Source organism: Rhagoletis zephyria, unplaced genomic scaffold (genome assembly GCF_001687245.7).
Source record: "Rhagoletis zephyria isolate East Lansing unplaced genomic scaffold, Rhagoletis_zephyria_1.1 Rzeph_scaffold_01588, whole genome shotgun sequence".
NCBI lineage: Eukaryota > Metazoa > Arthropoda > Insecta > Diptera > Tephritidae > Rhagoletis > Rhagoletis zephyria.
In genome coordinates this window covers 16,927-89,015 of record NW_016158672.1, presented here as the reverse complement: position 1 = coordinate 89,015, position 72,089 = coordinate 16,927, and the positions used below count along the sequence as shown (strand labels likewise).

General features: G+C 35.8%; 2 protein-coding genes across 2 annotated transcripts; one reads left to right on the top strand and one right to left on the bottom strand.

Annotated features, from left to right (window-relative positions):
* The first annotated feature begins 8,897 nt into the window (after nucleotides 1-8,897).
* LOC108364543 (putative inorganic phosphate cotransporter) lies at nucleotides 8,898-12,128 on the top strand. Its single transcript, XM_017618263.1, has 4 exons — nucleotides 8,898-9,317; nucleotides 9,397-9,533; nucleotides 10,116-11,216; nucleotides 11,290-12,128. The coding sequence occupies exons 1-4, from the start codon at nucleotides 9,257-9,259 to the stop codon at nucleotides 11,506-11,508; spliced, it is 1,518 nt and encodes a 505-aa protein (XP_017473752.1). The 5' UTR covers nucleotides 8,898-9,256; the 3' UTR covers nucleotides 11,509-12,128.
* Nucleotides 12,129-15,581: 3,453 nt separating this feature from the next.
* Nucleotides 15,582-68,214, bottom strand: LOC108364542 (mucin-5AC). Its single transcript, XM_017618262.1, has 6 exons — nucleotides 68,118-68,214; nucleotides 40,157-40,203; nucleotides 17,346-20,992; nucleotides 17,116-17,277; nucleotides 16,777-17,048; nucleotides 15,582-16,703 (listed from the first exon to the last, which is right to left on the bottom strand). Exons 3-6 carry the CDS (start codon nucleotides 20,982-20,984, stop codon nucleotides 15,758-15,760), a joined length of 5,019 nt encoding a protein of 1,672 aa, XP_017473751.1. The 5' UTR covers nucleotides 20,985-20,992; nucleotides 40,157-40,203; nucleotides 68,118-68,214; the 3' UTR covers nucleotides 15,582-15,757.
* Between the last annotated feature and the right edge of the window lie 3,875 nt (nucleotides 68,215-72,089).

Below are 72,089 nucleotides of genomic sequence, written 5' to 3'. Positions count from 1 at the left end.
AAGAATATTAGCCGAATCGGAATTGAGAACTAGAAAAAAATCAATAAAATTAAAATTATTGGGAAAAAGATAAAAGCTTGCCTTTTTGCATACTTATTTAATTCTTCTTATTCTTATTGTTGGGGTTATTTTTATTGAAAGCGTAGGCGGTAGCCAGCATCGCATCAAGCCAAAGCATCAGTCATTTTTATTTGTAAATTACAATTGATGGAAATCACCAAAATGCGAAATCACTGTTAAATGCCGAATTGATACTTAAAAGCATTCCATCAGTTATAGTTTAGAAATAAAAGAGACACACTCGTAGTGCACATTGCGTAACATTGATACATATAACAATTAACAGCGATTGAATGGATCTTCTCGATTAAAGTGACTTCATCCCTAAAAGTATACAACGGGCACTATAAGATAGCAAAGGATCAGAGCGGGTTGAATCGCCCCGTGCCTCGAATTTTTAAGGGACATGAAATATCCCTGTAGCAAATAAAACTGGTTCAGAACTAGCGCCGAACTAGCTTGAAAAGGGACGGTACTGGTTCTTCATCTATCCCAAATCAATGCTTTCAACTTTCTCTTTTAAGATGACGATGTCTTAAGAAGTGGTAACTTCTGAACTGGTTCCATTTTGGACAGATATGGGACAATAAGTTTTTTATGAGAAAAAGTGTGATTATTAGATTTTTTGATATTTTTGCGATTTTACAAGCTTTTTTAATTTCATTTTTATTTATTTTTATTTTTTTTTATGATACCTTTCATGAGCATGAAATGTATTATATCTTTGGTCCGATGTTTGTAAGTAGCAGAATAAGAAGAAATAGTCCCATTAAAATGTATACTTAAATGATCAGAATTTCGAGCTGAGTCGATTTAGCCATGTCCGTCTGTCCGTCTGTTTATATGCAATCTAGTCTCTCAGTTTTCGAGATATCCGGATCAAATTTGGTAGGTGGGTGTATTTTTATAATGTATTAATCATTTATCGGAACCCGAAGAATCGGACCACTGTAACATATAGCTCCGATACAACTGATTGTTCAGATATGACATTTTTCGTTATAGCTTCTCCATCTATGCAGCTAGGAACATGAAATTTTGCAATACTTGCACCCATTATCAACAGAAAACTAAGAGTGAAAATTACAAATATCGGGTCACTATAACCTATAGCTCCCATACAACTGATTGTTCAGGTATGCGATTTTTTGTTATAACTCCTCCATTTATGCAGTTAGGAACATGAAATTTGGCACTGTTGCCGCTCATTACCAAAAGAATACTTTCAGTGAAAATGACGAAGATCGGGTCGCTATAACCTATAGCCTCCATACAACTGATTCTTCAGATATGAGATTGTTTGCGATAACTTCTCCATTTATGCAGTTAGGAACATGAAATTTGGCACTGTTGCCTCTCATTACCAAAAGAATACTTTCAGTGAAAATGACGAAGATCGGGTCGCTATAACCTATAGCCTCCATACAACTGATTGTTCAGATATGAGATTGTTTGCGATAACTTCTCCATTTATGCAGTTAGGAACATGAAATTTGGCACTGTTGCCTCTCATTACCAAAAGAATACTTTCAGTGAAAATGACGAAGATCGGGTCGCTATAACCTATAGCCTCCATACAACTGATTGTTCAGATATGAGATTGTTTGCGATAACTTCTCCATTTATGCAGCTAGAAACGTGAAAATTCGCGCCGTTTTCACTCATTGTTAACAGAACACTTATAGTGAAAGTAACAAAGATCGGGTCACTATAACATATATCTCCCATACAACTGATCTCTCAGTTATGAGAATTTTCGTTATAACTCCTCCATTTAGGCAGCTAGGAACATGAAATTTTGCACTGTTGTCACTCATTATCAAACAAATACTTTCAGTGAAAATTACGAAGATCGAGTCGCTACAACCTATAGCCTCCATACAACTGATTGTTCAGATTCGAAATTCTTTGTTATAATTTCTCCATATATGCAGCTAGAAATATGACATTTTGCAATATTTTCACTAATTACCAACAGAAGGTTTACAGTAAAATAAACAAAAATCCGGTCACTGTAACATATTTATATCCTCCATACAACTAATTGTTCATATATGGAGTTTTATTGTAAAACTCCTCTGTTTGAACAGCTAAAACCGATAAATTTCGTGAGCTATTTTTTAAATAATAATACAAAGTCTACTGAGAAAATCGTCAAAATACATGCTGTATAAGCTTTATCTCCTATACTACTGATTGTTCAGATACCAGTTTATGCGATATATCTCTTTTATGTAGGAAGCTAAACCCATTAAATTGTATTACCGGTTTACATACCGATCACACAGCAATGAAAATCACTTAAATTGGTGTTATATTCTGTATATCTTCCATACCTCTGATTGTTTAGTTATGATTTTTCATAAATATATGTATCTCCTCTATCTAGGTATTCTGTAAATATATACATTTTTTCAAATGCAGTAATCTGTTAAAGTAAAATTTTCAGATTTTCATGAAAGGTATGAAGCCTTCGGCATAGACAGCGCTGCTCTTACTTCTTTTTAGTTTATTTAATGTTTATTATTTTGCTGTGAAAATATTGCTGATTACTCAACAAAGATTATTCAATTACTAAATTTCTGCAAAATTTTATCACAATTTTTAACTTTTTAATCAGCATCTTTACAAAATAATATGGGAGCAGTTTTGTAGTCCATTAAAATTTAGTATAATATGGTGAAAATTTCAAGTAGCTAGGACAAAAATGATTTTTGTAATTTTTTTATAACGATGTTTCAAATTTTTTCCATACATAGTATGTTCTAAAATTTTTTGGAAAAAAATGCGGAACACCGTCAACAAAAAATTGCCAAAAATCAACGGTAAGTGGAAGCTACCTTAAATTTGCACTTAACTGTACTAAAATTTTAAATTAAAAAAATGCAGAATTTTCATAATTTTTGCATAAAATATGAAATTTGGATTTAAATGGTGTTTGTAAGTAATCAGCTATACTTTCATAAAAAAGAATAAGTTAAATGCCGCGTCCCCGTTCATATTTGGGTCACTTAGTATATATTCACATAAAATAAAAATCATTAAAATCGGCCCAGTATTTTAAGACCTTTTGGATTAGAGAAAATTCTTTCAATTTTATATACTTAAAACAGTCCGAAAATTTTCTCCGAGATAAAGCTAGCAGTTTTTAATAGATTTTGGGTCGCCAAATTTGTAAAAATGGAAACTTATAGGTATGTACATACATATATTTGAATTTTAATAAAATACGGCAAATAACGAAAACGGCTAAATTTTTTTTGCAAAACGGCTAACAAATCGGCTGCCGGCTAAATCGAATTTTCTCCGGCTGTTTGTTATCGCAACCAGCTAAATCTAGCCGGAAAATGGCTCAACTGGTCACACTGGCTGGGAGCAGGAATCGCTCTTTAGACCTTTAGTTTGGGCTAAACTTGCTTTATTTTTTACGACTATTCAAAAAAGCAGGAGCATCTCCTAACAGTAAAATTAATATCTAATGAACGTTTTGAAAAAAGATAATAATCAAAATCGGGTTGGATTCGAAGAGTAGGCAGCTTTTTTGATACAAAAGTACTTTTCCCACTATGTGCCAGTGGATAGATAATGTGCTCAAATAAGACACATTAAAATGTAAAATCAAATTTCGTTATGTTTCAGATGTTAAGCGGTCGGACAGAAAGGTACTTAGTTCACAAGATCATAAGTGACTGCAGTGTAGATTTAAACTATCACATAGTTCATGAAATTTCGTTTCTGGTTTTTGCTTTCGTTTGATAGAAATTGTAGAAAAAATTAAGCAAAACGAAGAGAATTTCAACATTTGAACAGTCAGGAAAAATTAATAAATTTTGCTTACATCTAAGCGAAACGGCAACGCTGGACACAGCTGCTAATTAGAAAATAAGAATAAGATTCTTAACGTCGCTTGAACGAAAATTTTTGAATTCAAAGAAAAAAGAATAAATTTGAACGTGGAGCAAAAAACATTGATTGTACATAATGTAATACAATTTTTCATGCATATATTCATGCATGCATTTTTTTTTTTTGTGGGGAATTTCAGTTTACGTGGGGAATCGGGGGATGAACTGTTTTTTGTGAGGAATTAGATGTTGACTAATTTTTTCATAATTTCATAAGTTAAAAAAATTGCATAAGAAATGCGACTGCAACTAAAAGTACTGATTATGCGACCCTGGAAATTTTGCAAATTACCGTTGATTTTTTAGAAATTTCTTTGTCGCATTTCCTTTCATACAACGAAGAAACACAATTTATTTTTATGTAGAAGAAAACCGCCTTCGGGAAAAATATTCTAAAACAAAAATGTTTAGCCACTTGAAACTTGCACCTTAGAAAATCAAATTAAAAAGCTCGAAATTTTTACGGAAATTTTTTGATCTCTTATTTTTTTTTAATATTGCACAAAGTTTGAAACTTGAATTCATACGAGTTTTGTTAAAGAATGAACTATATTAAAAAAATAACTCAAATTAAATAACAAAAAAAGAATAATTGTTAAAAAAACTGGTCAAAATTTGGGTCGACTAAATTTTTTTCGACCACTGTATGTTTGTAAATATTATACATATATAATATTTTTTTTTTTGTAAATAAGGAGATATCTATGGGTGGGGAAATTGACGAAATTTCGGGCAAAATCGGGGAATTTCATTGCCGAAGTCGGGCAATTCTCAAAAATGAGTTGGCTGCCCTGGTATGTATAAACGCTTAAAAGAAATATGTGTTGAGTAAAATTGGGGTTTTGTTAATCCGGTTCTTGCGTAGGTATAAACAAGGTACATAATGAAGTATGTACTTATAACAGAATCTTTCACTCAAGGTCCAATAAAAATGTATAAAATATAAAATATTTTCTGGGACTCACCCGTTCTTTTGACCAAGTTGAAAGGCAATTGAGAAGCGTAGAAATGCGAGACCTCATCAGTAACATGTTTATGAACACAAGCACACATACATATGAACGATGGCCCTCGGCAAACAACGGCACCACTACAAACACTTAACAAAACACATTTTGCACTTAAATACTTAATTTAAATCACAATTTAATAAAACTTTTCACTAGAACCGCAGCGCAGAAAAACGAGCAGTAAACACTTGACAAAGTTAGAATACGATTGAGGAAACGGAATTGGAGTTGGCACAAACACAGGCAGGAAGGAAATCAAATTTAAATTTATAATACAAGTTATGACACAAACCGCATAAAAATAAATTCAAATTAATTTTCTATTTGTAAATCCCAGATAAGCATGTACTAACAAAAATATTTCACATGACTCACCCTTTCATTTGATCAAACATTTTTCATACACCCATGTCAAAATTATAAGCGCACCTTAAATTGACAAATTATAAAAACTAATTTTTTTTAGCCGACTTCAAACATAGGGGAAGGTTATCAACTCCTCGGAATATTTTTATTTTTTGTATGTATTTACACGCGAATTTTTGCAAGTACGTTTACGCCGAAAGTTTCGTAAATCTCTATTTCTGGCTTCCAAGGCCACGCATAACTTTGGACCAGTTTAATGGATTTCTATAAGTTTTTTTTAAGGAAAAGTAGTACCTCCGAGGTGGTCCCATACTAATCCTGAAGAAATTAACGGTACTGTTTAATGTGTTTATGACAATTGAAGATGGTTTTGTTTTTTGCTTAAACATTACTTGTTCTTATTTACTTTTAGAAATTTTTTGTTTATAAAAACACAGTTTAGTCTTTAACGAAGGTGGTATAAATTAAAGTTTTAACTTTGTGAAAAATTTGCAAAAAAAATTCAACAATTTTTCATAAAAAAATAAATTTTTAGCTATATATTTTGAGTATGCAGGTTTATACAGTATGCGAGCTCTAGCTTGGACTTAGTGTTGATTTTCTGGGTTTTTAATTTTTTTTGCTGAAGGTGTTTCTAATTTGCCTACATACCTATAAAAAAAAACTCCTCGAACAAAAATCCATGCTCAGTACACAAGGTATTGAGTCATGGAGCGGATATTATTAAAAGTGTACCGCTGCCGATAGGCACGACATCGGAAGAGGCCTTGGAAGCCAGAAATAGAGATTTACGAAACTTTCGGCGTAAACGTACTTGCAAAAATTCGCGTTTAAATACTGTGGGGGCTTTCATGATCTCTTCAGATTCAGCCATAACAAGTTTGTGCAAAACTTCGTCAAATAACTCTGGCAAAGCACTTTTTATGACAGGAAAGCCCAGATTCTCTTTTTGGATTATCCCGAAGAATCAGAAAAATCCGATTCGGATTCGGAGAACTGACCCCAAGTATATGGTTTTTCAATATTCAATATTTATAAATAGCCAAAATAAAGTAAAAAAAAATTAGTTACAAACAAAAATAAATTTAAATTATGAAAAAAAATGTTTATTTTGTTCCTTTTTGAGTTAATGTTACATTAAAATTGCCAACTTTGTGAAATTTTCTTTATATTTTGAGCAATTAATTTCGTTACTCTAGATCAGCCAAATCACCCACTGTGCGACGGCTTAACACACAAGAAGACGGAACTCTTGACGATAGGAACACAGAGAGGAAAAGCAGAAATTTTCATTTGCATCAAATTTATTACCCAAACGACGTTAGCACCTCATAGTATAAATATTAAGATTTGTGTATTGCAATCGATAGTTCGTCGATTGTTCTTTAATGTTCCTCCATTTTAAAAGTTTGTTCAATAGCCAAAGATGATAATTTTTCAATTTTCAATTTACGTAATTCCTGTATTTAGCACCCGCAACAGATGGGTTAATTATTAGTTGTATTTAATGAGCTGCTCTAGGTTGCGCCAGGTTAAGATATCTCACAAAATTGTGTTTCATGAGGATTTCTCTTGCTCTAACTTACTCTACTTTTTGTTTCATGGGCATGCGCTAAGTGGAACTGGAGCAACTTAGAGCACGATTTTCCGCACCAACTTTTTTAATGGAATAACTTAGAGCCAGCAACCACACACACACACACTTTGCAATTGACGAATTGAACTGTCGAGCAATCAACTGTTTTGAGAATTTATGCCTGAAAAGTGTTTCATGAGATTTATGATCTGAGTTGCTTTAACTTGCTCCATTGTTTTTTTGGCAGGTGCTCTATTCTGATCTAACTTGAGCTGCTCTGCACTTTTTTCGGTTTCATTAAACACACTTATTATTGTAATCGATAGTTCGTTCGATTATTCTTCATTGTTCGTCCATTTTTAGCGTTTGTTCTTCAGCCAAACATTTATAATTAATTTTTTACATTTTACAGTTTCTGCATTTAGCACCCCAGGTGTAAGGATTTCATTATTTTAATTGTATACCGTTTATTCGTCGTTTTTTCATCCGATTTAATTAAAAATTTGTTTTTTTATTAGGTTTAGGTGCCTACAAAAATGATCGATCAAATAAAAGGATGAGTCATGTGAAATATTTTTGTTAGTACATGCTTATCTGGGATTTGAAAATAGAAAATTAATTTGAATTCATTTTTTATGCGGTTTGTGTCATAACTAAATTGAATATATATTATAAATTAAAATTTGATTTCCTTCCTCCCTGTGTTTGTGCCAACTCCAATTCCGTTTCCTCAGTCGTATTTTAACTTCGGCAAGTGTTTACTGCTCGTTTTCTGCGCTTAGGTTCTAGTGAAAAGTTGTATTAAATTGTGATTTAAATTAAGTATTTAAGTGCAAAAAGTGTTTTGTAAAGTTTTTGTAGTGGTGCCGTTGTCTGCCGAGGGCCATCGTCCATATGTATGTATGCTTGTGTTCATAAACATGTTACTGATGAGGTCTTGCATTTCTACACTTCTCAATTGCTTTTTAATTTGGTCAAAAGAACGGGTGAGTCCCAGAAAATATTGCATATAGTTTAGATCAAGATAGTTTAATTTTAGCATTTTTATATGATGAAATGCTTTTTATATTTCAATACTATGTGCTTTTATTAGCGATTTTACTTGACTTTCGCGTATTTTTTGTACAGTAAATTACCACAACTTGCGTGTCACTGGAATTTTATAAGATGGTATATCTTTAAATTAAATTCTAAAAAAAAATTTTTGAATCGTTTTTGATTTTGAAATTTACGTAAACTATTCGGGACATTCCAAAACTTCATAAAGTTTAATTTGTTTTCAAAAATATTAATACGATTTTAAGCATCGGATAGCCCGTAAAAAAATCTATAGAAGTCATAGTTTTCGAACTATTTTTTACCATTTTCTGTCTAATTCCCAGCTAGTCGAAAAGTTGCTTGTTTCGCACTGTTCAGCGCGCTTGGGGCATTCGACGTGAATTGCCTCATATCTAAAGCTGCGACGTGCTTTTGGTCATACGTAATGCTTTACCAAATTGTAGCAATGGTGGAAAAGCAGAAGCAAAATGAGTATTTTCTACTATAAAGATTTTCTTCTAGTGTCAAGGCGTATTTTTTCAGTGTAGTACTGAATGATCAAAAGTGTTTGCATTCAATCAAAATTTACAATCACGATGACTGCGAATGCTTCTGTTACATTCGCATTCCATATTGCATGGAACTCCAACATTCGATAACACATTACGTTTGTTTTTGTTTCAAAATAGGTTATGTCTCTCATGAATGAGTTTTTTTTATACAATCAAACAATCAAAATTTTGAAAAGAATGCCGAGTGAATGCAGATCCAGTTGATTCAACCATTTTACAGCTCTGTTTTACAAGCCGCTTGTGTGGTGTATTTCGCCCTTAAGGCCGACTGATGGGCAATCGAATGCTGCATTGTCTAAAATTAACTATCGAGCTATCGATGAATCACTTATTTTATTTCCACCAGATGTGGCAACACCACCTTATCTGCTTTTATCAGCTGTTCATGCAAATTGTTTACTTCGCTTGGAAGCTATTCCTTCGCTTAATTATTACAATTCTCTTCATTATGTTCTTATCTGTCGTTCTTTGTTGACGCATTTGGAAACGTATACAAAATTCTAACATTTAGAAAAGTGAACGGACAGAGAAGAGCCGCAATTGTATGGGAAAAAGTGTACACGCGTCAAAGGCTCATCGGCGAACATATGTATTAAGTTTCGGTTAGAAAAGTAAAATAAATTTCGTATTACCATACGCCGTATAAAATTGTTAAAAAGATACAAAACATAAGCGCTGAATTTTTGGTGGACGCAGCAGGTGGGCGTATGGTACACGCGTGGTGTTAAAATGGTTTTCTTTTGCGATTGCTTCAACGGTGGCTATCAACAGATTGATGCGGCCAGACAAGGTAAGTCCCATATCACCAGATATCACTTAATGTAATTGTAAACTCCGTACTTATTTGTTTTCAAATCGGATGTGTCTAGGATCACGTCTAGGAGTACGACATCTGCAATGCTTCCTTGCCTTTTGCGGGCTGGCAATCGCTTATGCTTTGCGTGTTAATCTCTCTGTGGCTATAGTGGCGATGACCGATCGGAATGGAACAAATCCTGCATTTGAAGTGAGTTATTTATTTTTTATTTTCTATACACACTACATCAAGGTTTATAGAATACAAGATTCTCTACCTCGTAAAACATACGTGTACATATGTGGCCATGGATTATGCTAAAGTAGATGTGCTAATCAAACAGTATCTATGCAATTATTGTATTTACATATCTATTACATATCGAATTTGTAAAACTAAAATAACACCACCTTATCAATTGTTTTGTTGTTTTTGTTGTTCATCAAATGCGTCATCCCTGGATAAACGATATCTATCATATTTCAAACCTAAATTTTTTATTGAGTGTTTTGCACTATAAACTTACTGCATATGTAATTATGTACATAACTACATAAGTATTCCGCAACACAGTACTCCTCCACTTGTATGTACGTACATGGCTTGATTTCAGGAATTATAGAATATTTAGGTACATCTTGAATAAATATGTATTAATATATTATTTTTTGTGTGTTAAAACAAGGCTGCATATACTACACTACTATATACCATCTATTTATTCATTGTCATACACATGTATATTTATGCGAACATATGTTGTCACAATATACCTTTGTATATCCCTTACAGGAATACGATTGGGATGAAAGCGTTAAATCTTATCTTCTCAGCAGTTTCTTTTGGGGCTATGTGGTAACACAAGTGCCTGGTGGTTATCTCGCTCATCACTATGGTGCAAAATATACCTTCCTTTTTGGTGTTCTCATTTGCTCTTGCCTCGCTATTTTGACACCCGTTTGTGCCAGAATAGGAGATTGGCCTTTGGTGCTAGCGCTGCGTGCCACTCAAGGTCTATCACAGGGCATGATCTTCCCATCGACTCACACATTCCTCTCAAAGTGGGCACCAGCTGAGGAACGTGCTCGACTTGTTAGCTACTGTTATTCCGGTTCGCAATTCGGCACCGTGGTTATGCTTTTCGTTAGTGGTTACATAGCCTCTTCATGGCTTGGCTGGCCTAGTATATTTTATCTGTCCGGTATCGTGGGCATTTTATGGTCATGCGTTTGGTTTTACTACAGTTCTAGCACACCAAATGAACATCCATCGATTAGCGTAGCCGAGTTACGTTACATTGAGTCATCAGGTCAAACACGTCGTCCTTCGGATGCTGGGCGCACTTCAGATGTTCAAACTCAGGCGCACAAAGTGCCGTGGGCTAAAATGTTCACTTCGCCGCCATTTCTCACGCTAATTTTCGTACATTCTGCAAATAATTGGGGGTTTTGGACTTTACTCACCGAAATACCGACATACTTGAAAAATATACTCGGCGTGGATATACGCAATAATGGACCTCTCTCCGCGCTGCCATACCTTGCGATGTGCCTGCTCTCATATGGTTTCATCTTCTTGGCAGACGTACTAAATGCACGCAATCCAATGCGTTTGTGGGTGTCACGCAAGCTTTTCAACACCATCGGTCAGTGGGTGCCTATGGTGGCATTGATTGGCTTGGGTTACATCAATGCGGGTGGTAGTGTTAAATTGGCTATAGCTTTGTTGACCATAGCTGTGGGAGCTAATGCGGCCACCTATCTCGGCTCGCAAGTGAATCATATTGATTTGGCGCCAAATTTTGCCGGTACAATGATGGGTATTACGAACTGTGTGGCAAATGTAATAAGCATAATTGCACCGCTCACAGTTGGATTGATTGTCACAGATGAGGTCAGTTGAACAAATTACTTTATATGTATTGGTATATGTGTATAGTAATACATGTGTATGTTTATTTCTTTAGAGAAACCCAGCACAATGGCGTATTGTGTTTTATGTGAGCGCATTCTTTTACTTTGTTGGTAATCTGTTCTTCCTTATCTTTGGACGTACGAGCCCGCAGAAGTGGAATTTTCCAGAAACACGCACAACTGGTACTGAAAGCGGAGGCAGTATAACCAGTGAAGCACAGGATTTAAGTGATGACGAGAATGCACCGCTTAATCGCAGTGCTGCGCCGTAAATGCATGGAGGCATTAAATTATAAAACGAATATTCTTAGTTAGCACAAATTTGCATGTTTATTTCTGGCTAAACATTTTAAATCGTTGTGATAAGGAATAGCTTCTCTTTTTGGGTACTTTAACATACATATGTATGTAGTATTATATTTGAAATTAGAATTAAAGAGACGCACATGACATTTGCGATAAGAAACTTTTTTTTTAATAAATTAGTATTTATAAGATTTACTTCTTAAGCATTTTCGGGATCGAAACTTCTTTCATTTACTCCTGGCTCGAAATTCTATTATCCATAACCAAAAGTTTAAGCCGTTACATACTTTAAACAAGTACATACGTACATATATAATAAGCGATTGAAATTTGGAAATTCAATCATCTTCGGTTAATGAAAATATTGGAGTAAATAACTTATAAAATAAAATATGATATCCATGTTTATCTTGTATCTTCGTAAAGTGTAACAGTAATTTATTTTAAATATTCATATTAGAGTCATGACCCAGAAAATTGAGTACACTTTTCTTCAAATATATATTTTTTGTGCATTTATCTAAATTGCTGATCTAACTATGTATGTATGTATGTATATATTGCTATACATATTTAAATTAATTCAAAGTAAGTTTATTCAACTTTTATAATAATATACATACAACATGCATAAGTATGTAAGTAGAAAAATAAAAGTATAAATGGAGTTAAGAAATATTTTGTCAATGTAATAAAGTGTCTTTGATAATCAATAAATGTTCATATTGTATATATTTATGTATGTATATACATATGCTTCAAGGAAATATTAATTGTGGTTTTAATACTAATTTTAAATACGTGCATACATTTTCAACTTAATTTACATGCCTTTTTGAAAGCTAGTATAATTTGTTTGACGGCCGCTTTCACCGAATGGCTGGTGTTTTCTTCTCACTCTTGTCTACAATAAAAATTTGAAGCTCACCAGCCACCAGGGCGACTTTCACTAAGTGATGATCCGATTCGAAACCGTTTGCTTGCAAAGTATTCAGGAGTTAATTTCAATGTCGGGTCTCCCGTTGTTATATAAGTCCGTTGGTCTCTGATAACGGGTTTCATACGACGAGAACTGATAAAGTTTGAGTAAACTACTTTTACTGCCTTTCTATAGTCCGTGTAGCCCAAAAGCCATACTCAGACATTCCTGCGTGCGAGGACGATGGGAAGGGCCATCGCTGCTAAGTATTAGGGCAGGTGGTTTGTTAGATAGCAATTTGAGCGTGATATATTAGGGACAGTATTTGGAGCTAAAATATTTCATACACCTGTTATTTAGGAAGGTCATGAAGCTATGTTGATGCCCTCTATTAGCACTGTATGATTAATAATGACAAAAACTTTCGATACGTCCAATGTAGCGACAAATTAAGTTGTGACTAGCATTTTTTTTTGTAAATGCATAGACGCCGGGGGCTAGCACTTACTCTATCCACTTCCAAGATGGTCGGTTCTACGCACACCGGTTCGTCGCGGTGCACAAACTCCGATCAAGGACCATCGCATAACGCTGATGATAACGTCGGAGATAATACCAGCGGCAGAACAACCCGGCCTACAACCAAACACTCCCTGTACAGCAAGCTGCACAGGTGTAACTGACACCTGACCGAAATGAATCAAGAATCAAAATAAGATTGCTGGGGTAGTCAGTTTTATAGGAGTGAAACTCCACTCTGTCTGGAGTCTTCAATATCAGGACGAGTTTAACGTTCTCCGAAGAGATAGTCCTCGCACCGACGAAGGCGGAACGGCTTTCATATTTAATAATGCGGTACAATATCTCATCCTACTCAGATCATCACCGAGATGTGGAAAACAGTTAGGGTAATTCCACTTCTCAAGCCAGGGAAGCAGATGGATGCCTCGTATAGACCCATCTCATTTCTATTCACAGTGACAAAAACCATGGAAGCCCTACTCTGCAGCCTGCCCCCTGAAACTAGCCGATAGCCGCCATGGATACCAAAAATGTACAGCATCACCACAGTATTATAAGCCATCACCACACAGATAAGCGAGTGTCTGAACCAACGTCGAACATGTGATAGGACGGTCCTACTCGCAGTAGACCTCTCAAAGGCATTCGACTCGGTGAGTCATGCGACTCTTTGCCAAGGCGACCTAGACTAGTCGCTTCTAAATCGACTGTATTCATAAAAAAAACTCCCTCCGTCGCCAGCTGGAGTCTACTCGGTGAGCTACGCTGATGATTGTACGAGGATGGCTACGGGCCAAAACATCGACAGCCTATGCGTTAAAATCACTGACTATCTCCCCAATCTTTCAAGTTTCTTCACAACCAACCCATCGCAACACTTCGCCACCCGGCACCTTCCGTAGGCAAACGAAGCTCCTACAATTTAACCCTAACGGACTATAGAGCAAGATCGAGTAGATAATCGTCTTTATGGGCCGTCATGGAATATTAATAGCTGCGGTCCAAGAGACAAAGTTACACAGCAATTCAACGCCGGATACCATATACATCGTGGTGATCGCTAGAAAGGTAATGGTGGTAGCCTTGCGTTTATCACGAACCACACCGTGCAGTATCGTCTCATCGAAGCAGACATTGACCACAGGGATACAATACTAGAATGTCAGATTATAGCTATCCGGTAAGGCGATGTCGAGCTCGAAATATTTAACGGTTATATACCCCTGTCACCAAATTCCCGTCAGGATATCACCCTGAAATAAGTGCGCTCCTCAAAGGTGAAAACCGTGTGGTTCTAAACTACGCAGCGCCAGTGTGGTCGCCGGGGCCCAGTAGGACGCAGTGAATAAAGGTACAGACTACACAGAATACAGCACTATGGACAGCGACCATATGTCTTCTGATGTCGCCAACACATTATTTACACGACGAGGCGCAACTGCTCCCCATTAGGGGGCACAACACAATGCCCTGCAAGCAATTCTTAGTAGGAATCACAGACCCGAACAGACAGTTGTTTGCAAAGGAGCCCTCGCCAAGGCACGTCAGACGGCATCTATACGAACTGACGGACGAAGTCCAGAGGTTCATAAAGAAACACGAAAAAAAGCGAAGAAAAATTCAAACCCGTTCAAAAGTTATAGATTATTGATCACTCAAACCCCCCCAATAAAAATACACTGTGCGTCGCACAATAATCTTCACAGCGATGCAGTCAGAATGAGTCTCAGCACTCGTAAGGACAATATCGTTCCAACCCTCTTCGCATGCACCTCCAGCTCGACCACCCTGACACTTGAAGGCTTATGGACTGCGCCCACAGACGTCGGCCGCTTTCTTGGCCTCAGGCTTGCTGAGTCGTAGGATGTAGATGAAATCCCGGGGGTTGAGGACTGCTGCTACTACAACAATGTACCAATGAGTTTAATTTATAAGGCGATAAAGTTATCATTTTTCAAATGAAACTGATAGTTGTAGGTTTATATTAGATTTATTGGATCTCTAAATATATTACATACAGACTTATGATTACTTAATTTGCCATAAAGTACAGCATACTAAAATTTTAAGTGTGCTTGTAAGATATACATATATGTATATGTACAAACATACATACGCACATACTATATCGTATTGTAAATCGTTTCGTTTCTTTGTTAATTATAAAATATATGCAATTACTTTTGCAGACAAAATACGAACGTATTTATTATTTAATTTATTTCAAACTTACACTAAAATTAAAATAAATGAAACAAAAACTAACTGGACGCGTCACAGGTTTTTGCATTCAACTAAACTAGATTTTCGATAAAGCTAAGTGATTACAATAAAATTATTTATGGATGTACATATGTATATATGTATGTATGTAAAATAAAATCGTTAACATAACATACATATGTAGAGAGCGCACACTAGTAATGAAGAAAATTTCAGAAGAAGGCTAATTCATAACTACTATTTGCTAAAGATTAAGAGGCGAACCGAGGTTGGTAAATAAACAGTGCTCTTCTGTTAGTTTTTAAGAGTTTATACTGTAAGTACAGTTTATGTATGTAGTTATTGAAATTATTAAAATTTTTCATCTCCCGTTTCTTTTTTTTATTATCACAATCTACTCTTCGAACACGAACTTGCATATGAATTTAGTATACGGTTATGCCAATCCCTTAGAATGCAAATCACTTTCACTATTTCCGCCGCGTTGCAAGTCTCGAAACGTACAAATAAACATACTAAGTTCTTAAGCTTCTGCTTTACTTCTATACATATTATTGCAATTTATGATTCGACGGCAAATCTTCCGATCGTATACAACGTCCGCGATAACAAATCTCTGTTTCAGATGTCACTTTCGTCGATGTGGATGTCGCATATACGACCTGATCCATCAAGTTCTTCTGTAATGGCTTCTTATCAGCTGCTGCCGTCTCAGCTGCCACTGAGGGCGTTGGCACTGTTGTTGCGGCCGCTACGGCTGCCACATTCATTGCTTGTGTGGTTGTATCCGGCTTTGTTCGTTTGATATTCATATATTCTTGACGTCTCTTGCCAACTGCAGCCAAGGCAGCAGTCACTGCATGATCTTCGGATTCATCGATTGCGAAGAGATCATGAAGTTGCCGCTTGACTTCAGAGAATATGCTTGGCTGTGATTCCAGATCATCTACAGCTTCGTCCATGCGTCGTGTGGCGCTCTCCGCTGTGACGCTTTCGACTTCATTTTCCGCTGGCGCGATTGTCGTTTTATCTAGAGCTTCATCCATGGCTAGTGTTGTTGCGTAGGAGGTGACTTCTAATTGATCGGGCGTTGTTGGCTCCTCGGTGTACACGGTGCTGGACGGGCTAGCAGTTGTTGTTGTTAGCGTGGTTGTTGTGATCTTGCCGCCGGGCGCCGGTGTGAGTGGTGTAGTCGTTTTGAGTTCGTTGACTATTTCATCTGTAGACTTTTCATTTCCATGTAGCGAGTTGTAAAGCTGGGAACCAAGACTTTGTGATTCGGCGGTCTCAAAGCTTTCGTTGTTTTGCGTTGTAGGCAAATGGAGCTTCTTGAATTTGTTACGTCGATTGATGCGATTAAATATTGTTGTCTTTTGCGATTCGAAGAATGTGCCGTCTGTGGTGCGCGTGCTAGTTTCTTCAACAGATTCGAGCGGTTTTTCCTCTGGCGCCTTGCCCATGACTTCCTCCAGAAGTTCGGCAAAGGATTTCTCGGGCCTGGGAAATAGATTTTGGAGCAATTATTTACCGACTATCAAGTAATACTTATAATAAACTGGCTATGACTTACTTCAAATTGGGTGCCTTAAGTGTGGGTTTGGCTTCACCAAAGCTGGCGGATACATTTACTTCATAATTATCAGATTTTTTACCATCTTCAGGTCCGATTGTTACAATTTCTGGTTCCTCATCGAATTTGTGCTCATTCTCCTTAGACTTCTCCTTCGGGTTCGTTGGTTTGAAGTGGTGATTGTTGCCGAATTTCAATGCTGGCGACCATTGCGACTCTTGACCATCCAGCTGGAAGCTAGGACGGTGGCGACGTCTTTGTGGTGGTGTTGCCTTAAAAAAATAAAAAAATTAAAAATCATAAATCTTCTTCTTTCGAGCCTAAGTTATCAAAACCTACGTCATTTTCGTACAAATCGTGATTAAAACGATTTATTTTGCGTACGTTACTCTTTGGCTCTTCGACTTCGGCTTCCTCTTCTGGGTTTGTCGTTGATGAGACTGGGCGGCGCGTACGCGTGCGTACCTTGATAACCTTCCGCGGCGGTAGGCGTGGACGTAGCTGTGAGTGAAATGAAATATTAGTAAATGTAGCCTAGCTCTCTACTGCCGTCTTCCCTAGTTACTCACCGAGGTTTTTGTCTCTGCCTCTTGTGTAGTGGTAGTCGGTGCCTCGGTGGTGGTGGTGCGTAACCGTGGATAATTTCTGCGTATAAATGGTGAACGTCTTGTGGTTACTTGGGGCTCTTCACTTGTTGTTGTTGTGGTTGGAGTAGGTGTAGTGGTTGGTAAAGTGGTGAAGACAGGATTGATTTCGTTGCGAATGATTGGTTCTGTGGGACCAAAATCTTCCTGATTAGGGAAGTATCCGGGCCCGAAATTGTCCTTTGTATACTGACTATACTGCTGAGCGATTTGCATTGGCTCCAACATGCCGGCTGGGAAGGTCTGTTCATTTGTGCCTACGGTGTTGCTGGGTGTGACTGTGTAAACTTGTTGTGTCTCAGAGGTTGGTGCCTCAGAGCCGCTGTTCGTAGCATATGAGCTGGGTATCCCTGTAGGACTGGATTGCGTGCGCGATGATAGTGGTTTAATGATTGGGTAATTTTGTTTCAACACATCGCGTTGGTAGTCCAAATCTTCATCTTTTCCGGAGTTGCCATACTTCTTACGCTGCTTAGTGCGCAGCGTCTGGCGTTCTTCTGGAGTCGGTTGGTAACGGATGCGGTTAGGATTGCGTATTAGGGGGTTTCGTGCCGCTGAAGGTGGACGACGTGTGGTCGAAGTGGCTTCTTCTTCACCATCGGGAGATGCTGGAGTGCTAGCTGTCGCACGCGCGCCAAACGGACGGCGAACACGTTGTATAGGACGGCGTGTAGAGGTTTCCGTTTCAGAGTAAGAAACAGAGGATGTAACTTTGGACACAAGAGGTTTGCGCACACGATTGATGGGGCGTCTTGTTGGGCGTGTAGGCAGCTCCTTCTCCGGCTCACTGGGTGTAGTAGTGGCAAGTTCTCCTATGGCATTTTGTTTGTCCTTCTCTTGCAAATTATTCACTAGGCCTGGCAAATTTGGTGTGAGTGGTGGCAGTTCTGAAGGCACATGGTAAGGATTGGGGTCATATTCCACAGTGCTATCGGGTATCTCGTTCTGATTGTACAAAGGTCGATGGTTTGAAGGTTGCTTACGCTGCGGTTTCAATTCACCCTCAATAACCTTCTCTTGTTGTAGCTCTGCAAAATCGGGTTGCTGTACGACGTTGTATGCATCTTCCGGTGCTGAGCTGCCAGGTTGGGAAGGTGAATAGAAAGTAACACGTTGTTTGGTAGGCGATGTGGTCTTATGAGTCGTTGAAGGCGCATTGACATCACGCCCGTAGTCCAAGTCGACAGGCGTGTATTGCACCTGTTCGAAGGGCGGATTAGTGGGACTAACGATTTGTGGACGATTGCGGAAAGCTTCCTGCTGACGATAATATTGCTTCATGCGGTACTCTTCCTCTGGCGAAGTGCTGCTGGGCGGGCGAGTGGTGAAGCGTGGAGCTTGCTCCTCAACAGGCTCCTTTGGTATGGTGTCAAAAGAGTAGAGGGGTCCGTTTGCACTCTGGAACTCAACTTGCCCATTGGGATTGAATGAGTAGAATGTTTGTGCCGGCGCAGCTGTTGTTGAAGTAGTGCTAGTGGTTGTAGTCGTAGTGCTAGTCGAAGTAGATGTACTAGGTGAAGGACGGCTCGACTGAACTTTATAAATATCATCATTGGTTATTTGGTTGGGCACAGGCTGGAATTGGGCGTAAGGATTATTGATGGTTTGTGGGAAAGCGGGCTGCTCAATTGGTTGTTGTTGCACGTTTTGTGGACGCTTCTTCTTCGGGCGATCGTGTTTGGTGACCTTTGGAGAGCTCACCTCATGGATAGCGTCTTGATTATAGAAGTAATTGAACTTGTTGCCGCGTGTCGGTGGAAGTGTTGAGCGTTGAGTCGTGATCTCATACTGATCGCGGTTTTTGTGCACAGGCTCATTGAGTACCGCTGCTGGATAGTAGTCCTTTGTGGCAGATGGCTGCTTCACGCGGTGTGGACGCACGCGCTGTGTGGGCGGTGGTGACTGATACTGACTAATATCATTTTGACTGTAAACAGCACTTGGCTTGGCCGGCTGGCTAAGAACCGCTTGTGGAGCGCTGCTGCTCTTGGCGAGATTTATAACAATTGAACCCACATGCGGTTCTGGTAGCAGGATTTTATTGAAACCACTTGGTGTGCGATAGCTCAAAGGCGCTACGAAGAACGGAATCTCACGCAGCTCGCGTGTCTGTGCCAATTGAGACAAGTAGGGCAGATCGAATTTCACATAGCCATCTGGTGTAGACATACCAGCAGGACCAACAAATATTTCGGGTATCTTCTTCGTAGGTGCATCAATGACTGCGATGGTGTTGGAATGACGTAAAGCAGACACCACATCGGTTTGCGTGGGACGCACAGAGTTGCGCACCAAAAACATGGCAAGTGGTGGCTGATGTGCCTTTGGCTTGGGACGTGGCGTAGTTGGTTGTTGATTAGCGTAATTCTGGAAGATTGTGGTTGGCTTCAACGTTGTCGTCTTCGGACGGCTTGTGCTGGTAGTGGTGCTGCTGGCGAAGTAGTTCTGCTGATCTATCGAATCGAGTGAGTCTTGCGTGTAAAACTGATTGATTTGGAAGGGATTGACAGTTGGTAGGCCCGCGTTGACATTATACTTATTCAATTCGAAACCTTGTGACTCAGGCTTCTGTTGATTAAAGAGCGTATCGTATGGCACATAGAGCAATTGTACATCTTGTTGGCTGCCACCATTACTTGTAGGCAACGAAGCAGGTGCTGTCGGTGCGCTACCCGACTGCTGGTAGGGTGCTGTTGGTGCGATATCAGTATGCTGGAACGGCAACTGAGCATTGAAAGATGACGGCTTATTCAAATCAAAAAATTGATCAACTTGTTGTTCTACAGGGAAAACTTGTGGTGTGACGCTTTGCAGAGATTGTTGCGTCGGATTAGGTTTCGATTCGCGGTAGACGTTCTTGCTCGGGAAACTATCTTCGATGTAATTCTGTTGCGGCAGCGGTTTTTGTAAAGTCTGTTGTAGCGGCTTCTGTGGTATGGGGTGGAATTCTGGTGGGAAAACGGGTTGCTGATTGAACAGCGGTGAGCTAAAGAGCGTGGCTTGCGCGCCACCACCGAGTATATGCTGAATCTGGTAGCCAGTCTGCAATGAGCCGGGAGAAGAGCCCGGTGCACCATGACTGCCACCCTCTGTGCGGAAGGGCATTTCGAATTTGAAGAATGACTGCGAAGTTGGCTCACCGCTTTGCAATGACGAAGCAGCAGGCGCAGCAGCCTTTAGTGGTGGCGCGCCGAAAGGTGAACCGACTTGTGAACGTGGTGGTGGTTGATTGGCAAAACGTTGAAACTGATAGGGAAAATCGAATGGCTGCTGCTGAGACACGGGCGGATTATGCGGTTTGGGCAGATCACCGAAACGGCCATTCGGTGGGTAAGCCTGTGAGTAGGTGAGCACACGTGCATTTGCGGAACGATCTTTGGCAGTAGAACTATCGACTGGCTGTGCCACCGGCACCCAATCGAAAGAGTCCGATACGCCTGGCGAAGTCGGTTCTAGTTGGCGTGACCATTTTTCGGCGGCATGTGCGCGCGCTAACCAGCACACAAGCAAGCAAGCGAGTAGCGTGCTGATTGGAGTGTTAAACATTTGTAGTTGCCGGATCATTGTTGGGTCTGTAAAAGTGAAAAAGAATGGAATGAAGGTGGCTAGTATTAATTGAGAACAAATTGTTATTACTAGTAATTGGTATGGCATGCGCAACGTGATCAAGCGCAAGAATTTTATAATTGTTGTGTGTACATTAGGGTGCACCGCCAATCAAAAAATTAAATAAAATTGCGTTTTCTCCAACGCAGTTTTAAAATTTATTATAATTTAAGACTTTCGCCAAAACATTTTAGAAAAATTTTAAGATTTACTTTGGTCTAGCTGAAGTTGAAAAAAACCTCCAAAAATCTCATTATATTCATGCCATTCATAAAATGTTTAAACATTTTTATGCAGACCTTTTAAGCTTAAACTCTACTATCATCCGAGGTGACTTAAAAAAACAAACTAATTTTATTAAAAAAAAACACGATTTTTGTAAAAATTTTCAAATAGGTAAATCGTAATATTTTCTCGATAAATTTTTGGCGTACGTCTTGAAATATGAAACAATTTGTATTTCCAATTGAAGAACAGTACCTATGTTTTTGTTTGTTTGTTTGGAAAGTGGTATACCCTAATGTATTACATATGTGGTAGCACACTAAAAGCTACTTATACTTAGATTGAGAATATAAAATCGCTGACTTAAACTAGGAAGTATGAACTATATGCATATTTTTTTTGTTGCATAAATTATAGCAAGTAGTCAACGTCGAAACCTCCACACATTTGACTTCCTTTGGTTTCGAAACTCGCCACCCGCCAATTTGCTTACGATCAGTAGTCGCGAATTTGAAATCAAAGCGCATTCGAAATTTTTACATACAAATTTCTGCCAGCATTAAAAACAAGTACTAAGTAAAGCAAGTTATACTTGAGTAGCTAACTCCATTTGCCNTACTTATACTTAGATTGAGAATATAAAATCGCTGACTTAAACTAGGAAGTTTGAACTATATGCACATTTGTTTGCATAAATTATAGCAAGTAGTCAACGTCGAAACCTCCACACATTTGACTTCCTTTGATTTCGAAACTCACCACCCGCCAATTTGCTTACGATCAGTAGTCGCGAATGTGAAATCAAAGCGCATTCGACGATTTTACATACAAATTTCTGCCAGCAATAAAAACAAGTACTAAGTAAAGCAAGTTATGCTTGAGTAGCTAACTCCATTTGCTATAATTAGGTACCTATCGGCTAAGCAATCATTTTACAAATTATATGCGTGCTCCCAGTCCACATACCATTAAAACAGCCAGCGATACCTTGCCAACAATTTCTGTTTGTATGCATTGTGGTATCTTGCAGCAGCACTATCGCCCGAATCTATAATTTACATACATACAAATGACTTTTTCCGAACTTTGCATTGACAGCGTTTTGACTTCCTTAATGTCGTGCTTTAGTTTGTGGTTTTAACACTTAACAGCCAATTTCCTAAATTCATACATTTTTGNTATGCATTGTGGTATCTTGCAGCAGCACTATCGCCCGAATCTATAATTTAATTCGTATGCTCTAATCGTCGTCGCCATTATATGTACATACAAATGACTTTTTCTGAACTTTGCATTGACAGCGTTTGACTTCCTTAATGTCGTGCTTTAGTTTGTGGTTTTAACACTTAACAGCCAATTTCCTAAATTCATGCATTTTTATGTATTTCTCCACTACGCTGCTCCCTGTAAACTGCTTTTGCTTTGGTTTTTGTGGTTTTGGTTGATTTCATGGTGGTACTTAGCCACACTGTTTGTTGCCGCAAAAGATAATCTATAATTGGAATTTTCTACAAATTTTTTTACGATTTCCGCATTCCCCCATAAATATTGCAAAAAAGTAAAATAATTGCATAATTTCCTTGACATTCAATTTCGTATCTTAATTGAAGTTGCAGTGAAATTGTTTGGATTATGACAAAATTTGCGGTAATAGTTCGCCTGCGGCTTTTGAAGTTCAGGTTCAATGTTGATAAAATACGGCGAGGGCATGAAAGTACTTAGTCATGCATGCAGGTGTAAATATACGTATGTATGTGCTTATGAGAAGTGTTTTTAAGTTGGTTTGAAATCAAAACTCTCAATAGGGAAAAATGTATTAGTTATGTCGTCACTCGCCAACTAAGATTTCTCTATATTTATATTGTTACAATTGTGGTGAGATCCGATCCCCGATCGACGGCAATGTGGGATCCTCACTGGCTAACTCGTCTATAGCTTCGGTCACGGCACTTTGCGATTGCCAAAATAAATCTTGACGAAGCTGACTACTTACTTCATTCAAAAGAGTCCTACACTTTTTTTGATCACTTTCGACCTAAAAAGTTGTAAAAGACGCCAAGGCCATAAAGGTTGCCTGAAAGAAATAGTGCTGCTCAAAAGTATCCAACCTTCCAGCGCCGATGCTTTACCAGCTTAGTCATTTACATAAATATGATGTCGAGGAGGTAGTAGGTCCTCTTTCTGTTGTACGCAGAATGCGCCCACTGTTAACAAATTTATTTCTCCTTACCAGTGCGGATTCTTTTTCTTATTTGGCACTATAACTGTTGGTCAATTTGTGTTATACCAAAAAGCTTCGCCAACTGCCTCCCGCCTTTGCGGATTTCCGCGAATTATTCATCAGAGATTTCTAGAGCGTAAATTTTTTTCGTCGAGAGATGGGGGTCTGCTTTTCAATTGCCTACCGAGCCCAAAGTACTACCTGTGGGCGGTAGTACCTGCTAAATCCATCACAAACCCGACACTTGCTAAGGGATAAGGGCCTGATTTTTGATTTTACCGACTTTTCAAAGAGATCTTCAATTCATTGTTGGAGAATATAATTTGACCTGCAGAACTTACAACTAACTCATTCAGGACCTAATCGCATGGCTGTTCTGTTTCTTCTGGTGAGATATTGGAGAAATGTCCTTCCTACTACAGACTTTCAGCTGCTAATTGATCAGTATGCAAGAAACTGGATTTCTGAGTAGAGACTAAGCTTATATGAAAAGTAGGTTCGTGGAAACCGCCATGAATTCCGTTCTTAGGGTTAAAGAAGAGCCTTTGGAAGGCAAATAGTTTACGGTTGCATATTGAGATGGGCTTTTAATAACGTATTACCGGAGGCCTTAAGCAACCTCGATGTTGAGACTAACGTAATTGCGCTTATATCACGCGTGCTCTGGGAGAGAACTTCCATTGCTGAATGAGAGTGTGCCTCTCTCGAGTAGAGGTAGAGGTATTCCTCTGGTTTGTTGTCATTAATGGCATCCTAGAGGAGCTGGAAAGGAGAGGATGTCGGGTAATCTAATGGCGTTTTCTTTTCTCGAAAAGAAATGACACCTTCTTATATGCCAACATTATCAGAGTGCAACATTTTAAAGAAAGAGCACGCAATATGCATGTAAAGATGCTGAGTAAAAAACACGAAAACTTAACAGCGCTAGCGTAGGGCAGAATAAATGGAACATTATTTCGCGAAAAGAAAAGGCTTTAATATGCCGATGATGTGACACTTATTGTCAGAGGTATGCTTCTCAACACGCGTTTACCGATCTTATACAGGATTATCTAAATTTGGTCCTAAACAGGATTGCAAGCTGCGATATCATTATAAATCCTGGCAAGACCGGGATCGTCTTGTTCATAGGAGATACATATCAGGCACCTGATGCCCAGCTGATACCCCGATCCGTGGCACCCCACTTGTTCTGGGTAAGTCAAATACTTGCGAGTAATTCTTGAAAAAGAGCTTACGTACGGATCAAATATCGAGGAGCGAGGGAGGAAGGCGTCCGTTACACTTTAATGCTGTTATCTTGTGGCTGCATTACACCATTTAGTGGAACTCACTGGAAAGGTCGACACTGTCTAAGCGAATGGAAAGTGAGCAAAGGCCAGCCCTAATTGAACTAAGTGGGTTACATCGCGATACTCCAACGCTGGATTTAAACGTGATGCCAGGCATCGTAGTAGACATTTTAGGCAAAGTTGCTGCGGCCCGCTCTGCCAATCTGGGTCTTAGCTTGATAGCAGAGTTCGAGAAGCTGTCTTCTGTGAGGAACTACTTTTAGATATTAAATTTAGGTTTACACAATTGTGTGGCGCATTCCAAGCAGAGTTAGTTGCCATCAAAGAAGCAGCCGATCGGTTGCGCACTTATGTAATAACGTTTAGAGCCAAGCGGCGATCAGTGTCCTGCAATCGGCGATGGTAAGGTCGAAATTGTTCTAGGATTACCAGCTATCTCACTCTATTGCCTCGGATTATTTCCAAACTAGACTGATTTGGGTTAAGGGGCACAGCGATATTGCGCGAAAGTGGTGTGCCTATGATGCGGCCAGGCAGGACACCCTGGAAACCATTACCAATGAAAGGGAGAGCACTGGAGTACCTATGGGCTTTTAGTAAGCTCAGCGAACTCTGGGCGCAAACCTCGGTATACAAGTTGAAAGGTACTTTTGTCCTGCTTACTAAGCGACAGCTGTGGGGTTCTGAATTGTTTATGCCAAATATGAATTCATGCAGTACGTCTTAATATTCAACACTACCTATTTTGCGAAGCTAAGGTTTAAACATCTCGGAGGGTTTCTCGGCAATTTTCTGAAATACATTGTTCCACAGAAACTCTTAAGAGTGAGCATAAGCTGCTTACGGAACTACTTAATGAGCACCCAGCGATTTTCTATGCTTAACTGATATTGAATTGAAATACAAACTGCGGGGGTTTGGTGATGAATGAGGACAAAACAAAGTATCTTCTGTTACCAAACAATATATCTGCGTGGCGAGTCAAAAGCAACAAATTAATATCTTTTTATGTGGTACAACTTAAAATATTTTTCATGAATATAGCTACCTTGATTACCTAGATTCACCATAAACCCTGCACGAAATTCCCAAGCCGCAGTGACTGAACTCGAAGAAAAGGTACAGTCTTTACGGACGAGCCAAAGATGCAATGTCGGGTTGGGTTGATGCGCGGGAGTTTTCATTGAGCGATATAACTCAAAGTTATCCTTTCGCCTACCAGACTATGCAATCGTTTACTAGGCCAAAACCTTTGCAATTGCGAAGGCAGTAAGGTACATCGAAGAGAATGTATCGGCGAGAACGAACAGTCAAGTGGCCATTCTGGCACTCTCTTCTACCTCTGTTAGATCTCAACTAGTGGACGACCGTAGGAGGGAGCTAGCCTAAATTTATGATCAATACGAAATTGCCCTAATTTGAGCCTTGGGACTTAGGTATACTCTGACACACTTAAAACCAAAGCTCACTTAGGAATGAGAAAAAAATATACCTAAAAATTTACTGCAGTATGCACAGAGCACTGGCCCGATGGGATAAATGCCGAAAAGATGGGATTCCCTTCAATAAATTCTGTCGCAATGGAAATGACCCGAGCTCAGGAGCGACAGTCGTAAACTTCCTGTAAATACACTCGGCAAACCATTTCTGCCGAATGTTTCTGAGTGCAGCTGTCTCTCTCTCTCTCTCTCTGTACGACGTACTGAAATTCATTAAATCCGCCGCAGCTACAGATGGCTTGAAAATTGCTTGCCACCAGGGTGACAATCCGCTTAAACCAACTAACTAGCCAACCTTTGCCTTTAGTTTACAGCAAGTCTTTAAGTAGAAATAATTATAATTTTCTCTCATGATACAGCAAGTGAATAAACTTTGCTGTAATTAGTCGTAGAAATAAAAGTGTTTCTTTAACTATAAACTTGAAACTTGAAATATTTGCATATATTTACCATAAATTCCAAATATAATTTCAATTTAATTAAAATCAAATGATTAAAACTCGTTTATGCAGCGGCAAACAATGGTTAGGCAAATAATTACAAACGGAAAAGTGCAAAAAAACTGCTTAGCGCTGATAGATTTATGTGCAACCAAGGCTAATAACGCCGATGCTTCGATGCTTTCAATATTGTTGCTATGTATTATTGCTCGTGCTTGCGATGTTGCTGATATTGCTAGCGTGTCAAATATGCGCTTGATGATAACTGAATGGCGATTGCAACTACTGCAAGTGGATATTGTGTAGAAACATCTAAACGCAAACGCAAACGCAGCGACTGGTATATTATTTTTACTGTGTTGCGCATCTCAGGCAGGTAGATAGCAGCAGTACAGTATCTACTTATGTATAGNTTACTGTGTTGCGCATCTCAGGCAGGTAGATAGCAGCAGTACAGTATCTATTCATGTACATACAGTATTGGCCAATACAATAGCACCCCCATTTCAATGTGATATTGTTTCCCACTTCTATATATTTATTTATTTTTAGGAATTTTAAATTAAAATACAGTTCATTCTCTAACAAAACCTATATAAACCCAAGCTTTAAACTTTCAAACTGGCAAGCTTGAAAATTCAATTGAAATTTTAAACTTTTTTCTCAGAACTGTTAAAATTTTTTTGAACACGCAGTTTTATAGCCCATTCAATTTTAGTCTAACAATGTGCAAGTGTCAAGTGGCTAAAAATCAGTGTTGATTTTTTAGAATTTTTTTCGTCGAAGGTGTTGCGGGTATCTTCCATATAAAAATAAATTGTGTTTATTCGTTATATGGTAGCAAACGCGACAAAAAAAAATATAAAAAATCAACGGTAATTTTTAGCCACATGAAACTTGCAGTAAAATCGAATGGGCTATAAAACTGCGTACTCAAAAATATTCTAACACTTCTGAGAAAAAAGTTTGAAATTTAGGTGAAAATTTGTTGAATATTTTTGTAGTCTTTTACAAAGTTTAAAACTTGGATTTATGTGGGTTTTGTTAGAGAATGAACTGTATTTTAATTGAAAATTCTTAAAAATTAATAATTAAACAAAAGTTGCAAACAATATCATTTTGAAATGGGGGTGCTATAGATATGGCCAATACTGTACATACATTTGTATGCTCGTATCTTAAGCAGCATGCAGTCGCTGGTCATTGAATTGTAGCGAGACAACAACTGGGTGTAAGTGAGCAAACAAAAAAAAAAGAAACAACTTTAATATATTTACGTCGCCCATGAGTGCAGCTTTGCAACTTGTTGCTGTTGTTGCTGTTGTTCTTGCATGCACGTTGTAACTGTGTAAATTGTATGCACTCCNCATTTTGAAATGGGGGTGCTATAGATATGGCCAATACTGTACATACATTTGTATGCTCGTATCTTAAGCAGCATGCAGTCGCTGGTCATTGAATTGTAGCGAGACAACAACTGGGTGTAAGTGAGCAAACAAAAAAAAAAAGAAACAACTTTAATATATTTACGTCGCCCATGAGTGCAGCTTTGCAACTTGTTGCTGTTGTTGCTGTTGTTCTTGCATGCACGCTGTAGCTATGTAAATTGTATGCACTCAACATATGCATGAGAGGCAACAAGCGAAATGAAATTGCACACGAGTAATTCAGTGGAAAAGTGAAAATGAAAGTGACCAGCTAGCCGGCCGGGCAGCAAGTAGCCCAGCAGGCAGTGAAGTGGGCAACCAGCGAGCAAACCCAGCAGCGCGCGTAGATAACAAAGCGATCGGAATAAGTAGTATCCAGTAAGCGGATATGATTAGGGGAATGGCGTACAAATGCGTTAAAGTATGTAGTTATGTACTCGCGTGTGCATTAGGGTGGTCCAAAAATGAATGTGAAAAAGCAAAGTCAGAATTTGTATGCTCTCACCCCTAGGATTGTTCTATACCCTTATTTTTATTTTTGAAATCAAGAAATATTTAGATTTCGCTCAAAGCGGTCAAAGTTTTCCATGTATTTTATATGGGGAAAAAACAATTTTGGTTGAAAATCAATATTTTGCGATCGGAAAACTTTATTTCTCTTCAAGAGATTTCCAATAATAATAACAAATTATTTATTTAACCATTTTTTCATAGTAACTATATTTTATAGGTCCACCAAAACTTTGAGTGCTTTGAGCGACCTCTAAATATTTTTTTATTTAAAAATTTAAAAAGGGGCAANGAAAAGTGAAAATGAAAGTGACCAGCTAGCCGGCCGGGCAGCAAGTAGCCAAGCAGGCAGTGAAGTGGGCAACCAGCGAGCAAACCCAGCAGCGCGCGCAGATAACAAAGCGATCGGAATAAGTAGTATCCAGTAAGCGGATATGCTTAGGGGAATGGCATACAAATGCGTTAATGTATGTACTCGCGTACTTAGGGTGATCCAAAAATGCATGTGAAAAAGCAAAGTCAGAATTTGTATGCTCTCACTCCTAGGATTGTTCTATATCGAAAAAATATACTCTTATTTTTGTATTTTTGAAATAAGAAGAATATTTTGAGGTCGCTAAAAGCGCTCAAAGTTTTCAATGTATTTTATATGGGGAAAAACAATTTTCGTAGAAAAGGTATAGAATTCTTGAAAATCAATATTTTGCGATCGGAAAACTCTGCTTCTCTTCAGGAGATTCCCAACAACAATAGCCAGTTATTTATTTAACCGTTTCGTCAAAGTAACTATATTTTATAGGTCGGCCAAAACCCCCCAAAAAACTGTCAGAAAATGCAATGGGGGATAAACAAAAAATCTTTAGTATTAAAAAATGGTTAAATAAACAATTGCGCATTGTTATTGGAAGTCACCTGCAGGGAGCTAAAGTTTTCCGATCGAAAAATATTGATTTTCAAGAATTCCCTATCATATCTACGAAAAGTTGTGTTTTCCCTATATAAAATACATGGAAAGCTTTGAGTGCTTTGACCGATCTCTAAATATTTTTTGATTTAAAAATAAAAAAAATATGGGCATATTTTCTCGATATAGAACAATCCCAGGGGGTGAAATCATTAAAATTCCGACTTTACTTATTTTGCACCACCCTAGTGTGCTTAAAAGTACATTCGGCGATTGTGTAGCGGGAATTCAATATATGGGTTAAACGAAAGCAGAAGTTGTTGATTTTCTTGAAGCTGATGTTATGATTACTCGTATGATCTTTGTTTATGTGCTGTCGTTTTTTTCATAAACACAAGAAATTGCAGCTCTAGTTACCGAAAAAATACCTCGCTCAAAAGACAAAAGGACGGATAAGTGGAAATTGAGATGTAAAAGTTAATTTTATATATCGTTGCCTTAATATAGAAAGGCCCTATCTCACATCGTCGCTGAAATGCACAAAGCCGTAACTACCTCAAATCTTTTATTGCATAAAACGATTTGGGGCCACATAATTCGATCAAATGCATCAAATTCAATTAAAACGTAAATTTTCGATTTTTATTTAGTTACGACTTTTTGTAAATCAGCGACGATGTCAGATAGGGCCTTTCTATATTAAGGCAACGATATGAACATATGTGTACATACATATTTATCATTTAAGTTATGATCAAGTTATATTCACATACATATTAGGGTGCCTCTACCTTTTTTTTTGAAGTGAATGGTTATTGGTTGGGGAACTAAAATTCATACAAAAAACTACATGTTTTCATCCTACTATTTACTTAGTATTCCAACTTATCATGAGTTTCATTTTCGCCCGAAATCGCTCACTTTTTGCTTTCATGTATACACTACGGGCGCCTGAAAAAAAATTTGATTAAATTCATGATAAGGCTGATATATTATGAATGTGAAAGTTTTTGAATGAGTGTGTTTGTTGCCATTTCATGATAAAACGTCTGAATATATTTCATTAAAATATTGAGTATTTTTTTAAGAGAGTTGCCACTTTTTTAAGTTAAAACCAATTTTTAAAAGTAAAAAAAAAATATCATAACAATGTGGGCCTCGAACGAAAGGGGTTCCAAAAATATTTATTCAGAACTTTTTTTAAGGAGGTTGCCACCTGCTAAATTTAAAGTAATTTAATTAATAAGCTAAATGAAAAATCTCTGTGTCAAACGAAAATACGATTTATTTCGAAAATATTTCTTAAAAGTGTTGCCGCCTCTTAAGAAATTAAAATGGATTAATATGGAATAATAAGTTACACGAAATATTTTAAGGTGAGTATGAAATAAGATATTTTCAAGACAGCTTTATTGTGAAAATATTTTGAACAGGATTCCCACCTGTTTAAAAGTTAATAGCCATTTTTCATAAGTTTTCATAAAATGAAGGCAAAATATGTTTAAAGTGGCTTTATTTCAAACATATATTTAAAAGAGTTGCCACCTTTTTAAACGTTTAGATAAATTTCAGCAATATGTATGTCAAACTAAACAGGTTGAAAAACGTTTTGTTTTGAAGATATTTTTAATAGGGTTGCCACATGTGTAATCGCGAAATTCAATTTAATGCAATTTTTAGGTTTGGGCGACAAACGACGGATGTTTAAGAAAGCAGTTTTGAAATGGATATATACCAAGTTTAAAAAATCTAACTCAATTTAAATTAACTCTTACAAAATGGAATAACTTTCATGTTTAAAGCCAAAATTTTCCACAGCTCACAGCGATTTTAAAGCTTCAAAGCTGAGGAAGAAAAACTAGCGTAACATTAAATTCAATTCTAAGAAAAAATTTAGGTCCTCTCAGAATTCGATATTACGTAAATAAACCGAATTTCTAGTCGATAATGTAAAAAATAAAGAAGTTGATGTAAGTCAGCCAGATCCAGTATATGACGGCTATATTATATAGTGTCTTGAAGCGAAGAAAATTTGTTAAGTCAACGTAGAACTCCATAGTGCCTATATAGTGCGGTATATGGCGGCTACATACTATATAAGATGCAGTGCTTTGAGCAGAACATAGTTTGGTAGGTCAACTGATAACTCTATAATACATATCTAAACCATGTTTCTGATATCTTCATATTTAGACTTTATGTCAATCAAATGGAGTTTCGGTCCTTCCGAAACCGTTTTTCGGTTCTTTTGAAATCAAGCTTCGGTCCTTCCGGAACCATTTTTCGAGTCTTTTGAGTCGAGTTTTCGTTCTTCTAGAACCGTTTTTCGGATCTTTAGGAATCTGGTTTCCGTTTCGTCAGAACCGTTTTTTGGTGCTTGTAATAACCGGACTGCTCGGTTCTCTAAAGGATAAGGGTATGCGGTTCCAGCTTCTTGGTTCTGTGTATCACTACTAGCTACGAAATTTAAGTTGCTTTTTTTTAATTGAAATGTCCAAATGGGTGAAAAGTACAATTATGAAAGAACGTTGCTGGTAAGCTAACCTAACCTAAGCTTACCTAAAAAGTCTGTCTTCTTCAAGAAATGCCATCGACCACAACCGCGCTTCAGTGCAGAACATACTGGTTGGATTAGTTGGCATTCTACATAAGCGCCCCTAGGACAGTTGGGCGGGAGATGGGTAAGGCTGGAGCTTGTGGAGAATATAGATATTTATTTATAGGACTGCGCAACAAGCGCAGGAGTAACAGGTGGACTAAGAGATCCCGCTCGACAGAAACGCTAAATGTTATCCCCAACCCGATCCCTTTCAATCTTCACCTGAAGGAAGAGGCTATGCAATCGGCGGTCAGACTCAAAAAGGCCTACTTCTGGGTGATTAGACACTTCGGACATGGGTCGATCATATATTTACAACAATTAAGTATGACGACAGAATAAAGGCCGTTTGCACCACATCTGGTTAGAAATATAGTGGGCAATGATGAATTGGCGAAGGCAGAAGTCTGTTCTGATGAATCTGAAGCCTTGGCACTGCTTCGCCTCTTGGAATAGTCCAAAGAAAAATTACTTTGCATTTCATTGAACTGGCTAGACACAGGTGGGCAGATGTACATACCTGCAAGATGTCAAGGAAACTATGAGCAGCTTCGAATATTAGATATAAACATTAGGCGGACATCTAGTAACGCAACTAGCAGGTCTATCAGGAGCTAGCATAAGCGAAACTAATGAAAAGGTTTTTTTCAAAATAGTATATGCCACCCTAATGTACAAAGAAGGGAGTACGCAGTACGTACATACATATACGTACATGTAGAAACTACATAGCAACTTACTGACCAATAAATGTCATTAAATACATAGTTATTACGATTACATTTTTTTCAACCAAATTGAAAAAGAAAGTTTACCACTCAGCCCTTTTCACGTACATCTAGCGTAGATATAACTCAATTTCTTTGTATCTTATGAGCATATCAACTTTTGCTCGCATACATATGTACACACTTATGTTATACTTATGAACATGCACACCGACTTTTTCTTACATTCACATCTTAACATAATCAGATATACATGCAACCAGGCAATGAAAGCTGACGGCAATCGGTCGTTAAGTATTTAGTCGCAATTATTATTTTTTATCAGACATGCACTTATGTGTAAGTGCACGTACATACCTACATACATACGTACATATGTATGTATGTATATGTTTTTAAGCGCATTTTGAGGCACTTGCATGACGTCGATAACAATGCAACAAATCAGAAAACAAAGTTAAAGAAATCAACAAAAACCAGTGGCTGGTGGTCGGTCAATGCGCGGTCAATAGCCAAAGCAATAAAACTCAGTAACGAGACAATGAAAAGATATGAGTTGAAATTATGAGTACGAAATGTCGTACTTTCAGAAAGGCTGCCGAAAAAGCCAAAATATCGAAATCTTTTCCCACCTGCTTTTTTCTAAATTTTTTACAAAGAGGGTTTAGCGAAAATTGGCAATGAACATTTTTTACTTTGATGTTTCACATTGTAAAATTTACAAATTGCTTTCTTACGTGTTAACTTACTCTGATCAAGGTGAGTATTGCGACATTTAAGGAGACATTTTTGGCATTGACTTTAATTTTTCATCTAACTTTTTTGATGGTGCTTAGGCCATCTTTTGATACTTTTATATATACATAAATGTAGGTGGGATACTGACAATGACATTGGCTTCCAAATAGCTCAATTTCTTGGTGTTGATTTCCCAGCTGATATAATTGGCAAAGAAAAGCGAAATTTTATTGTTTTGTTTGCCGAAGTAGTACTTTCACTGTTTATATGGAATTTCCTGAATCTAAAGTTTATTGCAGTTACAATTTTTCGCTTTGAAATTAGACCAAAAAAAAATACGTTTCAGTAAAACTTCATCCTAGGCTGGGTAGCGAAAAAGGGCGGTAATAGTCCTTCTACTTTGAAAGCTTACTTCGCGAAGTTTTTGGACTCACCACGTCCTAAAGCAGCTTTAACCGAATATTATTAATAAGATGTTTTTTTAATTGATTTTTAATCCAAGGGCCGAGACGAAAAACATAGTCATTTGCTTCACTTCTTTGCGTAGTTACGCCAGTTGGTCAACCAAAGAGCAGACACGCCTTCCGCACCTGGCTCTTTACATGCATATATAAATACGATTTGAAGTGCTGGAAAAATGACAAAAACTTAAAAATTTGTGTTGTAGCGGCATATTTGTTGTAGCAATATAAATAAAAGAAGTTTATGATTTTGTTAGAATACGAGCGTTCTTCTTCTCATTTGGCGATGTAGCCGCCTAAGCGATTTTGGCCGAGTTCAACAAAGCACGCCAGTCGTTTCTCTTCGGTGCCAATTGACGCCAATTGGAAATGCCAAGTGAAGCAAAGTCGTTCTTCATCTGGTCTTTCCATCGCAGTGGGGCCTCCCTCTTCCGAGTTGAATACTTTCAGAGCTGGAGCGTCAGAGTCCATACGAACGACATGGCCAAGCCAGCATAGCCGCTGTATTTTAATCCGCTGCACTATGTCCTTGTCGTTGTAAAGCTCATACAGCTCATCATTCCATCGTCTGCGGTACTCGTCGTCGTCAACACGTAAAGGCCCGTAAATGCTTTCATTGTCCATGCTTCTGCGCCTTATACAGCGCTGGCATGATGAGTGGCTTATAGAGTGTGGTTTTCTAACGTCGAGAGAAGACTTTACTCGTCAATTTCCAACTCAGTCCAAAGTAGCACTTGTTGGCAAGAGTGATTCTCCGTAGAATTTCTATGTTGGCATTATTATCGGTGTTAATGCTGGTTCCCAAGTAAACGAAATTCTCCACTTTCTCGAAATTATAACTGTCAACATTGACGTCGATGTCAAGGCGCGAATGCGCTTACTGTTTATTTGATGACAGGAGATACTTCGTCTTGTCCTCGTTGACCACCAGATCCATTCGATTTGCTTCCTTATCTATCTTGGAAAAGGTAGAAAAGACTTCGCAGTTCTTGTTACCGATGGTGTCGATGTCATCGGAATACGCCAGCAATTGGAAAGCTCTTGTAAAAAATTAATTCAGTTCTGCAACTCTTATTATCTTCTCCAACATCCGATTAAAGAAATCACATGAAAGGGAGTCGCCCTGTCTGAAATCCCATTTAGTAGCGCTTTCCCAAGTCTGAAGGAGACACACTAACAAGGCCCAATCAGTTCGTTGACAGTGGAATTAAGTCTTTCACACAATGCACCAGATAAGACCTTGTTAGAATGCTAATCCCGCCGTAGTTGGCGGAGGAACATCGACTCGATCATCAACGACTGGGGGCTCGGGTTCATCTTCCCCTAAGCATTCAGTACTGCTACCATTCTGTAGCGTAGGAAAGTTGTTCTCTCCAAAATTTAAGTACGTTCTGGACATCACTAACTAGGTTGCCATTGTTGTTCTTACAAGAGCTCGCCCTGGTTTTGAAATCTTCCGGTTATTAGGATAACCAAAAACTGAACTACTTGAACCGAACTCCATCAGAGTTCAGAGATACTCATGAACCGTTTGATGTACCGGTACAAGTTTTTTTTAAATGTTTCGAACAACTAAACCGAATTGTATCGATTTTTGGAGCGGTTTGCAGACTTTCCACATTAATATCTAACATAATTTAGTCGTCCGATGTTAATTTTGAAAAAATTTCATGTTTTCGAAATCGTTTTGAAAAATAATCGTAACAATCGCCATATAAAGTGTGTGATGGACAGCTAGCATTCTCAATGAAGCCCATAGTACGAGTCAGTGACTTTTTGAATTTCCCGCTCAGTAAGTTTAAATTCAATCCTGCTAAGCCACAGTGGGTCTGTCCGCCAATATGGTCATGGCCACAGTCAATTACCTTCAAGCGCGCAAAACGATCTCTGGCTAGTACTGTTCAAAGGTTCTGGACAGATTCGATATTAATTTGGAGCATAAACGACCACATTTGGACAAGAAAATAGTGCTGTTCTATCAAGACAATGTACGGATGCACTATAATCACCATAAAAAAATCCCTCAATTGCGCAACGAAATCCTATCCCATCCACCATATCCACGAGGTTTAGCCCCCATCGACTATTTTCTGTCTCCAAACCCAAAAAAATGGCTAAGCGGTCAGGGATTTGGGTCCAATGAAAAGATCATTACTGAAATAAGCGCTTGTTTTGAGGATCTTGAAAAACTTATTATTTATTTGGAAGAAATTAAAAAACTGGAATAACGCTGGAGTAAATGTGTCGAGCTAAAAGGAGACTTGTTGAGAAATAAAACACTTGCCGAAAAATATATACTTTATTCAAAAAGTTGCTGAATTCCCTCGTATTTAATTATAAATTTATTATTATTAGCTCTGATCCAGTACTCCATGCACTTACAGGTTTTTACACGAACTTGCAGGAAGTTACAGGAAAAATGTTCCCTTACTCCAAAATCCTGTAAATTTGAGCGATTTTTCGAGAGTTGTGTAGAGAATGAAGTTGCAAGATTTCACCTGAACTATTTCTTCTGGTAAAATCATGAAAAGTATCAAGCGATAAGCTGTTTGACGTTTCTACAGGAAAATGCTTTTCTTGCATTCACTTCACATTCACAGAGAGTAATTTAGTTGTTTGGCATTTTTACAGGATTTTACACGAAAACTATTGGATCAGAGCTATTATCGAAAAGTGCTTTTGATTTGCAATTTTGTAACCATATTCACAAAAAGATTACCAAGTGTGACCAAAAAATAAAAAAAAATAAAAAATTAGGCATACAAGACATCGTTGACGTAAGCTTATTTGTACATACATATATGTAGATGTACTTACGATAAACCTACATTGGTTTGTTGAATCATGTCAAACGGCTTACCTTGCTCGCAAAGGTTTATGTTCAAGGGTAATAGGATTACATTACAGCTACAATTGAAGTGTGTGTCTCTTTCGTACTGAGATTAAAGTGCGCCATTGTATACGAAACAAGGAATGAAAAGCAAAAATAAACAATCAAAGCTTATATTAAATATCAACAACTGACATTTAGTTAAAAAAAGTTGAAAAGATATCAAGCAAAAAGCTAACAGAATTCGAACAAATCGATGTTATGTTAACAAATTGGTCTTTTAGTTATTTATTTTTCCCTGATACCATTTCGTTTAAGTAGAATTTGCTTGTATGTACCTAAGCCAATTTTATCGCTTACAAAATATTTGTTAATAACTTAATAGGATTAAAATAAAAATTATTTGGTCACATTTCAGATAAGAACATACAGATACATACATAAATATATGTGTACATACATGCTGTTGCACCCAATATTTGCACAGACCTTTGGCATAGTCTTAAAGCAAAATAAATATAAGACGGATGTTGTCAATCAAGAGGACGTGGACAGTTGAGCGCTTGCGAACAATTTAACTCTTTAGTTATGTATTTTTAAATTATTTTTGTGTTAAAAATATTTTCTCCGGCTCTTAGAGCTGATGGAAAACAGTTTTTATTCTTATTTTCGAAGGGCTGAAAAGAATCAATAACTAGCAGACTCGGCGAACTTTGCCCCGCCCAAACTTAATTTTTTTATTCAAACATTTTGGTCCAAGATTTTCACCAACGATTCACATTCACTATTTCCGGTGGCTCATTTGTCTGCTAATATTACTGTCTAACGAAATTGTATGTATGTCCATCAAGAAGTTCTTGAAATTCTTCAAAGATATATCTGTGGTCATTTGGGATTGACCCCTGAACAACGCATAGTAATATTGGAAAATCACGCCCATTGGGCCAATTAGAAAACACGGGAGTTCGGCATACTCGGTGGTTCAGCATGTCGATGTAATTGGACATTCAAGACACATTTTTTTACTTGACAATTTTTAGTAATAACTCGAGTATCGAGCCACTTGGCGGATCAGATCATAAACGAGATTTTTAGTAAAAACTCGACTCCAGCGTCACCTAGCGGGTCAAACTGTGAATCTAAACTATACAGAGGCCCAACCAAACACACACAAAGAGTTCGTTAAAATCGGTTCACTCACAAATACACTTACAGAAAAAGTATTTTATATACATACATAAAAAGATAGGTAAACGTCTGAGTATGTTTGGAAGGTGCCACGCCCTTTTAAAATAGCCCCCATTTTCTCTACGAGTATGTGGGATTGATTTTATATAGATCCATACCAAGTTCCAGTACTCTACCATGAACATCTCTGGAAGTGTGTATGCAGTATGAAAAATTCGCATAGAATGGGAGGTGCCACGCCTCCTTTCCAATAACTCCCATTTTTTCCATGAGTATGCAACTGATTTCATATATCGCAAACCTAGGTAGATCTAAAGTGAGCTAACTCAAAAATCAGAACGGTCAATATAATATATTGTAGATCGCAATTAATAGAAACACTGGTACAAGAGTAGTTTTGATTTAGTGAAAATATATAATCATGCAGAAAAAATGTATACATTAATTGGAGTTTGTGCAAATAAATCGTCCTAATTTTTTTTTTTTTGAGTTGATCGCACTTTAGATCTAGGTGTACGACATCTCCATACCAAGCTTCAGTACTCAACAAAGTCGATAACAAAATCGATAAAAATATCGATAACAAAATCGATAAAAATATTAATCACAAAATTGATCAAAAAACCGATGAAATATCGATAACAAAATCGATAAGACTAACGATAAATCGATAACAATAAAAATACATAACAAATTCGATAAAAACAAAAATGGTAACGGTATCGATTACAATATCGATAAAAATATCTATAACAAAATCGTTAAAAATATCAATTTCAAAATCGAAATAAATATCGATAAAAATTTCAGTATCAAAATCGATAACAAAACCGATAAAAATATCGATAAATTCCGAAAGTCTCTTAAATCCGAAATAGTTCCCAGATTGGCTCTGTGTCTCTATCTATATCCTTTTCTCTATAATTACCCTAATTATAATCTTTCTTCCTCTATTTTCATCATTTCTTTTATCGGTATCCTCATTCTCATATTTTTCTTTATATTTATCTATGTTTTTACTTTTTTTTGTATTTATAATTTTCTTCATCTAAATATTCCCCTTCACCTTTGCCCTTATATGAGTAAAGTGTTTAAAGTTATTTTGATCTTCATTCTTGCATTTATCTTTACGCATATCTTTGTTTTTATTTTTATTTTTTTTACCTTTGCCTTTATCCTTTTCTTTAGCTATGTACGCACTCACCTTTACTTTCATTCTTGTATTGGTCTTTTTCTAAGTGTTATTCTTTAACCTTTTACTGGCAAGTTTTTGTTAAATTCATACCATGTGCATACACTCAAGAAACACTTGTTTCAGCCCCAACTATTTCCGTTGCACCATTTTCGTGTGCGATTTCCGTTGAATTTGCCAATTTACTCCTAACCAACCAAACCCCGCTAAAGAAGTTTCACTTCAAAAATTTTATACAAATAGGTCACAAATAAGTTTTTTAACAAATAATTAAGTGGCTGACTTCGTTGCACAACTACCAAATAAATAAATGAATGTAACCTGGCTGTTCCAATGCCACACCAGAGTTTATTAATCTATGAGAATGGTTTTGTAGAAACTATCGAATCTATTTTGAAATTGTCTTGAATGATATGGAAGAAAAAACAATGATGCAGAAAGGCCAGAAAAGAAAACAACATGGTACTTTTGATGAACTAATGCATAATTTAAGTTAATAAACTTAAGTGTTTTTTGCAGTAAAGTTCAATAAAAATTATTTGCGATGATAAAACGAAGACTTTCAGACAAAATTTTTTTCTGTTAGAAATTTTAGGGATACTCGAGTTATATATTTTAATCCTATATATTTTAATCCTTCCAAATCAGAATAGAAATTAAATAGCAAAAAACTGGATGAGCAAAGCCAGCCTTTGAGATAAACCGTACCCAACCGCACCGTACGGGTGCCAGTACCCAAATTGCGTGAGAAAAAATTGTCACTGTGTATTGGACAGCTGAACTACAACCGAACTACGAGTTCTTTTGTGTTTCTTTTAATTTTTTTATGAAACGTTCATTCTCGGTTTTTCTATTTATTCCGAAGTGGCGACTTACCATAAAATCGAGTACGTGCCGGGCCTTCGAAATCAATTTTAGGAAATCTGCAATAAACGAAAAAGGAAGCATATGAAAAAATGTGTGCAAATGACTCGTGGTTTTAACAAATAAATGCGTCAACCATACTACAATAATTAAATTAAATTTTAAATTTGTAACATAATTTAATTAAGTTTGAATTTTAGTAATTGTAAAGTGGTATACATATGCACAGGCACTTACATATGCATATGTATACAATACAATCAAGTTTTTACCAAGAAAAAAACAAAAATAAAAATTTGGTTTTGTTTTAGTGGAGCAACGCTCGTGCAAAATTGCAATTAATTTTAAAGTTAATTGTGCGTGCGGCAGACAACCTACTAAGTGGCAAAACAACACATCTCAATTTATGGCTTTGAAGAAAGAAATACATACATATAACAGTGAAGCGAAAATAGGTACCTATGCAAGTATTTGTAGTAGAAAATTTTGAGTCAGAGTAGAGTGAAAGAGACATAATTTATAACTTAAAGGCATCTGAGGAGGTAAGTGCCAGTGCAAAAGTGAATGCAACACTTGCGGCTTTCGTGGTTAACGCTACGAATATACTAATTATCAGAAAGATATGTGTGTAGCAATCGGTGTACGAAAGTGCAGAAATCGCAGCTTGGCTAGACGCAGAAAACCCCCTTTTTTTGCGCATACATATATACATACCTAAGTAGTTTTTAAAAAATATGTATCTTTGTATTAGTGAGTCAAAACATAGTAACGCACAATGTATACACATTAGTTACAATGCCTCTAGCTAACTTGCAACATTCTTGCCTACTGACCGCCAACGCACATCACTCCCATCTGTGCGCCATCAACCACCACCTACAAATGCCAGCGCACAGTGGTCCAAAACAAGAATTTGCTCTTCAAAATTGTGCCGAGTATTCATTTGTGAATCGATTGGATATTTTTTTTTGTTTTTTTTTGTATGAAAGCTAATAATATTTAAAAGAGGCCTGTTGAACCCGATTTTAGAATTTTTATTTTTACATATTTTGAAGAAAATACTAAAACTAGTTGAAAACAATTGTAGATATCTTCAAAATTTAAAAAAAAAATCTCAAGTAAGATTCGAACTGTAAAAAACTTTTCGCCAAAAATTTTTTTTATTTTTTAAGTTCTATACAATTTTCAGGTATACAGTTTTTTAGCTCATTAAATTTTAGTATGATGATTTCCCTGAAACGAAAATTAAAAAAAATTACCAATATTGCAATTTTGTAGAATTTTAAGAAAAACTTTAGTTATGTAGTCTTATAGCCCATTAAATTTTAGCGCAATAAAGTACAAATTTCAAGTGGCTTAGAATTCGCGTTGATTTTTATACCCGAGCGCACTTTTGCACTAGGGTATTATAACTTTGTTCACATAACGGTTGTTTGTAACAGGCAAAACGAATCGAGNCAATTTGTACCAAACTCGGTGTGGTTATTGTGCTTGCCACATATAAGCAAACCGTTGAAAATTATTGAAATCGGACTAAAATAACGGCCGCTTCTCATATAACGGTAAATTTCAGAACTGCTTGAAACTTCAAAATCGAAATTTAAGGACTCTAATTTACTCAAAATTGATACGCCCCGGCTTACCATGTAGCCGTAGCTTTCGGTAAGGTGAAAAACATATATTTAATACGTGCGCCGGGTATTTAATGTTCGACTCCGCCCGAACTTAGACTTTCTTACTTGTTAATATTTATTTTGTGCCGGTGCTAGGCATTTTCTTCTGTATAGGCATAAACTGGGATGAAAATATGTATTAAAAATCAACACAAATTTCTAGCCGCTTGAGACTTGCATTTTAAAATATTATAAAACTGCATACTTAAAATTTTTTTATAATTCTGCAAAAAAATTTGTTTTCGAAACTAAACTTTTACTTTTTAATTTGTTTTCCTTTCATCAAAATCCAAACTACATATAATTGTTTTCAACGAGTTTTGATTACGTATTATTTATTCAAAGGAACGGAAAAATTGCCACTTTCTCTGAAAATTCAAAAAATCGGACTCAACAGTTCGCTTTTAACTATTATTAGCTTACATTTAAAATTAAAAAGAAAAATTATCGAACTCGAATGAAAAATTAAGTCTCTGGCCTATTTGGCACAGCAAAATCCAATTTAGGACCACTGTGCCGCGATATATGTATGTAAGCTACGCTTCATGTAGCATGCAGAGTGAACTTTGCTACACACCTACCATGAATCTGTGATTTGTTGCTTGTTTTGTGCTTGTCTATAGTATTGCAAAACAAATATCAGTTGGTTAATAAATGGTATATGTTGTTGTTGTTGTTGTGGTGGCTCTGCGAATTGCAGTTTGCAGAAATTCTTGATTTATTGCACTTGTACGCGATTTATTAGAGCAGAAAGAAGCGGCTAGCTGCGTGAGGCATGCACAACACCACAGTGGCTAATATCAGTATGTATGTATCTATGCATGGTGGTTTTGTGGTTGCATTGCAGCGTATTTTCAAGTAGGTGGACATGGTTTTTGATCGCTAAAATATTTCATTACATCTGCGGCACTATAGAAAAGCCTTCGAAGCAATAAAAGTTTAGCGTTTGCAGTAGCAATGAATTGGTGGTATGAATTGCAATTTTATTTGAGTAAAATTTTTTTTTTTGAAAAGAAGCTGGCAAAATCAATGTCAACTTGTTGTTATCAACAACATTATGCGAAGGTTAGACAAATTTTTTTGCTAACCAGCCAAGGAAACTTCGAAGGCGATGGTAAGTAAATAATCTGATTTGTCAATGCTTCCTTTCATTGGTTAAGTTATTAGCTGCAAGCTGTTTTTGAATACTTTAAATTTTTTATTCTAAATTAGATATTGAAAAAATGTCTCCTCATTGAACAAATGCATAGAACCATTTACCAACAGAAAATTGTATAATAAGTATTTTTCAGTACATATGTATGTACAGCGACCCACAATCAAAATAACACCGTGACATTTTCACAATATTCGCATTGTTTTTTCATTGAGAAACTTTTTTCATTACTAGTTTATAAAAGTATAAATCTAAATTGCAAAAATTTGTGGAAAAATTAGAAAAAGTCGACAAAGTTTAATCAAAACTGCCAACTTTTTCATAAGAATTTCTAAAAAAAATATTGGTAGGCAGATTTGTAGCCTATTAAATTTTAAAGTAATTGATTACAAGTTCGAAGTCGCTGAAAATGTCCGTTGAATTCTGACCACTTTTTTGCTGACCGGTCTATATTTTTTCATCGTCAGCAAAAAAAAAAAAATATATCAAAAATCAACGGAATTGTTTAGCGACTTCGAACTTGACTATAAATCGGCATGCCAAAATTTTGTCTACAGACTCTAATTCAGTCGCGGTAGATGTTTGCCGCTAAAATAGGTTAAGAGAAAATGGAGATGCCATACTAGATGTCGGCTAAAAAAAAACAAATACTCGTTATATCGATACTGACTTCGATATATTTGCAGCTATTACCATAGATAAATTTATAATGATAAAAATTTACTATAATAGGATCGTAAAAAACGTTTGTGGAGAAGTAAATGGGAATAACTATTATTGCTCATGTGTGTTTTTGTATACTGCACTTCAACTCTTAAATTGAACTACATTACTTCAACTTACTGATCTACATAATCATCGAAGCAAATTAATATTTTAGTTGAGCTTATTAATAGTTTTAGTCTAGTTTTTGCATTTAATGTAGCTGACATAAATTATTATGTCTGGAAACATAAGCCCCCAGTGAAGAAAAACATTAAACCAACACTTTTTGTGCAATATTTTACCGCCTAAATAAATTGCAAGTAAGTACTCCTTTCAAATCTTGCCTAAGGCTCTGTGCCAATATCTCAGCTCAGCAGATTACAAACTTGTGATTAGCAAAGCGATCGAGTACCTAACATTTAAACAAATAGCAATACATAGTGTGTGCATACGTACATACATACGTATGTCTGCTTGCCGTCGTGACTTTGCTACATGAAAAATGCGCAACTTATTTCGAAAGTTCAAGCAAATACCTGCAATTATTTTGTGTTTGCAATTGATCTCAACATTTGGTGTAAATGTTGACCGAAAACACGTAAATCTACCCGTAAATAAACTGGCCGAAATTCCTCTAAGGCTAGACGATTGCAGAAATAACAGCAAGTGCGTTTATTGCGTAAATATGTATATGTACTCGTACGCAGGTANGAAATTCCTCTAAGGCTAGACGATTGCAGAAATAACAGCAAGTGCGTTTAAATTCGAAATTATTTATCCTTGTACGCAGGTGNATTCCTCTAAGGCTAGACGATTGCAGAAATAACAGCAAGTGCGTTTATTGCGTAAATATGTATATGTACTCGTACGCAGGTATAAAATGTACAGCTTTCGATTTGGGCAATGTGTGCTACATTTATAAAATGTGATGCATAGTTATGTGCTCGCAAAAAAAAGTGAATGTACCAAAATAAGATGGCAATCCATACAAATCCAGCATTGAATTTTAGGGTTTTCAATGAAAAATAATATAAAGCTTTTATTTAATAGGTTTCGAATGTGAAATACTAAGTGATAAATGACAACGAATAAAAGCTAAACAATTTAATATTGGTAAATAAATTTCAAAGCGNGTGTGCTACATTTATAAAATGTGATGCATAGTTATGTGCTCGCAAAAAAAGTGAATGTACCAAAACAAGATGGCAATCCATACAAATCCAGCATTGAATTTTAGGGTTTTCAATGAAAAATAATATAAAGCTTTTATTGAATAGGTTTCGAATGTGAAATACTAAGTGATAAATGACAACGAATAAAAGCAAGAGCAAACAATTTAATATTGGTAAATCAATTTCAAAGCACCATATCAGAGAACGTTTATAACGTTATAAACGTTCTCTGACCATATACTAGTATATATAAAAGTCTTTATCTGTGACGACTGAGAGCTGAACAATTTTTTTCACCTCCCGTGGCGTTGTTGTCTATGTTGCTTATAGAATTGTATTTTAGAATGTTTGCACATTTTTTGGCAATATCATTTTACTGCGATTTCTGCTTATTTTCAGTTAGTCATTTGCATACTTTTATATGCCCTGTTTTTGGCTGTCATGCTGTTAAAAAGTCAATACAGCTCATCATTCCACCTTCTCCGTTACCCGTCGTCCATGCAAACAGAGTTGTANCCATATACTAGTATATATAAAAGTCTTTATCTGTGACGACTGAGAGCTGAACAATTTTTTTCACCTCCCGTGGCGTTGTTGTCTATGTTGCTTATAGAATTGTATTTTAGAATGTTTGCACATTTTTTTGGCAATATCATTTTACTGCGATTTCTGCTGATTTTCTCTAGTCATTTACGTACTTTTATATGCCCTCTTTTTGGCTGTCCATGCTGTTAAAAAATTCATACAGTTCGTCATTCCATCTTCTCCGTTACCCATGCAAACAGAGTTGTAGATCTTGCGTAGAATAGTTCTTTCGAAAGCACCCAAAGCCGTCTTATCGTTGTTCGACATCGTCCACGTTTCTGCGCCATATAGACGTACAAGCATTACGAGAAAATTGTAGAGCGTGATTTTTCTACGTCGAGAGAGGGCTCTACTTTTCAATTGCCTACCGAGGCTAAAGTTGCACCTTTTCATAAAGCGTAATAAATCTTTTGACCATCAGCTAATAAATTGAATTGCAATTAATTGACGAAAAACCATTGGCAATCGAATCAGCAATGCCAGAGTATTAGACTAAATATATGTATGATAAAATGTAGAAGCAGCCGTAGACGAAATGAAGCCACAAAATTATGTGGTTTAGACAAATATATATTTGTATCTATGAATACGTTCGTGCGCGAACATAATGCAATTACAAAAATTATTGAAAACAAATTTATTTAGTTTGCATGTATGTATCTATGTCCATATATTGATATCCAAAGGCAATGCTAAACATCAAAGTATGTATTATTAAANTTTTTATTATTTCAAGGAGTGGAATTGAAATCAAAGGATTTTTTTCTTGATAAATTATCAAGATTGAAAATGCTATTGACAAGCGTTTATAAATTAAATTTTCATATGAAAATTATAATTTTGTATATTAAAAAGTTTGTTTCTATCATTTCAATAGTTTCTTTTAAGTTTTTATTGTTTAAAAAAGAAAAACATTTTTTTCATATCATTTAATTTGTAGAAACTTATTTTAAATTCTTTTGAATTAAATTTATTTTATAACAAGATTTTGTTGTTTAAAAAAGAGAACAGAAAGAGAAACAGAATATCGCTTAGACCTTCTAGATAGCAAATCTTTCAATCAGTCTTTCTAAAGATAGAAGCGAGTTCTGGAGGCAGGGTCCGTAAATTATGGCCGCGTGTATTAAGTCCGCAATCAAAAAAAGAAATTAGGGAGCGCATTATAATCCATTTTTAAAATTGAAATTAGGCTGCGATCAAAAAATTTAATTAGGCCGCCCTCTTCAAGGTATTTGCCAATCTTACGAGAGACTGCTGTCTTTCGAAAGACTGTGCTGAGTTGCAAGTATTGCCCTGTAAGTCTCAAGAGCCAAGGAAGTCATTGGCGCAAAAAATAAGCAACTTTAATATTTAGTAGAATTGTTTGTTTAAAACGGTGTTCGGGAGTCAATATCGCCTCAAGGGGTGTAAATTTAAAAGTAATAAAATAATTTGAGTTTAAACTCATTTTGATTTAAACTTCCATTCATCCTTTCCTTTTTATGTCATGTAAATGCAGCAAATGCTTTTCTCTTCTCATAGCTATGACTTGATTACCGATAGCAAATCATGTCGCAAAAAAGGGCAATAAAACATCCTTTCTCTTCTGCATACTACTGGCAGCTGTGTCTAATTTATCCAACAATTTTCCTCCGGTACGGAAATTTATCTAAGATTGGCAGCCAATTTTCTTTTTGCCACCTTTTACTGAATCGACAGTTGAATGACCAAGGCATAGACTGTAGCCGGAAAATGGGCTGCCCACATGCGCACGAACGCAGGAATGCCAGGAAAGCTATAAGCTGCAGCAATTCATTTTAAAAAGAAATGTTTTTAGAGATTGGTGTTTGGGTAGCCACGCAGCATTTGTTCGCAAAGTTCCGGCAACCAAAACCAACAAACAAAATGAGTTTTATTTATATCACTAACAGCAATTGTTTCTGCAAATACATGGAATGGAGGTTAAAAGCAGGTGGAGTAGTTTTGCTTAAGTCTGTCAAATTTGTGGATACGTAACATAAGTTTAAAAATTTTGTTCGAGTTAGCCCATGAAATGGTGGCATTGAACTTATGCTGGTTTATGGTAGAGAAATATGTAATAATGCAAAAAACTTAAATTTTCTTATTGATACAAGTTTGAGTAGAAAGATAAACAGTAAAGTTTATTAGAGAAATTTGAGAGATTTTTTGATAAGAATGTTGATTTTAATAATAGTACATATTAACGTTTGGATTTTTGTGACAGTCAAATTATAAAAATTTACGATTTTTTTTTTCAAATAAATTTTTATCAATTATTTTCGAAAGTTAAAGTTGAATTGCGAAACACAGTGGGGTTTGGTACTGATAATAAAAATATTTTTTTTCATTTGAGGACAACTTTCATTTAGGGGAATAAATTCCCTAGGCGCACTATTTTTTTATACTATTCTGTTTTTGATTTTTTTTTTTTGATGAGGGTTTTCTTGTGGCTCAACAATTGGGTGGAAAATGGTTCAGACTTGGGTCATTTGTTTGACTATCAAAGGTTTCTTACAAGAACATTGTTTAAAGAGAAATGGTCAGTTACAAAATTGTAATGTAAAAAAAAAAATTGTAAAAACACTAAAAAACTGGTTGAACTTCGGCAATAACTGGCAATAATGGTACTCATAGTTTGTATTAATTTTTTTAGCACGTCTCGGGTTTTTACCTGATATGCCATCTAGGAAAAACTTTATTTACATTTAATGCTTTCTTTGCATAAATACAATACATTGTGAAACTTCTGGATGACTTTTGTAAGTTTTATGAAGAGACGCGAATCTTGATTATATAACAAAAAAAAAAAACGTAAGATCTGATAACGATAGCGCAAGTTAAAAAAAAAAATTAAAATTTTGCACCAAAATAAATTTTTATTTGAATATTTTTTCACCATCAGCATAGTACGAGTGTGGTAGTCTGCTGGATATTTAGTCAAATAAATGTTTATGTGTACATAAAAGATCAAATAATATGCAATAAATCAAATTTTTAACATTTATTAGCAAATCGTATGATACACAACACAAAAGCACCGCGGTGTGCAAACGAAAGACTTAAGACACGAACTTTCTTTTAATTTACTTTTGCGCGCACCTGTGCTTTTCGCGTCATTACTTGCGCAATTTGCGCAACAACGAGCAGAATTTCGATGTACAATAAGTAAATACATATACCGAAATTGTACTACGCTAATGACGAACGATGACAGTGAAGTGCCAAGCGCCCAGGCAGCCAAGCGTCAAGTGCGACACGGGGCGTTGAAAGCGAAAGTGAAATTTTTTCGTTTTTTGGTTAGCAATTGTGTAGTTTTTATTGCTCTAAGTAAAAATGTATTGGTGTAAATTAGGCAAGAATTAGCGACGCATGCGCATAAGTTGAAAGGGCCACAAGCAACAACACATATTTTATGTGACATCAAAATGTTGACGCCACCTGTTACTCCGTTTGCGATGCTACTACGCTTAGTTTACTTCAGTGTGCGTTATGATTACTGCATATTTTTACTTTGAACTATTTGCGTAAGTTGTTTATCTAAATAGTTTCCGTTTTCGCGTGCTTTTTTCTGTTAATTTAGTTACCGCGCAGTCTACATATATTATACAAATTTTTTTTTTTTTTTTGATTTATGATAGGTTAAACTTCTGTTATTTACTTTTCCGCTATTATTTATTCTTCATATCGCACGAGATTTGCAATTTTTGAATGGCTGTTACGTAAAATTATATCATTTTCGAATTATGCAACATTTTAGTGTTAATTTTTTTGACGCCAATAACTTTTTTTATTTTAGTTTTTTCATTCCGTTATAAATCATTAGTGCTGCATACCGCTGACGGTTAACGGCTTAAGTCACTTGCTTTCAACTAATTTTTTAATTATCGCTTTTTGGTTTTGTTTTTCTTGGTCTGTGGTGTGTGAAAAAGTTTCAGCAACTATTTGTAAATATGTTAAAGCTTCCGGCATTACAACTTTACAAATTTGGTTACTTTTAGCTTTTAACTAAATGAAGGCAATTAGCCAATTGGCTCGAAAGGAACCGATGTTTTTATAATTTTAAATTTTTTCTGCGGTGAAAAAATATCTGCTTTTAAAAGCCTCGTAGTTGAAAGGTTTTTAATATTTATCGAAAATATTATTGTTTAAACCTAAATGCCTCTCATAAGTAAAAAGAAACTAAGGTTTCGTTGTTGTTGTAGCTGCTTACTTAATACTGCCTAGCATCAGATACTCTTTTCTGGACTCTGCCTTCTACCTGGCGACTAATCTAAAGTCTGCTGCGGGAAAGAGGCTCGCATAGGATATTTAAAGCTGTCTTCTCTTTCGTTCTGCATCTCCTACATATATTACTAAGGTCAGCGCCAGTTTAAACTTTATTTTAATATTTTTAAATCGCAAAAATTCGACAAAATTTTGACTTGAAATCTGAAAAATTTTATTTAAAATTGAAACTTATTAATTTAAATTCTGCATCTCCTACAGAATTTATTACTGCAGCCGGATTCCAACATTCGTTATCGCTAATTTTGATTGCCAAAAATCTCCACAAGAAAAGCAGGCTCGCCTATGAGCATGCAATATCTACATAGTTGCACGCCCCTTATAATGCCAGCTTTGCCTGCTTACACATTGCTTCTGTTACCTTTTCATGTTGTATAATTTGGGCCCCATTGATTTTCGTTTAGAGAATTTTAGCGATGCAAATTCAGCGCAGAGATTGTCAGAATTCCACTGCTGGTCAGCGCCAGTTTAAAGTCGTGTGATGTTAGCACACCCATCAGTAGCCTAGCATCTTCCCTCTTGAGGGATAGGAGAAATTTCGCGAGTTTTCTTCGAAATCTATTTTCGTGGTACATGGTTTCTTCCTGAAATTTGCTTAGAATTACATGTAGAATCATACGCGTATAGTCTAGAAAATCTCTCATACAAATTGACATGCCATAATGTATATAATCGTGCAACCACAACAACCAGATTCCACCAACTAGATCGTGCAACCACACAACAACAAGTAAATCGGTAACCATTCGATCAATTTGTGTCAAACTCGGTAGGGTTATTGTGCTTGCCGCATATAAGCAAAACGTGATTAAATTTCAGAAATGCTGGAAATTTCGATATTTTGAAATTAAAGGTCGCTAATTTATACAAAATTGCTACTAACAACAATCCCCTGAAAAGAAGTAACATTATTATGGAATTTTGGAAAATAGGCGTGATCCCGCCCACTATACTACTACAACTAACTTCGTGTTAACAGCACTGACAAAATTATTACTTATATTGAGTAAATTTACTTCCTCAAATTAATGACGCACTATTTTTTAGCATGATCCTGAATTAAGGATGAACTTCACAAATGGAGTAAATTTTTCAAAATGTTAAGGAAAAGCAGTAACTCTAAAATAATTAAACTGGTTTTTTGTTTTAAGAAAATGCTTTTTTCTGGGTGTACAGGGTGATTCAATAGGATCGCATATTTTCTTTTATAAATAAACTAGACTAAAATTTGTCGAAATAATTTTTTTATTATTATATCATGTTTTTTTAAGTCGATGACATTAATATAGATATGAAACCTGCACACGACGATTCCTCTGGCAACACAGGATGTCCATATAAATATTTTCCATGCATTTTTGGAATAGTTCGGGCTATATGTATATGTATTGCCCAAGTCCAGACTTTTTACGATGACTCTTGCAGCCCAAAAACTACTCCAAACAGTGACTCGTTGTGGGTGGATATGATTTTCTTCAATGAATCGAATCACTCTACATATATGTGTGTATGTATGTATAAGATAAGTAAATGAGACCCTAGTAATGTTTCTTTCCCAAACAGAACAAGTTTCCATTAATTTAGCATTTCAGCAGCTGTTATTTCCCCAGTAAATAAACGCTTTGCCGGCTGTTACCATTTGGAAAATACTGGCTCTATTATCTTTTACACTTTCAATTAGCTGTTAACCTACTTTAGAACAACTTTACACCAACATTTTGTAGTAACTAATTTTAGTAGAGATTTAAGCTTTGTTTACGTTTTTAGAGTTCTTGCCGCAAAACGAAGAANTGTATGTATGTATAAGATAAGTAAATGAGACCCTAGTAATGTTTCTTTCCTAAACAGAACAAGTTTCCATTACTTTAGCATTTCAGCAGCTGTTATTGCCCTACTAAATAAACGCCTTGCCGGCTGTTACCATTTGGAAAATACTGGCTCTATTATCTATTAAACTTTCAATTAGCTGTTAACCTACTTTAAAAACAATTTTACACCAACATTTTGTAGTAACTAATTTTAGTAGAGATTTAAGCTTTGTTTACGTTTTTAGAGTTCTTGCCGCAAAACGAAGACGTAGATAATACGAAGGTAGGTATGTACATAAGAATGTATTTTCGTACATATACATGCGATAATTAAAAGGTAGACAACACACCTGCTTGTGGCGAACATAGTCCAACGTCCGCATACATGTTACATTCATTTACTTACATACATACCCAGTGGGAAAAAGGTAATGTTTGGGAATGCAAAAAATAATGGATATCCCCTGTAAGCTACGCACGAAAAGATGCAAGAATTTCTCCAAAGCGATGTCATTCAAAAGTAATGTGTCGCATGTCGCTTTACGAAGCTATAAATAGAATTAAAAAATAATAATTAAGTCCGTGGCCCAGGTTTTGAACCCGGGATCAACAACACAGCAGTTGAACACGCATCCATTCGGCTACAGCAGCTATTCAGATAACGTAAAAAAAACATACTTGAGTTCGTTCTCAAACTTTTTGTTTTGTTTGTGGATTTTTTTTCAAACCTATTCTTTTTGCCTTACTGAACTAGCTTAAGCAGCCTTTTTTTAATATATTTAGTAGCCGAAACTAACAAGTCTAACTTAACCTAATACTGAAAGAAAGCTTTTTCCTATATTATGGGGCGTTTCCATATACAAAAGTTTTTATCTTTGATAAGTATTGCCCGCAGTTTGGTAATCTGACAACTACATTTTCATTTGAGCGAAAACTTCGTGGCGGCAACATAATTTATATTTTAATAAAAAAAGCAAAAATTGAGCTGGTTTCTATCAGGGACCAAAATTAACTGTTATCTCGAATTTACAAATTGAAAACTTTGCCTGAATAGTGAAATTTAACGAAAAAGTTGTTGAGCAAAGTTTTTCCTATAAAACTTATAGCTCTTATGTCCCTGGTTTATATTGAAATATGTATTTTTATGTTCTTGGTTCCACATACTTTCTAAATTTTTCAAGTGATTAAACTGAAGCAAAGCGCCAAGTACCTCGGAATAAAAGTGGAGGAGAGGGCAAAGAAGGCATCAGATGCATTCTATGCATGCAAAAGGATGTTAGGCTGTACCTTGGGTCTATAGCCATCTCTTTCTCATTGGATCTTTACGGCGATAGTTAGGCCGATATTGTTCCATAGGGTACTGGTTTGGTGGACAGCAATGGAGAAGAAAACATTTCTTAAAATAATAGAAAATGTATACAGGCTATCAATGATCGGCATGACAGGAGAACTCGAGAAAACACCAATGGCAGCACTTTACATATTTTTTCTTCACTTGCCGGCGGACCTCTCGGCCAAGAATTTACCGTAAAGATCTGCCGCCAGACTTAATGCTACGTGGCATTTTACGTCCAGGTCCTTGCAACACAGTAGTATAGCGTCAACTTTACTTGGGACAGATTTACTAAATACATGATCCCGGATCTGCAATTTGGGGCGAACTTCGGAGTCACTCCAGAGGTCGAGGGCTGGCGTGAGGGCATGAGGAGTGCGCTGGTTCAGTGAATGTCGTCTACACAGACAGGTCCAAGATGGAGAAAGGCGTAGCAGTCGTCTCAACAAATCTTATAAGCTGCCGAACAACTGCAACATTTTTCAGACTCTTAACGACAAAATTAATGGCAAGTCTAGTTTTTAACGAGGTTTTTATAATACGAGGAATATTTCCAGAGTTATTCAGCGGCCCACTGCGACAGGCACTTGTCAAAAACCGGTCTGAAGAGTTGCATAAGCGTTCGTTATTGCAACAGGATAATGCAAGACTCCATAAACCGTAAGATAAACGAAGGATGTTTTGAACGATTTGTGATGGGAATTGCTTTCGCACCCACCTTATTCCCCGTATCTTGCACCCAGTGATTATCATCTGTTCACAGGTTTGAAAAACCCTTACGGGGTGTTCGATTTGAATGTTTAACTGATGTAAAACATGCCATAAATAGGTGGATTGAGGAGACACCGCAAAAGTTCTTAGAGGACGACCCAAAAAAAAAAAAAATTAGTTTATCGTTGGAATAAATGTACTCAGCTAAATTGAAAAACTACATTGTAATATTGACGCAAATTTCCAGGACTTTGGAAACATCCCTCGCAATTTAGATCAAGTTTAGGCCAAATTATCAAGCAAAATGGATAATTTCTTGGTAAATAGATTTATTACCAGTATAAGTTGACAAACGTTTTTAAAACTCTTGGAAAAATACATGCAACAACAACAACAACAACATTAACTACATACTAATATGTCTTTTTATGACTCACAAAAGTCACGTCAAAGGAAATACATATGTACATATTTCTTAGTGAAAACATTTTCGATGTAGATAATCATGTCTGCACATGCTGTCATTTTGTTAAATTATGTTACAACCTGTATTTCCTTTGCATGCATGAGCAATCTATTTCAACACTTCTTTACTTTAAAATCCATAATTTAATATTATATAACAGCCATTACGGCGTCAGTTTTAGCAAATTTGTGGCATAAGTACCAATTTATATCTTTTAATATGAATAAATGAATGCATATATGCAAATATGGACACATAAATGAGTGCTCACACATATGTATGTATGTATGTATGTATGTATGTACGCACATATATTTAAAGCGTATGCACATTTTTGCATTTCAAGTATTATCACCAGCTGCGATTGCTGCTGAAAAAGTGTGGGAAAAAATTGACGCAACAAAAACTGAGTGCTAGTTAGAAGAAATATTTAAGCGACATAACCGTCGCAGTGCTGCGAATATCTGTATATAGTGTTTGGGAAAAAATAATGTAGTACGAGTGTAGATATATAAATAAATAGAAACAGTTTACGACAGGCTAATTCCGGCACTTTAATGCAATCATAAACAGTTTAATGTTGAGCGAATGCCATACGAATATGTAGCTGAGTAATTCTTCTTTATAGCGAATAAATATTTATTACTTAAAGGTGGTCCAAGAATATACAGAGATATCAATTTTTGGAAATATTCTGCTGCCACCCTCAGCATCATAGAAAATGGAAAAAAAGAAACCCCTATTTTTATGTCTTTCATGAACACGAAAAGGCAATTTAACTTTGGTACGATGTTTGTAAGCATCACAAAAAGAAACGAAAAACTCTTTAGTCTTTTGAATAGACAACTGTCTTGCGAAAGACACCTATAATAGGGCGTCGACAACTATAATAGGGCCGAATATTTTGCCTTCTACCTTGTATTCTTGATAAGTAGTGACAAAAGGAAATAATGCAATTAATTCAAGTTAAATTTAACGGAAATAGCGTTTTTCAACCAGTATTTTTTTTTTTTTGAATTTGAATTTGAAAGTTTAGAAATTTGGCTAATGTAGAGGGAAAATATTGCCGCAGAAAATGGCAGATAAGTGGTGTTTCTTTACTTAGAAAATGTAAAATAAAAAGCGCAAATAGTATATAGCAACACTACTTTAGAGTTACTTTATCATTAAAATTTAACTTTTTATATGTATTTAGGGCCGCTGAGCCCGAATATGAATCCATTTAATTAAAAAAAAATTTTTTTTTTTTGAGATATAAGCACAAGCCATGTTTTCTAGCACCTTTCGGTCCTGTTGCTAGAATATCGGAATATACATTCCGATATATAAATAACAATTAAGCAATTTTTTTGGGTATACAAGCGTTTAAATTTCGGTAAATGTAAATTTAGATAAATCTGCGATACTTTAGTAAATACGGTATCTAAATTGTTGAAAATTGGTGTGAAGTAAAATTTTTATACAAAATAAATTATTATTCAATTTTTGGAAAATGGGCGTGGCCTCGCCTACTAATGATGAAATTCTGTATCGCAGTAGCGCCTTCACCGCCTTGCTTAAGGCCTATCCAACAAATATGTTTAAAATTTTTGAAATCGGGAAATAACCACACCCACTTCCCATATAACGGTATTTTGCAGAAATACGAAAACTGCGATATACCAGTAACTACTGAAGCTAAGTCACTCAAAATTTACGCTTGGAATAACCACTTTGAATTAGATTTTTTAAACAGATGTTGTTTAGTAATAAAGCCTTTTCAAAACAATTTCGATTGAAATCCATATTGCAGCAATTAACTTAGCTAAATTGAATTTAATTTTTTAACATGTGGCAACACTTTTGATGTTCTCACCTAGATATAGACTCCTTTCCTCGCCGAGGCGAACACTTATGTAGGTATGCGTGTTTCTACTTTATTTTCTTTTTTTTGTGGAATAATTAAACGTCATCCACTTCTATTTACTTGATTTTAAACATTTATTTGATTTTAAACATTTTACAATGTGAAATTTTAGAAATTGTACATACCAGTGACGATTTTCTGCTGTTTGTGAATGTGAAATTATCTCTGTACGCTAAGAAATGTTTGAAGATTTTATCTTTTTTTTCGCTTCTGTTTTCTCGTATAGTAATGAAATACAGCGGCGTGAGACTTTGCCAGCGGCTAGCTACTACAACTTACATGTATACTACTGCATAAATATGCATAACCGCACATATGTACATACATATGTTTAGCTGGCTATGTACATACATACATATAACTAAACTGACCGTTTCTAACTGTCTCAACTGCGCCTCTTGGCTGTCGCCGTCGTCGGCTGTTGGCTGTTGGCAGTTAGCAGTGTTGCAGCAATTATGCATTGCAAAAATCATACCACGATCAGACGCGAGCGTACGTCATCATCACGTCGAGCGCGAATGCAATAGCAGTCCCAACAACAACGCAAACAAAAAAAAAAACTCTGACAGAAGAATAGCCTGTTTCAATTATGGCTGAGGAATGGTTGCTGCAATACGTTGCACTAAAACATTCAGTTATTTGAGCTGCACAAAGTGTTGTCGTGCAATGCAGTTATGTCTGTTATTTCATTTTATTTCATTTTATTTAATTTCGTTTTGTTTTACTTATACTTATTTGTATTTCAAAAACTCCGCGCAAATGGCTTTGTATGTTGAAACATTGGACATCTGAGGCAAATGCTTGCAAGTATTTTTTTTGTAAATTTGCACATGTGCACATACATACATACATATATCGTGCAATTGCAACTGCAGCAGCTTAGTAAGGCAGACAAATGGCATTGAAGTGTAACTAAACATTGAATTAGTTTGCAAAATTTGAAACTCAAATAATAATCGTGGTCTGGCGAAGTCACATGACTTGCTCAAGGTATTTACCGATTTAATTACAAAAAAAAAAAACTTTTTAATATACCACGCTTTTATAAATGGACTAAAAAGGAGAAAATAATATTTCTCTGTCCCATAGAATTTGTTTTGATAATTTTTGATTTTGAAATTTTAGCAAAAGTCATTATGAACAATTTACGAGATTGAAAACGAAAAAAGTAGATAAAATCAAAAAAACAAATTTGACCGTTGAAGGTACGTCCAAATCGGCTCCCAAAACTGGCTCCTCTGCAAGGGCTGACTCCATTCTCAAGGAGGGGAAATCGTATGCTTAAGTCGAACAGGGGCTCTAACGTGGAACAAATCATAGGGTGGGCCGGCAAAATCTTTTGCTGAAATCTTTGGGTAAGGATCCAAAGACGAAATCGAATATGGTTCCGCCGAGAACCGAACCGGATGTAGGTCAAAATCGCAAGAGTCTTTCACCTTGTTTTATATGGACTTCAAGAGCTCCAGCTATGTGAAAACAGCGAGCCACTCCAGCAAGTAAGACCTATTCACACCTTGGCATGTGTCTCAATATATTAAAGCGCTACGGTGTCTATCATCCAGAGAAGGCGCCTGAGATTTTTGCGAAGCATGCTCGGTCACTTGAATGGCCAGAAGGGCGCGAGTGTGGCTCACTAGGCTTTAGTCTTGAAAATAACTAAAAATAAAAGCCAATAATTGGAGCAGCTTGACAAAATTTTCGGCAAAATCGCAAGACATATTAACTTGATTGTCTTGTATGTCGTGGACAGTTGGCCGAGTAGTAGCTTGAAGAAAACTCTACCGAAAAAAACTGAAGGTGTTTAAGTAAGATCATGAAATGTATGTAAATGCCACAGGAAACAGGATTGCCTCTAGAAGAAATATGATTCCTATGATAACTAGTAAAAGATTAATTTCATTACTTTTAAACCAACATCTTGTTTCATCAAACCTTTGTTGATATCAAACCGTTATTGGTCGCAACAGATAGAATCACTACTATAGAACCAGGAGAAGGGTGAAACAATCCAAAATCCGTCTCTGGAACGAAAAATCTAAAATGTTGCTTATCCTTTCGAGATATCGTTGAATCACAGTATAGAAAGCTCGAGTTCTATGAGAAGCTGGAAAATCCATAAACTAGTTAAAACAATTGATATACCTTCTTCCGATACGAGGCGAACGCGAAATTTTTTTGACGCATACACTGGTGTAGATTTTTTGGGAATTGCTCCCGAAATTTCCGTGGGAGTTTTGAGATTGCAGGCTTTCGAAGTCTATTTTTATAGTCCAATAGACGATGGACGAACATTTTTGCATGACAATGGGGCTTGTGCATCTTAGCTACAACAAAATTGTGATTCTAGTCAATGTTGTGCGTAAGGATTTAGTGCAAATATAAAAATATTGGACAAATAGTTTTCTAACCGGTGTTCTGTTGTTATTTAATTTTGGTATTTTTTTTTATAAAAATATATGTAGTTCATTCTTTAACAAATCCCGTGTAAATCCAAGTTTCCAACTTTGTGCAATATTAAAAAATTCAACAAATCTTTCGTACAAATTTCGTGCTTTTTAAAAAATTCTTAGAAATCAACCGTTATATTTAGCAATTTGACACTTCTACTTCATTCTACTAAAATTCAATTGGCTACAAAACTACATACTCACAATCTAATTAAAAACTCGAAATTTTTACGAAAATTTGTTGATTTTTTTTTTTACTTGCATAAATTGTTAAGGCAGTGTCACTCAATTGGTACATTTGTACAGATGTGTGCATTTTTATATTGGGCTGTTGGTACTAAATAGTCAAAAAATTGGTACAATACAGCAATTTTCTACAAATTATTTTTCGTGATTGGGATAAAGAAAAATATTTGGGTATTAACACTGTTCGATGCAGAGCTGAGTCACTTGTTCCTTACCTCGGGCAGGGGGGTAACAAGTAATTTTCAGCAATGCTTGCACTACAAATACTCTTATGTTAAAATTCTCTACCCCTTACCACTGGTGGGCGGAAGTAGAGTCTAATAAAATAAGAGGTTAGTACTTTCAATATTAAAAGTTTTACGCCTTACCGCTGGTGGGGGGAAGTAGAACTTTAATAAAGAAATAAGAATAAAAATTGTTAAATGCTATACCCCAGGCACATTAAACAGGTAGTATCAGTAGAGCAAAAACAACATTTGCGTGTATTTTGTTGTTGATTCTGGTATCGAAAGTGTCAAAAACTGTTCTGAATTTTTTCTTCTAAATCAAAGCGTGCCATGTGAAATACAAAAAATTATAAAAAATAAAAAATTGAAATTGGAAAAAATAAAAATTGATGCAACTTTCTTTCCTAGTAAATTTGTTTGCTTCTCGAAGCATTGATCCATCCTTTGCAAGGCCCAGTAATCAGCGGTCGTGCTGCTGAGTTGGGCGAACGTTCCAAAAGCTGCTATTCAATCGCTTGTTTTGTATGGAAAAAGGTTTCACATGCAAATGGATTTTAACAATTCAGAATTTTTGTGAGAAAAAATTAAAAATATTTGACATTTTCGAGACCAAATAATTTTAAAATAAATCAAATCAGCTGCTCTACTGATACTACCTGTTCAATGTACCTTGGCTATACCCCTTACCGCTGGCGGGGGGAAGTAAAGCATACAAAATAAAATTAAAAGAAAAAAGAGAAGCGGAGAAGTAGAGCGTTATTGAGAGTCTTTACGATTCTCATCTCTTTATTAAATATTTTCCTTTTATATACAAATTCTAATTCTATTTTCCTTAACTAATTGTAAATACATATGTATGTGAGTGTGTGTGTGTGTATGTACATGTTGTTTTGGTATGTACTATTTACAAACCAACGCTTTGGTCTTATCATAATTTTAATTTTAATGCTTGCATTTGCGTCGGCTATATGTATACATGCAAATAATATCAATGCATTTTCTAATGCATGCATTTGTATGCGCGAACATTAGATTAAAAGAGATCAACGCATTGATATGTTATTTCGGTTGTGTACAAAATATTGACAGTTAAATGTGTTACAATTTATGGGTTTTTATTCATTTCTCATGTTTATATATTTTACTTATCTTCTATTTGAAAGTGGACTGTATTTTCTATGTGTCAAAAAGTATTATTGTACGTATATTTTTTTATGTTCAGTTTTATTACTCTGGCAGATGTATGTATGTATGCATACATGTTCAAAGATGTTTGAACACATACAATCCGGATACGATTTGCATAAAATTTCGGCAAATACCCAATCGTGTGACACTGCCTTTAAACTTGTATTGATACGGATGTTGTTAAATAATTTAGAACTTGTCAAAATTTGGTGCGGCTATAATTTTTTCGACTACTGTAACACAATGCCACAAATATTTGACTTACAAACCAAATACGGGCAGGAATTTAAAAATGTCAACCCTGTTTGTGTGAAATATTTTATTTTTATCAGTATTTTTCTTTTATCAATCTATGTTGAAGTAAAAGTGAAAATAAAAAAAATATTTTATCAGAACCAACAACTGGCGAGCTATATTGAAATAGGATCTTGGAACCGTTGAAGTTGTTATAGTGCCAATGATTAACAAGAAGTCACAACTTCCGGGCAAAATCAGATTTACCTTAAGCTTAACTTATTACTTATTCCATTCTTAAAAAATGTTCTTGAAAATACTGCTAAAATAGTGCATTTAAAATCCTACCCACGTTGCCTTTATAAATAATTGTTTTTATAGCTTTAATAGCAATTCTGTACTACACTTTATTTATAATTTATTTCTCGCTATTCTAATTCTTTTATTTTCGCACATTTTTTATTTCACCTTGCGACTTAACGATTCTTTTATTACATAAATTACTTAGTATTCCGGCGGCTGTTTGATTTTTTCGTCTGCACACCCACTCAATGTCTGGGCAGCAACCTTCTCATTCAATCAAAAGCCATTAGCGCGTATGCGCCTTAAGTCTTTTGTTTGCTCCATTGCGCCGCTTACTAACTGACGCATATATTTGAGCTGTACAAAAACAAAAGAAATACTATATAAAATGCGACGGAATGACGCTGCAAAAAATGTTAATTTTATTTCAATTAAAGCTTAAAAACAAAAAACGAGCGGACGGAAAAATCTCTAAACAGCCGGATGTTGGTGTGGCATGGCAAATGTATGAGAAAATATAAAATGCAAAGCAATCGAAAAACTAGGTAAGTACACTAATAGGCAAAATCATAACAAACCAATACACCTGTGAATAAGTGGTTGTCAGGTAGGCATGTAAAAGTAATTATGAAAAACAAAAAAAAAAACATTAAAAATTCCAATCAAAAACAAACGAAAATGAATCTGCAGTTGAAGGAATGCGCAAGCTCACGCACTCACTTTCGATATACTTACATATTCATATGTACGTTTCTTTGTCTCTTTTTTTAGGCCATAAAAAAATTGTTTGCTCTTCAGATAACCTGTGTTTTGTTTTCTTTTTTTTTTGCTTTCGTAAGCATTTGGCTAGTTTTCACTTTCATTTGAAAACATGTCGGCACGTCTGCTATTTTGACAACGGCAAGCGATTGGAGGAGTGTTTGTTGTTGACTTATAAGTATTGAAGTTTTTATTAATAGATGGTTTGCTGCGCACACGTACGCATGTATGTACATATGTATGTATATGCCACTAAAAAGATGCGCTAAATGGTATACTTATTAGCGGCGTTATGCCGCGCACAGATGTGTGATGAGCTCTTAGCTTGCAGTTACGAAGGAAATAAGTCACGGAATGTATTTGGGGAATGTTACAGAAAAGGTTTTATTCTTAATTACGAAAAGTTTAAAATATGCAGCTTAAATATTGAATGCTTTTCATTTCAGTTTGTCAATATGGCTAAGCCAATAAACAGGCTATATTTAGCTCCCTAATAGGGAGCAGAAAAAAAATATTGCAAGTATTTAGTTAATATTTTTCACACTGGTACTGTCATATGTAATAATTTATTTTGATTATAAGTCACAGGAAATATTAAAGAAAAGTTCTACTCAATATTGGGGAACAAGTTTTCATTGTTTTTAACAATAGTCCTATAAAGAATCTAAATAACTGTATAATGCAAGAGGACGACGTGACATATGTAAATAGTCTTCGGTCAATGAAATATGTGCAGGAAGTTTTATTCTTGGAAATAATATGAGTATGGCAACTACACGAAGAAAAAAGACGCTAAAAGCTAATATGTATATTACTCGGCTTTCAATATCCATAACTCTACAGAAATCGCGTGACCATATTAATGAAAAATACGATTCTTGTTGTTGGGCGTGAGCTGGATCGATTTGAAAATACCTCCAAAAATGGAGTTTTTTGTAGAATATAAATAGTTTCTTAAAAAATTCGCATATTAATATTAAAAAAAAAAAATCAAAGATTTTCAACGGAATCGTAATAATAACTTTTTTCAAAGATTGGTATAAGAAAAACTTGAATAACTAAACCTAAACTATTCCGATTTAGACTTTTGAGGTATCATTGGAAAGGTATTTTCCTACCCTTTTTATTTATTTGCTTCAAAAGATTAAAGAGAAAGGTAGGATGAACGAGCGCCATTCTAAGTTTAATTAAGATGTTTTGGTATTTTACAAAAAAAAAAAAATTTTTTTTTGCACAGAAATAAAAAGAGTGGGAAAATAACCTTCTACTGAGATCCCAAAGAATAGTTTTGGCCCAGTTATTCAAGTATTTCGTAAATAAGTCTTTGAAAAAGTAAAAAAAAAATTGCATCAAAAATCTCATTGTTACGATTCTGTTGAAAAGATTTTTAAATATTTTTATGCAGATTTTTTAAGCTTAATCTATTTTGTCATCTGAGGGGACTTTTTTCAAAACGTTTTTTAAGAAACTATTTTTATTCATATAAAACTCCACTTTTGGAGATATTTTCAAATCGGTCCAGCTCATGAAAATCGTAATATTTTTCCGAAATATTTTGGTGGACGTCTTCAAATATAATATATTTTGTAATCCCGGCAGAAACACCGCAACTTTTGTTGGTGATACAGTCTAATGTATTTACATATATATTTCGTTTAATTCTCTTTGGTTATTTCACTAGTTAAAAAATGTCTGGGCGGTACATATTGTGTATACGTACATATATGTATGTAATTACATATGTATGTATGTATGTATGTGTGTGCATGCATACTTTTCGCAATTGACTGCACTTCATTTGACCATTTCATTGTTATTGACGCTATTTTTTGTTGTAATTAGAAAGTATTTAACTTTAATGTTTGCACACGTTTACTTACCTATACATACATATTTAAGCCATTATATATATATGTATGTACACATGCATATATATTAAAGTCGACACAGCCACGAAAACATACAATTAACTGCGTGCCAGTGACATTTCGCTGCCATAAACACGTAGCTGCAAGTACATAAATAAATACATAACTAAATACTTATGAAATTATTTCGCTTTGATCGTCAACTACTCTTCAACTTTTTTCTTAATTTTATTATCGATAAATGTGCGATTCGGTATATAATGCTGATTTCTTTGATTGCGTGAATTAAATTTTTTATAACTCACATATTTATGTACATATGTACATATGTACATATTTAGGTATGCATGTTTATTCCCATTTTAGTGTTTTTTTATTTTCTTTTTAAGTTGCGTTCAATAAAACGAAATGAAATTGTTTACAGCATATTTATTAGGTAAATATTTAATTATATGAAATTATCAATTGAAAATGAAAGCAGTTAATAATGCAAATGAAAATTGCGAAAGTAAAGAAATGGTAAAAGTGTCATTGTGTTTAATTGTTGTTGTTGTTACGGTGAGTGTTTTTCTATGGCAATATGCCAATAGACGTGCCGGATTCTTGCCCAGTTTTCGCTTTTATTCAAATTTATTTACTTGCACAACACTTGTTTTCATCTGCAAAATTTTATTGGCAATGCAAGTGAAATGTCGCGCTTCAGTTTTAATTTTCACATTGGTATTCGTGGTTTCTTGTAGAAACATCTTTCATGCTTTCTGCCGTCCGTTTTGAACTCGGTTTATTCGATTCGATTTTCGGTAGCTGAGCATTTAAAAAGTACGCATATTTTAAAATTTCCTCGCTAAGTTACACTGTATGTACATAAATACATATGCAAATACCGAATTAAAACCTCTTTGGCCATTCAGTGGGTTCAACAATAAACCTTGGCATTCATGCTTATCTTCTTTAGTGCAAATGCCTGAAACTGCACAATTACAAGGTTGTGGCTTTCTTGCTTTAATCCCCTTTAGACATAGTGATTTTGGCTTTCGCTTTTTAAATACCAAACACATATTTAATCATAGCTACTTATATACATATATATATGTATGTGCTTGAAAATAATGAGCTAGTGGCCATTAAAAAATGGAATAATTTTTTAGTAGTGTTTATGCAAAAAATTTAAACAAATAAATGTTCAAAATTGCTTTTTGAAGCTACTAAAAATAAAAAAAATTAAAAATTAAAAAAAATATAATAATTTAAAAAGGTCTTGGTAATATATTTTAGTACTTGAACAAGGCATTCTAGAATGCATTAAACGCTAAATTTTTGAATTATTTGTGGTCGATGTAAAAGCTGGAACCAAACTTCTTACTAATTAAATACAATTTTCCATACTTGTTGTTCCGAATTTTGCTTGAATGCTTTTGCTGTTGCCTGGCATTTGCCTAAATAAAGTACTGACATAAAAACACCGGCAATTTTTCGCCATATTAAAAGAAGCGCCAGATGGGTATGCTAAAGCATCTCGCACGTAAAATACATGGGCCAGTGTGCGTGGTGTTGTTGAACTATAAAAGCAACTGCGGTTAATTCCAGAGTTGATCCGGATTAAGTCAGAGTTATTCCGGATTAAGTCAGGAATTAATCCGGATTAAGTCAGGAGTTAATCCGGATCAACGCTGCCGTCTGTTTTTAGATTTTATTAATTGCCATAACCACATAGATTTTATTTTGTGCTAGAATTCATCTTACGTTTCAGTATGAATGCCTTGCTTAAATGTTGTTGTATTTTTTAGAGCTTCAAAAAACTGCGTATTGCACGAGAAGTAATGACATTTTTTCAAAGAGATATGCATCGTTTCAAAGAAAAAATCTCAAGTTTATCAACAGGTTCCTCTTCGTAAGTGAACACTTTCTTTTCTGTCGTATAAATAACGATAAACAATGGCTTATTTTGCGTGAATTTTGAGCCTTTCAAGTACTCGAACAAATTAGGACTTGCTGATATTACTTTAATTTTAGGAAGTTCTTTAGAGCAAGAAATTGATGAAATGATTTTGTCTTTGTTTCCTTTAATAAAAAATTCAAGTTATTTCCTGTCGTTTAATATAAGAAAAGGGATATTTTTTATGTATGATCCTTTGATTAAAATATATGCACATAAATGATTTTTCATACAAAATCACTTCGTCATGATTTTGCAAACGTACGCATGCGCAAGAACAGTACCTCTCATACCTTTCTCTTAAATTTAGTAGAAAAAATTGAGTAAAAGCCATGAAATTTGAAGAAAAAGCATTTGCTTAGGGTGTGTGCACACGACCAATTGAGTTACGTTTGCAGAGATTATCGCTAACTCTTCTAGTTGTATCGATTACTAAGGTCTAACTTGAATAAAATATGTATTCACTTTTACTATGGGAGTATTTATATTTAAATTCAAAATTTTAAAGCTGTTTTGCTCGAGTTTTCCTTTTTTGAAAAGGGTTGCCACCTGATAAGTAATGAAAGTCAAACAAATTATTACAATATGGGTATCGATCGAAATGGTTTTGAAAAGGCTTTACATATTTCTTAATAATACGTTGGCGGCTGTTTAAAAAATTCAGTTGAACTTAAATAAAGGCAGTAAGAAGATAGAAATATCTATAACGATATCGCTGCCAGTCGAAAGATGCTGTGGTTTAAAATATTTTGAACAGGGTTGCCACATGTTTGAAAAGTCGAATTTAATTAAAGTATTCATAAGTTGTATGAAATATTAAAATAAGGGAGTCAACCGAATGAGTGGTAGTTTGAAAATTTGGAATATTAAAGACAGTTGCCACCTATTAAAAGAGGTAAACTTAAATTATTTAATCAGTTAAAGTAACCATTAAAAGCTGGGTATAAATTAAAATATGTTTACAACGCCTTTATTTCTTTTCGATCGGTGGCAGCTGCATATTTATAACTTCAAAAAAAAAAAAAGTAATAAATAAAATTCTTGGCTTAGGAACCAGTATGAGTACCACCGACAATAAACATCAGTCTGTAGAAAAAAAACTGAAAAAGTTTTGCTAACAGTTGTCAATTTGGGATGGAGAGAAAAACGGAGCAATCTCTTTAAAAGGCTCAAACGCTCTACAAATCGCTCACCATACACATCCTTTTTGGAAAACGAGTTCTAGCATTTTTCATGCTTTCATAGCCTCATCGGATAGCCCGTATACAAATCTAGGGAAATCATATTTTTCGAATTTTGGGTTCGGGCTTGGGACAGTTGGCGTGAACCGGAAGCAAAAAAAATGGCCACTTGAAATTTGAACCGGAAAGGGTTATAAAACTGCATACCTTAAAATTGACTAAAAATTCTTAACAAAATTTTTTAAATTTACTTATGTATGCACATTTTCATTTTGTGAAACCTGTAATGGTTTTGAATTAATTTTTATCGTGCAGCATTTATTTAAAGCCACATAAGAATATTCTAAGTTTTATAAGTTTCAATTAAAGACAAAAATAATAATAATCAAATCGATTGAAAACTGAAGGCTCTGGAACAGTAAATTCCAATTTGGCACCGCTGCGCGCCGTAACGGAATAGTTAGAGGTGAGTACTATCACTCGGTAGGACCAGGATTCGATTCCTAGATCAAAGTTCTTTTACTAGCAGTCGTGCCTCGGCAGGCAATGTCAAACCTTCGAAAGATCAAGCTTTCCTTTTTTTCTAAACTGTGAGTCCATTTTGTGAAAATAAATAGAAGATAGCAAAAATTCGACAAAATTTTGGTTTGTGAACTGATAAATTATTGCAAATTATTCGTATAAATTCATAAACTCGCTGAGTTATAACAACTCATAGTCAAAATTTTGCAAAATTTTCGCGATTCAGAAAAGAAATTAAATTTTTCCAACACTTTTTAAGTTTTATAATTTCCGTGAATGTTTTTATTTTGTACGAAGATCAAACCAAAAGGGCTACCGCATGATGTTAATATTTTAAGGTCCACCCTAATGCATGCCGATTTTTGATATGAAGGATACTTGTTTTTTAAATCTGTGAATACCTTAAAAATTTTTTCAATGCAGTTTCTTAGTCACAATGAAATTTATAAATTAAATTCTTAAATTCTTTCTAATACTTGTGTATGTCATCTTCAAAATACTTCAGTTAATCCATTTGCTAAAATTTAAATCAGGGACCGAACATAACAGTTATTGATGAAAACTGTCATGGAAAATTTCACTATGAAGGAAATGTTCTACAACTAAGTGATACATACCGATCGATTTCTTTTTTTCACCGAGACTCAAATTTTAAAATAAATTTTTATTTGCACTTTCTATGCAAAATTAAAAAAAAAAATAAGAATTATTTTTGATTTTTATATTCTAAATCCAAAATAACAATTATTTTTAATTTTTATATTATATGTCTTAGATAAAGGTATTGAAGACTTTTATTTATAAAAGTCATCAATAAATATAGTCAGTTACTTTTACTTTTTAAATCATTCGTATAAAAGTCATTAACATTTTTCGCAGTTAAGAAGGTGTTGGGAAACAAAAGTTTACGACGACTATACAAATGACTTTTGTAAGTATGATTTAAAAAATAAAGGTCAGTGACTAATTTTTATTTAGACTTTTATAAATAAAAGTCTTCGATAACTATTATGTAAGACATATAATTTAAAAATCAAAAATAATTGTTATTTTGGATTTATAAAATAAAAGTCAAAAGATAACGGTTATTTAAGGAGTAATTAAATAAAAGTCAAAAAATAATTGTTAAAGAGCGATTTTTTAATAAAAGTTCTAACTGTTACAGTTCCTGATTAAAATGGTTCATACCCATTTTTGCTACTTAATTAATCTAGTTGAATAATTATCCACATAGCGTACTCGTATACATGAGTAAATACATACCCAACTTATGAGTTCGATGACTGAGTTCTTTTAATAAATTGCTGCGTGATTTATTTATTCAATCTTACTTTTAAATTAGGCGAAATTTTTTCACTACTTTTGCAGTATTGCAATCAATTTCTTCTAGTATCTTTTTAATTTTCACCCGTTAAAGTTATTTATACACATGCACACGCGGGCTGAAACTACGGTTGTTTTTCGTTTCTAAAAAATTTAAATTTTTCGCAATTTCTTTCAGAGTTTCACCTACTTTTGCAAGCTGTGTTTGTTAAAATTTTTTCTGCAACGCTTTTGCTTTCTTTTTCGCGCACTAACTTTTTACGTTGTTCTTCTACTCCAATTTTCGCACTAAATTTGCTTTAATTTGCGGTTCGTTTGTTTAAGTTTAGCTACTGTTTTGTTGCTACTGTTATTAATTAATCCATCAAACGCAAGGTGGTAGCACTTTTTGTACAAATAATTTGGTTTTTTTTTTCTTTGTAAATAAAATGCTTTTTAACGCTAGCTGAACGCGTCAGTCGTCGTCGTCCCCTTGCCAGGAAAACGAAAACGATTTTCACCGCGTTGCAATCGTTGAATGCTTTTCACGTTTTATGCACTCACTGCGTTTGGCGAAAATTATTGTAAATAATTGCCAGGCGTCAATGGCTTCCAACAAGCATGCGCGCGCCAACTGCGGTGGGTGGCTGGCGGTGTTGGTGAAATACTGGCTCAGTTGCAGATTTCTAATCCGTTTGCAACCACTTGGACACACACCACTGACTTTTGGTTTGGCGAAGAATCGAAAGCAATTTTTATTATATTTTTTTTTTCGTTAACTCACAAGTAATTGTTTTAGTGCAAGTTGCAATCAGTTTAATTGAAAGGCACACGAGGAAGTCACTTTTACTAGTTTGCTGCAGTCCGGTTGATTGTCACCGAGCGGGGCACATGAATTGTTTAACAAAGCAGTTTTCCAATCGAGTTACAAGTTTTTATGCAAATTCCCAACCAGTCCATTCAATCACAAATATGGACAAAATGTAAGGCACTATTTATTTGTTTTTTAGTTATCTACTAATTTGCCGCAGCTACCGTGGGGACGCGTCTGCATCGTTTGCGTTTCGTTAACAAACTGAAGCAATGAAAAGCCGTGCGTCGCAACGTAAGTAACTTATGCGCGCTGTTGGTAGCTGGTAGAGCTGCTGCAGATGTTTACTTACCCAGTTGGCTTGTTGGTTGACTGACTCCATGGCTGGTGGCTGGTGGCAGCGAAGCGGTTCGATGGTCGTTTGGCTGCTTTGCCGCTTGACTGCCAAGCCGGTTGTTTGCAATGTTTGTTTTGGTGTTGCTGCTGCTGTATTAACCGCAGGCGTCTATGGTGTTGCTACCAATTTTGGCTGCAACTGGTTGTTGTCGCTCAAATGTTGCTGCAAGTTTGTGTCGCAATATTGGCGGCGGCAACATTTGTTGCTGAGATATGAGCATAGTAAAGTGGTTTGTGCAGTCTTGTAATAAAGTTGAACCAAAAAAACCTCGTGAGTGAGTTGATGAGTGAAGTAGTTGAGCCAAAATTTTAATGAAAATTGTTGTGTATTTATTCATTGAGCAGGAAGAGTACAGTTTATCGCACAAGTCAGTCGATCACAAAACTCAGCAAATGGAGACAGTTTTAATTAAACAGCTTGGTAAATATTCGCAATGTACGAATATAAAGGAATCAAATTAAAATTGCGGCGACTTTTAATTGAAAGAGTTTGAAGATAATAGTAGATATAACAACGGAGTAGCTCCCTGGTCTGCGTCTGACCCATATTGGAAGCAGCGGTTTTATATCTAATGGTTTCTCTCAAGGAGGGAAATATGGCAAGCTGTCTTGAGGGGAAACCCTCAAATCGACACGCCAAATGTTGGACCATGAAGCTAGGGAAACTTAGGACAGTAGGACAGTAGTACTAATTTTACCAAAGCGGGGGACTGGAACGAATGCCGTGGCAGTTTCAACACGTTTAAGAAAGAGATAAAAGTGNGGACTGGAACGAATGCCGTGGCAGTATCAACACGTTTAAGAAAGAGATAAAAGTGACCTCGAAACTACCACTGAGGCCAAGCAAATGAGAATATGCATTTGAAGAATCCGGCTCTTCCCGGTATTCTGAAAAAGGGATGGCACACCGAAAACCGTCTAGAAATTCCAGAAAACATAATGGACGTCCACTTCGTATGGCAATGCAGGGAATACAGTATGTCTCGTAACAGCAACCCATAAAATTTATAGGCAATTCAGTCTAGTAAAAAAAAATCGTCACTGACGCTATCAGATCCTTTCAACCCTAAAAATCTTCGTCACCGAATGGACTCACACCAGCCATGCTACAACGAATAATCGCCAAAATAAATTTCTGGCAGACGACTATGTACTAGCCTGTACACTATACCGAAGCCATCGAGGGAGATAAGAGTGGTCTTTATTTCTAAACCAGGGAGGATGGATGGACCATCAGTATCTCATAATTTATGCTGCAGATAATGGAGAGACTTCTGAGTCTCCAGATCACCCTACGCTTGTTGGGAGTATAGAGCTAGCGCAATGCCACAAGAAATATCCGCTGAAAGCCTTTTTGGACGTGGAAGGCAGTTTAAGCTATATTCATTTGGCATTCATAAACTCTCTCATGGCTGCGTTAGGACTGGATCCACTGATCATACTCTGGATCGACCATAAGTTGCGTATATGAAGAATCAGTGCACCCTTGGGAACCGCAGTGGTAAGAAAAAAAGCCGCACGCAGCAACCCTCAAAGGGGGTTTCTCTCCTGTTAATCGAATTACTGCTTTGTATGTCGAAAGCTCTCTTGGATATGCATATGACTTAGTCATTCTGGTCATAGGTAATTTCATCTCGATCGTAAGAAAGATTCTACAATGCTCTCTTATCGACCTGGCAGTGTGAGCATAAAGGAACGGTCGCGGGCTTAAGAGCTCCCAACACCCAACTCGTTCTCTGCACCACGCTATATAAGGTAGACGAATATCAAAACCCGCCACTCAATGGCGCAAATCTTAAATTTGTCAAAAAAGGTAACGTTTTTGGAATTATTTTCGACTCTAAACTCTCCTGTAAAAGGAGATGAGCACAGAAGAAAGACGCTTAATGCTCTCTACTTCTGTTATACTGCTATTGGAAAAAACTGGGGGGAGTCCAATAGCTCTGGAATCCATTTTCCTGACAGAAGGGACTGGCAGTTAAATATCGTTCTAAATGATGATGAACTTATCATTTTCCCGGATGGCTACAAAATGGATATTGTAACAGTATCTGGCGTCTTCTCTCATTATTTCTTAGGGAGTCTTATATATTTACGCCCATATCACTTCAGAGTTTCTCAGACTAAGATATAGTCAATTTATATGGCGGCAAATCTAGTAAGCATGATCCACCTGGCTCCATCTAAACCTGCAATCGTTGTTTACAGTTAAGCTGCCAGCAAAAACTAACTCGTTATGCGGTAAAGAATTCGAAATTCCTAAAGGCTCTTAAACAACATATAATCAATCTATATTGGATCTCAGGTCGCTGTGGTTTTCCGGGAAATGAGAACGCGGATATGAGCTAAGATAGGACTAAGGGAAGCTGTCCGAATCGTTATAAATTCCCTCCGATTCCTCTTTTCACAAATTGAGAAGGTAACCAGATAATCCAGAAATATGAGAAATGCTAATGGGACACGGGGTCATTGGCCACATGGCCACCAGATTTGGAGCCCTTAAAACGATTTCTGGAAAAGCAATAGAGACGAATAGGAGATAGAATACCGAAATCCGAAGAAAACACCTAAATTTCTGGGCTCCAACGAGTGCCTAGACAGTTTAAGGAAAACTCTTTTCGAGGGTCTTCTAGGACTCGGTATAGAAACAGTGAGATTTAAAGACATGGATAGGCATTGGGAAACCCATTTTGACATCGAAATGGGCCTTTGTGTAACCTTCCGCG

Excerpts from the sequence above, each read along its gene's own strand:
- LOC108364543 (XM_017618263.1), top strand. The coding sequence starts at position 9,257 with ATGGTTTTCTTTTGCGATTGCTTCAACGGTGGCTATCAACAGATTGAT. Across the intron at positions 9,318-9,396 it reads GATTGATGCGGCCAGACAAG|GATCACGTCTAGGAGTACGA; the intron begins GTAAGTCCCATA and ends GGATGTGTCTAG. Across the intron at positions 11,217-11,289 it reads GATTGATTGTCACAGATGAG|AGAAACCCAGCACAATGGCG; the intron begins GTCAGTTGAACA and ends TTATTTCTTTAG.
- LOC108364542 (XM_017618262.1), bottom strand. The coding sequence starts at position 20,984 with ATGATCCGGCAACTACAAATGTTTAACACTCCAATCAGCACGCTACTC. Across the intron at positions 17,278-17,345 it reads AGGCAGAGACAAAAACCTCG|CTACGTCCACGCCTACCGCC; the intron begins GTGAGTAACTAG and ends TTTCACTCACAG. Across the intron at positions 17,049-17,115 it reads ACGATTTGTACGAAAATGAC|GCAACACCACCACAAAGACG; the intron begins GTAGGTTTTGAT and ends TATTTTTTTAAG.